Source organism: Dendropsophus ebraccatus, chromosome 8 (assembly GCF_027789765.1).
Source record: "Dendropsophus ebraccatus isolate aDenEbr1 chromosome 8, aDenEbr1.pat, whole genome shotgun sequence".
Classification (NCBI taxonomy): domain Eukaryota; kingdom Metazoa; phylum Chordata; class Amphibia; order Anura; family Hylidae; genus Dendropsophus; species Dendropsophus ebraccatus.
The window spans coordinates 80,465,963-80,538,051 of NC_091461.1; the positions used below are offsets into that span (position 1 = coordinate 80,465,963).

General features: G+C 46.4%; 2 protein-coding genes across 7 annotated transcripts in view; one reads left to right on the forward strand and one right to left on the reverse strand.

The window, feature by feature from the left end:
• Positions 1 to 1,070: 1,070 nt before the first annotated feature.
• LOC138799477 (zinc finger protein ZFP2-like) lies at positions 1,071 to 43,009 on the forward strand. Of its 5 annotated transcripts, none has more exons than XM_069980712.1 (8): positions 1,071 to 1,185; positions 6,396 to 6,515; positions 8,302 to 8,487; positions 11,407 to 11,473; positions 11,575 to 11,672; positions 14,337 to 14,445; positions 35,569 to 36,024; positions 40,127 to 43,009. In XM_069980712.1, the coding sequence occupies exons 2-8, from the start codon at positions 6,438 to 6,440 to the stop codon at positions 40,612 to 40,614; spliced, it is 1,482 nt and encodes a 493-aa protein (XP_069836813.1). In that variant the 5' UTR covers positions 1,071 to 1,185; positions 6,396 to 6,437; the 3' UTR covers positions 40,615 to 43,009. The 5 variants fall into 5 exon arrangements, with proteins under 5 accessions (XP_069836813.1, XP_069836814.1, XP_069836815.1 ...); XM_069980713.1 differs by having other exon boundaries at positions 1,071 to 1,181; XM_069980714.1 differs by lacking the exon at positions 35,569 to 36,024 and having other exon boundaries at positions 1,076 to 1,185.
• Positions 43,010 to 67,406: 24,397 nt separating this feature from the next.
• LOC138799487 (oocyte zinc finger protein XlCOF7.1-like) overlaps positions 67,407 to 72,089 on the reverse strand; it is a 7,604-nt gene continuing 2,921 nt past the window's right edge. For both annotated transcript variants that reach the window (XM_069980742.1, XM_069980744.1), the window contains exons 2-6: positions 71,841 to 71,940; positions 70,140 to 70,280; positions 69,935 to 70,055; positions 69,736 to 69,824; positions 67,407 to 68,490 (exon numbers count right to left, since the gene is read on the reverse strand). In XM_069980742.1, the coding sequence (XP_069836843.1) occupies positions 67,645 to 68,490; positions 69,736 to 69,824; positions 69,935 to 70,055; positions 70,140 to 70,280; positions 71,841 to 71,940 (1,297 nt within the window). In that variant the 3' untranslated portion in view covers positions 67,407 to 67,644. The remainder of the gene's footprint in view (positions 68,491 to 69,735; positions 69,825 to 69,934; positions 70,056 to 70,139; positions 70,281 to 71,840; positions 71,941 to 72,089) is intronic.

The window sequence follows — 72,089 nt, forward strand, 5'->3', positions numbered from 1 at the left end:
CTCTCCCCCTGTATACAGACCCCGCACACACCAGTCCTCTCCCCCTGTATACAGACCCCGCACACACCAGTCCTCTCCCCCTGTATACAGACCCCGCACACACCAGTCCTCTCCCCCTGTATACAGACCCCGCACACACCAGTCCTCTCCCCCTGTATACAGACCCCGCACACACCAGTCCTCTCCCCCTGTATACAGACCCCGCACACACCAGTCCTCTCCCCCTGTATACAGACCCCGCACACACCAGTCCTCTCCCCCTGTATACAGACCCCGCACACACCAGTCCTCTCCCCCTGTATACAGACCCCGCACACACCAGTCCTCTCCCCCTGTATACAGACCCCGCACACACCAGTCCTCTCCCCCTGTATACAGACCCCGCACACACCAGTCCTCTCCCCCTGTATACAGACCCCGCACACACCAGTCCTCTCCCCCTGTATACAGACCCCGCACACACCAGTCCTCTCCCCCTGTATACAGACCCCGCACACACCAGTCCTCTCCCCCTGTATACAGACCCCGCACACACCAGTCCTCTCCCCCTGTATACAGACCCCGCACACACCAGTCCTCTCCCCCTGTATACAGACCCCGCACACACCAGTCCTCTCCCCCTGTATACAGACCCCACACACCAGTCCTCTCCCCCTGTATACAGACCCCCCACACACCAGTCCTCTCCCCCTGTATACAGACCCCCCACACACCAGGCCTCTCCCCCTGTATACAGACCCCCCACACACCAGTCCTCCCCCTGTATACAGACCACACACACCAGTCCTCTCCCCTGTATACAGACCCCCCACACACCAGTCCTCCCCCTGTATACAGACCCCCCACACTGAATACAGACCCCACACACCACTCCTCTCCCCGTATCCCCCCCATGTTACTGTGGATATTGCAGCTTGCCTCCCTCTATTATTGCACAGTGAATAGTGCAGCAGAACCTCAGCTTGTTCCCACTCTGCACAGCTTGCATATTCACTGTGAGTCCCCGCCCCTTCCTCCAAGAGGCACCACCCCCACTGTGACATCATACCTCACAGGAGCAACTCCATTCTAGACACAACCCATCTACCAGGGACTACTGACTACAGCTCCCAGAATGCTTAGCTGCAGCCCGTCTGCTTCCTGTTCTATGGCAGATAATGCGAACTGAGTGACTGACCTGTGTGGGTGAGATAACGCTGCTGCTGATTTATTATTATTATTATTATTATTATTATTATTATTATTACCACTACTACTAAGGGATAGGCAGTGTGTGCTTCATGTATTACAGGCATATCATCATATATTCTGCCTTATACAATCTAAGAGAATCAAACGGTGTAAAATATAAACTGGTGTAAACTGCCCACAGCAACCAATGACAGCTCAGCTTTTAGCTCTGGTAAAATGAAAGCTGAGATGTGATTGGTTGCTGTGGGCAGTTTACGCGGTGTATGTTTTACACCCTTTGATAAATCTGGGGCTGCGGGAGTCACATCAGGTTTGGTTACGTCCACCTACATGGCCAAGGAATTGTCACTATTTATCAGTGCGCTGTCAGTGACTTATACAAGCTGCAGTATGCCTGGATATCCTGAAGTCCTCAGCAAACTGGCACTGCCATCTACCTAGGAAAGGAAAAATAGTTTCCCATTGACTTAAATGATAAAGACAAATCCTTTTTTATTTTCTGGATACAAGTAATGTGGTTGACCAAGTACTTGTTTACAGCAAAAAAAAAGAAAAGAAATTACACGTAAACGGGATGTGCAGGCAGTAGAGATGAGCGAACCGGGTTCGAGTTCGAGTCCATCCGAACCTGAACGTTTGGCATTTGATTAGCGTTGGATGCTGAACTTGGATAAAGCCCTAAGGCTATGTGGAAAACATGGATATAGTCATTGGCTGTATCCATGTTTTCCAGACAACCTTAGAGCTTTATCCAAGTTCAGCAGCCACTGCTAATCAAATGCCGAACGATCGGGTTCGGACGGACTCGAACCCAAACCCGGTTCGCTTATCTCTAGCAGGCAGCCTAAGGCCCCCTTCACACGTCCGGAAAATCTGTCCGGATTTCCTATCAGGAAATCCGGACGGATTTCCGGACTCATAGGCTAACATTGGACACGGACACCCTTCCGGATTTTTCCGGAAGGGTGTCCGTTCCGGAAAATAGGACCGGATTTTTTAGATCCTGTCCTATTTTCGTCCGGAAATCCGGCACGGACGCCCCCATAGAAGTCTATGGGAGCGCCGGAATCACGGGCATTTTCCTGATGTATATCAGGAAAGTGCCCGTGATTCCGGAATGGTAGAGAGCCAGGACCTCACCACGGGGCCGACCGCCCGCCCGCTCTGCTCGCCCGCCCGCCCGCTCCACTCGCCCGCCCGCTCCGCTCCGCTCGCCCGCCCCGCTCCGCCCGCTCCACTCGCCCGCCCGCCCGCTCCGCTAGCCCGCCCGCTCCGCTCGCCCGCCCGCTCCGCTCCACCCCCCCCCCCTCCCGGAAACTCACCACCGGCCCGCCGCATGCTCTGGACCTCCGACCGCTGCCGCCGCCTGGATCTCTGCACTGCACTCTGCCCGGACCTCAACCTCGCTGCCCGGACAGAGCAGGATCCAGGACAGGTGAGATTACCCTTTTGAGAATTACTACTCCCACCATGCTTTGATGGAGTTGCCAGGCCATGATGGGAGTTGTAGTTCTGCAGCCTGTGGCCATCCAGGTTGCAGAAGTACAACTCCCATCATGGCTCTGCTGACAGGCCATGATGGGAGTTGTAGTTCTGCAGCCTGTGGCCATCCAGGTTGCAGAAGTACAACTCCCATCATGGCTCTGCTGACAGGCCATGATGGGAGTTGTAGTTCTGCAGACTGTGGCCATCCAGGTTGCAGAAGTACAACTCCCATCATGGCTCTGCTGGCAGGCCATGATGGGAGTTGTAGTTCTGCAGACTGTGGCCATCCAGGTTGCAGAAGTACAACTCCCATCATGGCTCTGCTGGCAGGCCATGATGGGAGTTGTAGTTCTGCAGCCTGTGGCCATCCAGGTTGCAGAAGTACAACTCCCATCATGGCTCTGCTGACAGGCCATGATGGGAGTTGTAGTTCTGCAGCCTGTGGCCATCCAGGTTGCAGAAGTACAACTCCCATCATGGCTCTGCTGGCAGGCCATGATGGGAGTTGTAGTTCTGCAGCCTGTGGCCATCCAGGTTGCAGAAGTACAACTCCCATCATGGCTCTGCTGGCAGGCCATGATGGGAGTTGTAGTTCTGCAGCCTGTGGCCATCCAGGTTGCAGAAGTACAACTCCCATCATGGCTCTGCTGGCAGGCCATGATTGGAGTTGTAGTTCTGCAGACTGTGGCCATCCAGGTTGCAGAAGTACAACTCCCATCATGGCTCTGCTGGCAGGCCATGATTGGAGTTGTAGTTCTGCAGACTGTGGCCATCCAGGTTGCAGAAGTACAACTCCCATCATGGCTCTGTTGGCAGGCCATGATGGGAGTTGTAGTTCTGCAGACTGTGGCCATCCAGGTACACTAGGGGCTGTGTGGGTACCTGTGATTTATGTTGGCATACTAGACCATCTCATCAGGAAATCCTGAAGGTTTTTCCTGATGGTTTCCTGATGGTAAAAACGGATTACTGTCAGGAAATCCTGATACTATCCTGATGACATTTGAGGTCTCCTGATCAGGATTTCCTGACAGTAAAAACTGACACGGACGTGTGAATGGGGCCTTAGGGGCCTATTCCACATGAGTGATTATCGGCTGAATCGGCCCGAGAGAACTTTCAGCCGATGATCGTGTCATCGGCTGATCGTTCATTTAGGTTCAGACCTAAAATCGTTGTTCGCCACCAGCGTATCACTACGGTTGAATAGCGGTGCGTGGCGGCGACCAACGACTTAAGCAGAACCATACATTACCTGTCCGGGCCGCAGGTCTTCTTCTCCCGTTACCGCGTGGCAGAATCTGCTTCGGAGCGGGGCTGTCTGAACTGACAGACCGCTAAGCCAATCACTGGCCGGGAACGCTGCGGCCAGTGATTGGCTAAGCGGTCTGTCAGTTCAGACAGCCCTGCTCCGAAGCTGCTGCGGCTCGCGGGATCGGGAGAAGAAGGCCTGCACCCGGACAGGTAATGTATGAAGCAAGGGCTGCAAGAACATCGGTAACAATGTCCCTGCAGCCCTTGTTTCACGATCATCGGGCCGTGGAATAGGCCCAGTAAAAGAGTGCCGATCTAGCAGATCGGCGCTCGTTTACGTCGTTGATCGGATCCTCCTCGTCTGGTGGAATAGGACCCTTATGTGTGTATGACTAATCCTAGGCTCAGTTCACACTGTATTTTTGCATCATGTGGATTGTTACTTGGATGCAGGAGGAGGCTTGTCATGTAGCCTTTCCTTGCTATTGAATATAAAGCAAGATTCAGCAGTCCTATACTTAAAGGGGTTATCCGGCATTAGAAAAACATGTTAACTTGTAGTAAAAGAAAAAAGAGCTGCGAGTCACGTGCCGTACCCAGGGGTCTAATCATAAAACAGAAGCCACGTACAGAGATCGCCGGGGGGTTGGGAGGCTAGACCCCCCGTGATCTCTTACTTGTCCCCTTTCCTGTGGATAGGGGACAAGTAAATTTTTCCTGGAATACCCCTTTAAGCGCTATTTACTACAATGGAATGGAGTTGAAAAACCCCACCCAAACTAGAGAGTGGGGCCATGTTTTTCTAATGCTAGATAACCCTTTTAGGGTCAGTTCAGATGTACAGACTCGCAGCGTAAATCTGGCTGCGAGTCTGTCAGGTCCTGGCAGTTCACTGTCACAACATACACGCGGCCGGAACGACTGCTAGTGTATGTAATTCTGCCGGTCCTTAACCCCTTCGGCTCCCGTTGCTGCCGCCGCCCGCTGTGTCTGTATATGTTACCTGTCCTCGCTGCATGGGGTCCCGGGGTACTGCTCTCTTGCCCGGCCAATCAGTGGCTGTGGCTGGGCAACACACTGATTGGCCAGGCGGGAGAGCAGTACGCCGGGACCCCGTGCAGCGAGGAGAGGTAATGTATACAGATACAGCGGGCGGTGGCAGCAGTGGGAGCCGAAGGGGTTAAGGGGCTGGCAGAATTACATACACGCAGCGGTCGTTCCAACTGCTGCGAGTATGTTGTGACAGTGAACTGCCAAGACCTGACAGACTCGCAGCCAGATTTACGCTGCGAGTCTGTACGTCTGATCTGACCCTTAGGCTATGTTCCCACACAGTATTGTGGCTCAGTATGTCTCAACCAAAACCAGGAGTGGATTAAAAACACAGGTTATGTTCACTTCACACACTGGCCGCCAACGGCAAATCATTTTAAAACAACGGCTGTTGTTTTTAAATAACAGCAGTTATTTGCTATTAAATGACGGCCATCCACTCAATTTTAACAGTGTGTGAACATAGCCTTTCTATGTTTTTAATCCACTCCTGGTTTTGGTTGAAAAATACTGACTAAAACAGTGCGCAAAAATACTGTGTGAGAACATAGCCCAAAATGGAATGTGCCAGCTGTAAATTATGTTTAAAACTACTGTTAGGGCAATGAGACACATGATACCTATCATATATACAGCTGTTCTTCTAGAACACGTCATATATATTACGGAAGCTACAGACGGGGAAGCCCTGTGAGGGTATGTGCACACTGAGTAAATAGGACGGAAAGTCCGTAGAATAATCCGACGCTCGCACCTGCTTGCGGACAGCGGTGGGCGCGTGCATCTCCGCCCGTGCCATAGACTCCATTCTATGCACGGGCGAATTCCTTCCTCCGCCCAAAGAATGATCGAGTTCATTCTTTGGGCGGAGAAACGAATCCACCCGTGCATAGAATGAAGTCTATGGCACGGACGGAGACGCTCGCGCCGCTGTCCGCAAGCAGGTGCGAGCATCGGATTACACGACGGACTTTGGGAATAAGCCCCACCGGCAGTAATGCCTCTTGGCTCCTTACATCCTTAAATCTGCTTGATTTATAGTTGGAAGTTAAAGTCTACCTGTTTTTATTTTAAAAAAAACTTTTGACATGTCATGGTACATTGGTACAGGTCTGAACATTCAGACCTGGACCGATAAAAACTTTTGGCATGTCTCTATGACATGTCAAAAGTTTTTTTATAACGACAGGTACACTTTAAGCGGGCTGAGGGTGGGGTCCAAGTTTTATAACGCTACAGGTATACTATAATGAAATCCGTAACCTATTGATATATAGGATGTAAACAAGAAAGCTTGTTATTTAGATACCCTGGGTGACTGTAGTCATGACCAAGATCTGTGTGTGATACAGTGGAAGTATAGAGGTTTGTTTATTAGACCCTATTAATGCACCCATTTTTTTATGCATCAGGGATCACATTATCCTTCTTATTGAGAACACACTATTGTCCCAATGGTTAAGACCAAGACACCTGCAACGGAGAGGATATTACACCTCACGTTGGAGATCATCTACCTGCTCACTGGAGAGGTAAGGGATACTTGAAATTATGTCCCATAATATCATTTATCATTAGTTAACTGGACATGACTGGAATTGTCAAGGATTCTAGGCATACGTTAATATGATATCAATTTTATTTAAATTATTAAAACATAGACGTGACTGGAGGGGGGTTGTATTAATGGGGAACTATCATCAGGTTAAAAGAATGTTACCTGCTGATATCTCCCTGGTGTCCTGTCTGTTACGCTGATCCTCTGTGCCATTGTGGTGTTGTTTATCCTGAGATACCACCTCCTGACCACTAATCCTCCATTGATGATCATCAGAAAGGGTGGGCTGGCCTGGATCCATAGTCCTGTCCCCCGCATGGTGGCCTAGCACAAGCGCCCCATGGAGGGCCAGATCCTAACGGTTTACCAGGCAGAGGATTTCAGAATAAACAGCACAACAACGGCGCAAAGGAAGAAGGTAACAGACATACCACTAGGAAGCTATCAGCAGGTTAGATTCCTCTAACGTGCTGATAGTTCCCCTTTAGGGTGCATTCACATGTACATAATCCGCAGTAGTTTTGATGGGGCAGATTTGATCCTGTGTTCAGATATTTAGTCACATTGATATCTGCACCATCAAATCTGCTGCGGCTCCTGTACGTGTGAACGCACCCTAAAGCTACATAATATCAGATTTATCTATATTAATAAAATATATACCACAGCAGAAAGGGATTTTGAAAAGGAACAGACAGACATGACTTGAGAGGTGAGGGATTCTGGGAAATAGGCAAGATGACATAAGATTTATCCCTGTAGATCAGGGGTCTCAAACTCGCGGCCCGCGGGCCAACTGCGGCCCGCGGGACACTAGTTTGTGGTCCCCACCTCAATGGTAACTTTACTGTAAGTGAGGCCCTGTGTCACTGACAGTGGCGGATTATAATGTGGGCGGTTTGGACGGCCGCCCGGAGCCCAAGGCTCCAGGGGGGCCCATGCCGCCGCCCACATTATTAGTTTGCAGCACACGGCAGCACATCCCTTTCGGGGCGCAGCGGGCCCCTAAGTGATGTGCTGCTGTGGTGTGCGCTGTCACTCTTGCGAGCCAGATGCGGCTCTTTTGAGGGGGGAGAAACAGGGGAGAGAAGCAGGGGGGAGAGAAACATGGGGATGGGGAGAAACGGGGGAGAGAAACATGGGGATGGGGGAGAGAAGCAGGGGGGAAAGAAACATGGGGATGGGGGAGAGAAGCAGGGGGGAGAGAAACATGGGGATGGGGTAGAGAAGCAGGTGGGAGAGAAACATGGGGATGGAGAGAAGCAGGGGGGAGAGAAACCTGGGGATGGGGGAGAGAAGCAGGGGGGAGAGAAACATGGGGATGGGGGAGAGAAGCAGGGGGGAGAGAAACCTGGGGATGGGGGATAAACAGGTGAAAGAAGCCGGGGGGAGAGAAACAAGGGGATGGGGAGAAACATGGGGATGGGGGAGAAAAGGGAGAGAAGCGGGGGTTGGGGGAGAAACATGGGGATGGTGGAGATAAACAGCGGAGAAAAGCAGGGGGGAGAGAAACCATTTGATGACATTGGAATGTTTTTGTAAGAGCTTTTCTTGTGGAAACCCTGATGCAGCCCAGCCTCACCCAGACTCTATCTCCAGCAGCCCCCGGGTAAATTGAGTTTGAGACCCCTGCTGTAGATAATGACAAGAGAGGTGCAATGTCTCTTTTACAGACATTCTTTGATATTTATTGCTTTTACTCTGTACAACCAAAACAATTAAATGTTGTCAGGGTTCTTAATTTTTCACTGGTCATACAGGAATACACCATAGTAAAGAAGACGTTAGATGAGTGTATGGCCTCCACTAGCCATTCCCATGTGTCAGGAGCATGGAGCAAGATTGAAAGCTCCATTACAGAGCCTCATTCATTGTCACATGAGAGAAACAATGAGCAAAAAATCCTACAACTCGCCAAAAAGATCATGGAGCTGCTGGCTGAAGAGGTAAGTGCTGCTAGGACATCATACAGAAATATCACAGCCACTAGACTGAGGACTTATTCCCACGTCCAGGGCCGTTTTAATACATTGGTGGGCCCAGTGCACAGCCCTCAAGAGTGGGCCCCCCCTTACCTTTCTGCACATTGTATAATGTACTGAATTTGCTCCCACACTGTATCAAGAGCCCCAATACATACAGTAGTTACCTTATAACACTATTTCCACCATTCAGTGATTACATAAAAACTGCACTAAACAAAACAGAAAGATATCACTAATGATACCTTTACATAATACCGCCACACCATGACCCCTATCAGTACAAGCCTATAACAGAGTGAAGTTACATCCAGAGTCTGTCACCTTTTCTTTTTCTCTCCATCGAGCCTGGGCCACCTTAAAGTCTTCTCCTGGCTGTGAATCTTCTCTCCAGAATCTGCCAGACAAATATTTTAGGCTCCAACACATACAGTAGTTAGGTCCCTTGTACCCCTATACAGTAGTTACACCCCTCTGTACTCCTACATAGTTACACCCCTCTGTGCCTCCATAGTTTTAAGGTGTCCCTGTAGTATATAAACCCTCATGTGCTCCTCCAGTTATATACAGCCCTCCTGTGCGCTCCCCCATTAGTATATAGCCCCCCTGTGCACTCTCCCCAGTAGTATATAGCCCCCCCTGTGCTCTCCCACAATAGTATATAGCCCCCCCTGTGCTCTCCCACAATAGTATATAGCCCCCCTGTGCTCTCCCACAATAGTATATAGCCCCCCTGTGCTCTCCCACAATAGTATATAGCCCCCCTGTGCTCTCCCACAATAGTATATAGCCCCCCTGTGCTCCCCCTCAATAGTATATAGCCCCCCTTTGCTCTCCCCAATAGTAAATAGCCCCCCTGTGCTCTCCATAATATATAGCCCCCTGTGCTCTCCCCCATAGTATATAGACCCCTGTGCTCCCCAATAGTATATAGCTCCCCTGTGCTCCCCAATAGTATATAGCTAACCTGTGCTCCCCAATAGTATATAACCCCCTGTGCTCCCCCATAGTATATAGCCCCCTGTGCTCCCCCATAGTATATAGCCCCCTGTGCTCCCCAGTAGTATATAGCCCCCTGTGCTCCCCATAGTATATAGCTCCCCTGTGCTCCCCCATAGTATATAGCCCCCTGTGCTCCCCCATAGTATATAGCTCCCCCATAGTATATAGCTCCCCTGTGCTCCCCCATTGTATATAGCCCCCGGTGCTCCCCCATAGTATATAGCTCCCCTGTGCTCCCCCATAGTATATAGCCCCCTGTGCTCCCCCATAGTATATAGCCCCCTGTGCTCCCCCATAGTATATAGCTCCCCTGTGCTCCCCCATAGTATATAGCCCCCTGTGCTCCCCCATACTATATAGCTCCCTGTGCTCCCCCATACTATATAGCCCCCTGTGCTCCCCAATAGTATATAGCTCCCCTGTGCTCCCCAATAGTATATAGCCCCCTGTGCTCCCCCATACTATATAGCTCCCTCATACTATATAGCCCCCTGTGCTCCCCAATAGTATATAGCTGCCATATAATATTGAAAAAAACAAACACTGTTACTCACCTGGGTCCACGCGTTCCTCTTCTCTTCCCTCTTGTGGCCGCACTTCCTGCGGTCACAAGAGGCTGCACTCCCCTTACCCTCGCGCCGACGCTCCAGTGACGTCGGGCGCTAGAGGGAGAGTGCGGCCTCTTGTGACCGCAGGAAGTGCGGCCACAAGAGTGACTGACAGGGAGGGAGCCAATGGCTCTCTCTCTGTCAGTGTCGCTGCTGTTGCAGCGCTGAAGCGCCGCAGCAGCAGCGGACGGGGGGGCCCTGCAGAGGGCGCCATGGAGGGGTAAGTAGATTACTCATCCATGGCGCTCCCCCCTGACAGGCTGGTGGCCGGAGCCCTGTGCGACCGCATTGGTCGCACATAGCAACGGCCTGCCTGCTCGGGGGGGCCCCTTTAACCAGTGGGCCCGGTGCACGTGCACCATGTCCCCTTTGGTTAAAGCGGCCCTGCCCACGTCCCATATATTACAGAGGCTACAGACGGGGAAGCCCTGTAATGTAGTGTTTCCCTACCTGGCATGATGCATCAATATCATAGAGCTGTACAACTGTAATGCCAGTCAGATAGCCATAGTATCCTTTATGGCATAATTTATTTTATTTTTACAGTGGTTTTATTTTTCTGGGCACTCGTAATGTCTAGGGCACAGTGGGTAGCTGTTAGTTTCCTTATATCCTCAATGTTGATATTTGGGAACTCTTGGCATGAAGCATAAGCAGGCAGACACCAGGGCATAAACTTTTGTCAATGCAGAAACTTTTTTTCCGCCTGGAAAGGCTATCTGCCTATCAGAGCGCTCAGCAGGTGTAATTGACAGGCAGAGAGACCCTGCACTGTGCACTGACCGTCAGAGAGCCGTGACTAGTTAAAGGCAGCTCCCTGCCCAGATTACTAGTCCCTCTCCTGACTTTCTGCAGGGAAATAAAACTTCTTTTTCACCTTTATAAAGCTACTGCTGCTGCCACAGTATGCTGCTATGCTCCGCAAGCTGCACAGTAGCTCTATACTGTGCTGCTAGGAACCATATCAGCACAATTGTGCTGATTAGTTCCCTTTACAGTCAATGGGAGATATGCAAAACAATTAAAACAGCCCCCTCGACTAGGTTTAGCTTTGTGATCACTTCTGGCCACTACAAGTAGGTAAGAGGGGGATAGACAGTCCTTTGACTTGAAAAAGATGTGGGTTCCATTAATTGGGCCTGCAATTATTTTACATTTATGGCATAACCATGTTAATATTCCATAAACATTGTGATAGGACTACCCCTCTGTAAGGGGTTTAAGTTTTAAAAATTTGCATGATAAATTGTGAGGTTTCTTTTCCATTGTTTAGAAATGGGATTATTTTAAGGAATGCAAAGGTGACATGGTGGAGAATCAGCAGGCCAACTTGTCAAAAGGTGAGACAAGACTGTCCTTCAGTCCAGTGTTGAAGGTCACCTAGATATAAACATCATCTGATCATTAACAAAAAGGTGTATAATGTATGTGTTTTCAACAGATGGATCCAATATTGGAGATATACCAAAGAATTGTTCCAGTCCTCTTTATTCACAGGATTGTCCAAAGGATAATAATAAAAACCCAAAGCATTACCAGGTAAATACAAGCCGTATTGCTCTTAATAAGAGAAAAAAATAGTAACCTTAAAGTTTTACCTTTTTATTGGCTGGCTATAACTTTGTTATATACTGGAAAAAAAAAGGGAAATACAGCGCACGGCGCACATAGTGTGATTCTGCAGGGTAGGCTGATGAATGACTTAGTGATAGGATGTTGCTCACCTTTGCGGGTCGTGCTGCGAGCCCGACACCGCCAGATGCTTAGAACGCCCGCTGCCCACCAGGGATCCGACAGAGTCGGTAGGAGGAATCGGTGTACGAGATCACTTATCCAGGCAGGATACGTGGTGTCCGGCGCTGAGCGGATCTTTCAGTAATTTCCAAAAGATGATTGGAGTCGTAGTACTAAAATCTTCAACTACTTTATTGCATGACGTAAAAACACTATAAATACGTTTCGAGGATCATGCCTCTTCATCGATGAAGAGGCATGATCCTCGAAACGTATTTATAGTGTTTTTACGTCATGCAATAAAGTAGTTGAAGATTTTAGTACTACGACTCCAATCATCTTTTGGAAATTACTGAAAGATCCGCTCAGCGCCGGACACCAGAGGACACCACGTATCCTGCCTGGATAAGTGATCTCGTACACCGATTTGTTATATACTGGGCTTTCTAGACTGCTTAGATCTTTTTAAGAGACGCAGTGTAACTAAATATTTGAAGACCAGAGAGATGGTCAAATAAACATGAATAGACATTTAAATAAAATAGAATGGGCTCGGCCTATAATAAGTCCACAAAGATATAGATAAAAAGCGAGAGTTCAGGGTCAAAATAGAAATGGGAAATCTAGTTCATTTAATCAGAAGATCAACTCATTTAGTTCATATAGTTGTTTATGTCTCCGGCTCCGGGACACTGATGAGAAGTCACTGGAACCAGATCTTCCCTATTACACTCAGAGCCTTCAATGTCCACTTGATAGCTGGGACAATGCCCTAGAAATTCCTGCCTATCATACACTGACCCTATTCTGTCCCTTTCCCAAGACACAAGGCCGTCAAAAAAGAGGTGCGAACCGTGGCGGTCACATAGGTATTAACACCGCAGTTCACACCATGCGTATTGCCTTTACGCGTTTCCCTCCTCAACAGATAGATTGCGGGGAGTTCATCAGGAGGCTTACAATCACCGTCCTGGGGGTTAAGATGATACCCGACCAGGACACTGGCGCCATAGATGGAGGACAGCACCAGACTAAGGCTGCTAGCAGGTATAAGTAGTGCATAGCTAAACAGACCACTCCCCCCAATCATCATCGCAGGCAAATCCATACACATAAGAAATAGTGCTTTACTTACATCAATCAGCTTCTGCCAAGACATAAATGTTCATGGTGCTGCACGCGTGCGCTCCCAGCTGGAACGCACGCCTGCTATCAGCTGTACCGCAAGCCCTGATATTTCCGGCACCTTTAATGGCACGCAGACGTCACTACCGCATATGTAAATGCAGATGAGAAGTCCGCCAACGCAGCGCAAAGGATCTGTTCACACAATGTTGAAATTGAGTGGATGGCGCCATATAACAGTAAAGAACTGCCATTATTTCAATATAACAGCCGTTGTTCTAAAATAACAGCAAATATTTGCCATTAAATGGCGGCCATCCACTCAATTTCAGCATTGTGTGAACAGAGCTTTTCTGTTTAATCCACTCCTGGTTTTGGTTGCAATACTGACTGAAATATACTGACTGAAATATACATATACTGACTGAAATATACGTAGTGTGAACGCAGCCTAAAACTGGCGGCCAGCTTCCGTGTTATACTGGCAGTCTATGGGAGGCTCGCGTGCCTCCTCTCCCTGCCATTATGACACGGAGGCTGGCGGGATTCTGCCAGTTTTACTCAGTGTGGACTGCCTCTTAAACATGTTATTGAACTAGACTCTCCTGATTGGTTCTCATGGATCATTATAGTTGGTAGCTCATTGTGAATTAGACTTCCCCTGATCCGTTCTCCTGGCTATGGCTCAGTTTTACTTCATGTGAACTTAGCCTAAGCCAGAGTTCAGCTGTGGTGGTTAGAGGTACTAACTATGGTGAATGAATGTTCTTTTTTTGGATTTGTGTCAAGTGACAAGGACAGACTCATAATTTGAGTCTATCGGGCCATCCAGGTCTCATAGACACAGATATGTTGAGGTGTCCAGGCATATTTTTTTTTGCTGACAGCTGTTTAACACAGCATAAGTTTTATTTGATTTAGTTCACAAACCTGCCACTAATATCTCTTTAAGTGTGTCGGACAGTTCCTTAAAAAGAGTGAGGCCATGCCAACACATTAGAGATTTTGTGCTTGAGTATGCTGACATTTTCTGGGGTATTTTAATCCCTATTTTGGTGCTCTGGAAAAACTCAACATGACACAATCAGATCTCTGTTATTGCCACACAGAAAGGCCATGGATTAGCTATAATAAATTACAATAGAGCTAATCTCCATATTGATCGGCTGGGTGTTCAATAGCAGAAACCAGGTTTTTAGCTTAGTCGGAAGCTTATAAATAGGTAAAGCCAGAATTTTCTGGTTTCTGCCATATACTGTTCATTATTTTGAGGTAAACTTCTTGTCTGGCGCAAAGTGAGCTTTAGAAAACCGTGTTTTTTTATATTGCCTGATGGTTATTTAGGTTGGGGACCTTATCAATATTAAAGTTGAGGTTATAGAGGGAGATGAAGAGACACTGGTGATGAACAACCAACAATATGGTGAAGATACTCATGCATATATCAGCCCAGGTGAGTAATACATATACTAAACACAATTTTTTTTCTTGTTCAGCAATGGTTAATGATTGAGTAGAAGCAGGGCTGTGGAGTCAGTAAGCCGCAGCTCCGATTCAAACTCTGACTCCTGAATTTTATCCGGACCGACTCTGACTCCAACTCCTGCTTCTTCATAAATAGCCAGTCATATACCAGGGGAGTTATATATCACACTGGCTCAGCAGCTTCTCCCTAATGTCCTACATGATCCTAGGGCGATTGCTGAGGGAATGAGGAAAGATATAAAGCAGATTTTCCTGTGTGTGCAGTGGATGCAGCTAGTCTTCAGCCTCCATGTCCTGAACTACTCACAACTAGACTAGATGGAGCAGGTGGTCTTTTTCTGCTGACAATCTTCTATGTTTCTAACTAAATATTCACCATACACACAGAAACACTGCTAACAGTGCCAGATACCTGTGATATAGGTGTCAGCCATAGTGATATAGAGGAGGTCACACATAGTGATATAGAGAAGTCACACATAGTGATATAGAGGGGTCACTGTGGCTGTGGGGGCACGCCATAGCGCACACACAGCCTGCTGCAGCCATAGCACACACACAGCCTGCGGCAGGCATAGCACATGCACACACAAACACAGCCTGCTGCAGCCATAGCGCGCACACACAGCTGCAGCCATAGAACACTAAAGAAAAACACCACACTGAGGACAGAGGTTACTGCTACACTACTTATGTCTTCTCCTCCTCCTCTATATTACACAGGATATCTTCATATTACACTGCTGCTCATATACAGTCATCCAGCATCCAGAAAGAGAACAGCACAGATCTCCCCCCACACAATGGACTCTTCCAGCTCAGAAACAAACTGCCAACTAGTGACTGACAACTTTTCCTTGACCCCCCCTTATCTAATAGGGCCAGTGTGCTATTAGAATGTTGCACATCTCTATATCATAAAAATGAAAATCTATCTGTCTGTCTGTCTGTCCGTCTGTCCCCTATAGACTTCCAAACGCCTGAACCGTTTGACCCCAAATTTGGCCCACAGATACATTGGGTGCCTGGGAAGGTTGGAGCGAAGGTCCCGTCCCCGCCAGATGTACAGGAGGGGAGGGGGAGGGGTAAGAGCGCCCCATAGAGATGAATGGGAAAATCTCCACACTGCACACACAGGTGATATAATTAGCGCTGCAGCTGCCCAGCTGAAACGGCAGTTGAAAGCCTTAGCAACCAATAGGATTACTACTTTCATTTTCAAAGGGAGCTGGAATCTGATTGGTTGCTAGGGCCAGCTGCCTCACAACATCTACAGAAATAAATACAGTAAGGGTGCCTGCACACCTACCGGATCCGCAGCGGATTTCACGCTGCAAATTCACAGCGAAATCCACTGCGGATCCAGTGTCATTCAACCCTATGACACTATATACTCGCAGGGGGACTGACATCCCGCTGCGAGTATGTAAAATAACCCCCTCGGTGGCCGGAGCGAAACTTACACTGACAGAGGCCCCCATCATCCCGCCCGCACAGACCGCTGTTAGATGTTGCAGGCTCCCCTCCAGTGTGTTCAGCGCTGTGCTGCTGCCGGGCACAGCTCTCTCCTCATGGCTCTGGAGGAGAGGAGAGAGCCGTGCCAAGCAGCAGCAGCAGCACAGCACTGAACACACTGGAGGGGAGCCTGCACAATCTAACAGCGGCCTGTGCCGACGGGATGATGGGGGCCTCTGTCAGTGTAATTTACCCTCCGGCTGCCGAGGGGGTTAATTTACATACTCGCAGCGGGATGTCAACCCCACTGCGAGTATGTAGTGTCATAGGGTTGAATGACACTGGATCCGCAATGGATTTCGCTACGAATTCGCAGCGTGAAATCCGCTGCGCATCTGGTAGGTGTGAAGGCACCCTAACAGTGTACAGTGTATACAGTAAGGGGCTTACCTGCTGGGTGGTGGTGTTGGGGAATGTATACAGTAAGGGGGTGTTAGGAAATGTATACAGCATGGGGGCTACCTGGGGGGGGGTATACAGCATGGGGGCTACTTGAAGGGGGGAGTGTATACAACATAGGGGGCTACCTGAAGGGGGGAGAGTATACAGCATGGTGGCTACCTGCAGGGGGAGTGTATACAGCATGGGGGCTACCTGCAGGGGGGAGTGTATACAGCATGGGGGCTACATGCAGAGGGGAGTTTGTACAGCATGGGGACTACCTGAACGACGAAGTGTATACAGTATGGATGCTATCTGCAAGGGGGGCAGTGTATACAGTATAGGGGCTATCTGCGGGGGTGGAGTGTATACAGTATAGGGGCTACCTGCAAGTGGGGGAATGTATAGAGTATGGGGGCCACTCACAGGGGTGGGTTTGTATACAGTATGGGGTAGGGCTGGGCGATAATGGCCTAAATCAATATCGCGGTTTATCGTACATGTAGCCGCGGTAACGATAAATTAAACGATAATTATGACATGCCCCTTTTAAAAGCCACACCCCTTTTGAAAACCCCATTTTCCAATGGTAAAACAAACGTGGATTTACTCCATATAACAATGTGCAGCAAACTTCACAAGTAATACACAATATTTTGGCACCTCCTACACCATTTTCAAGTGGCATTTGAAAATGGCATAGGAGATGCCAAAACGTTGTCTATTACTTGTGAAGTTTGCTGCACATTGTTATATGGAATAAATTCATGTTTTCACGTTTGTATTACCATCAGAGTATTTTTTACTAGCTGACTTGATCCAAGGTCTGGGATTCGTCTGCTGGCACCCACAGTTCGTTTATTGTGCTGCCTATATTTTTTTCTATATCTATCTATATACTGTGGGGGAGATTTATCAAACATGGTGTAAAGTGAAACTGGCTCAGTCGCCCCCCGGCAACCAATCAGATTCCACCTTACATTTTCCAAAGAGTCTGTGAGGAATGAAAAGTGAAATCTGAGCCAGTTTCACTTTACACCATGTCTGATAACTCTGTGTGTGTGTGTGTGTATGTATATATAGATTATACATACATACATGTACATAAATACATACATACATACATACATACATACATACTGGAGATGGATAGATAGATAGTGTGAGGATGATCAATATATATTCACGATCTTGAATAAAATATCCCTGATCACTCATATTTGGCAAAGCTCCTCACCCCCCCCCCCCCCACACCTTTTTTGTTTCTTTTTGAAGCTGGTGTCCTGTTTTCCTTTGGGCACTAGATGTCATGGCTAGATGGATTGGGCCATATAGTGAGAGTCCTGGATATTAACAGGTTCGTTTATCTCTTACCAGACTGGGGGCGCAATAAAACGTCCTCATGGCGTAATGGCTTTATGACAAGGGGTCTGGCTGCAATATGCATCCAGAGTTCACGCAGGAGACAATCAGAGGTCACTGTAGACGTCTATGGAGAAATTTGACCCCTTCAGAAAGATGACAAGCTGTCATATTCCAGAGGTGAGATTCGCTACAGGTCAGCAGGGTAGGGAGAGGGACCCACCATTGTAAAATCAAGAAAGTGGCTCTAGGGGAACCCAGGGAAACCTGTAACTCCTCTAATCAGGTGCACACCAGACCCATGGTTGGTATGCCCGTGACCGGCAGGTGATGCCCCGTAGTTTGATGCCCCTGGAATGCTGATCGGAAACGCGCCTGCCAAGTTATGAGGATTTGAAAATCTTCAGGCAAGCGTCTCCGGTCATAAAAGATGGACCATTAGCTCATTAGCATAGTCCCTGTCACCCCCCTGTGAGGTCAGAGGAGGGAGGGAGACAACTGCTCTCACCATGCTTGATAAGGCAGGGAGTATGATGGGAGAGTGTTCAACACTTGGGGAACTTGTTATGAGTGTGTTGGCCCGCCGTTCCTGCTAATCCCCATAGCGTTCCAGTTCCAAACAGCCCGATAGCAAAGTAGGTTCTGGTTTTCTCCTTTTTATTTTAAGAACTGTTTTTACTGTGTATGTATGTGTCTGTATATTTTGTACCATCTCTTTTTTTTATTGTGACCTGTACTGTATGCACTGTCCTTTTTTATTTGATATTAAATTTCACTTTAATAAGAGCTTTCCTGTGTTCTAAAAAGGCCCTATGTCTCTGAAGTAAAACGTTACCAGGGGTAAGTGATTACCATAAGATTGTGATAGATGTAATTTGTAGTTGCCTTCGGTGTGCATAAGGGTAAGGTGTCACGTCAGCCTTATTGTGACGTGTGGTGGCAGCAGAAAACGTGTAACTGGGTGTTAGGTTCTGGTTGGTAGCTGATCCAAGACGGTCCGAGGTGAGCCCGGTTGCCTACTAGCCAGAACCTAAGTCACGGGGATCGTGACAAATTGGTGGCAGCGGTGGGATATCTTAGAACATTAAGTCTGGGGAGTAATAAATTGCTCCGTACACTTAAGGGCTGAGTTATCTGTAGCAGACTTTCTCAGTCTACAGGAAGGCTCTCAGTGCATACACTTGGTTATAACAGACATATATATATATGTGAAACAGTTTTTCCCCTCCCCTGTTCTCTGTTCTTCTATCCTATCTTTTATTTGGCAAATCCCTGCTAAAATGGCGGAGGCATATCGAAATTACACGAGAGATGGGCTACGCAGCCTTTGTGAGCAAAGAGGTCTGGAAGGAGGGAATCGCAGTAAAGACCAGCTGATCCAAGCATTGATGGAAGATGATGCCCGGCCAGAGCAGCCTGTGGTCTCCACACCATCATCGGAGGCAGCAGAGGGTCCGGTTCTGGAATCAATGGGGCACCAACGTACTGGTAGCGCCAGTCCGCAGAATGGTACGGACTCTCCTTTACCTTTGATTCTCCAACAGATGGCCGACTGCGACCAAGCTGTGCGGTTGGAGCTTATACGGGAATTTGCAGCAGCAGCAGCACGCGAACGCCAAGCTGAACGAGAATTCACCGCACGACAGGCAGAGGCCGAGAGGCAGCATCAGCTGGAACTAGCACGTGCCCAGAGGTCCAGTAATTTCCCACCCAACCGTGAGTCCAGTGAGACGGGACACCTTAAACCCCGTTTAGATCACTTCCCGGTGATGGAGAAGGATGGGGACCTGGACACGTTTCTCAGAGGCTTTGAGAAAATTTGCAGACAGTACCAGTTGCCTTGTGAGCAGTGGGCGCGGTACTTGACCCCAGGACTGAGAGGCAAAGCCCTGGAGGTTTTTGTCTCCTTGCCCAGAGACAAGGACGGTGACTATGAGGCCATTAAGCAAGCCCTCATCCAGAAATACAATCTCTCGCCAGAGATGTATCGGAAACGATTCCGGGCTATGCAGCGTGGACCTCATGACAGTTACTCAGATGTCGTTGATGGATTGAACACCAACTTTCACCAGTGGATCGAAGGACTGTCTATCCACACCTTTGAGGATCTCAAAGACCTGATGGTCAAGGATCAGTTTTTGCACCTGTGTCCCGCAGAAGTTCGTCAGTTCATCTTGGACCGAGAACCCAGAGACGCAGCACAAGCAGCCAAGCTGGCCGACACCTACACTGCCAATCGGGCCCCGCACTATCAGAAGCCGGCAGTGACCAGCTGGAAAGGGGGTAAGCAGACTTCTACCAACTCTGTCCCTGCTACTCGACCCTCTGGGGGTTTGCTTTGCCCATGGCGAGGGTATTTCTTGACTGGGGGGCTGGGAGTGGAATAAGGGAGGTGGGAGTGACGGATCATATTCCCACGGATGTCTTATTAGCCACTGATCTTGGTTCCTTAGTCTCCCACTATGTACCTGCTGATGTCAGGGAGGATTCACAGGTTCCTGGCATTTCGTGTGAATCCCCCTCATTGGTTGGTGCTAGTGCGGAGGTCTATAAAGATGACCTCACTGTTTGTACTAACCCTTTAAATGTGATAAACATGAGTACTAATCCTGATGACAATTACATAGGTAATGAATCTGATGTATATAACCAGGACTGTACCAGGCTTCCATCTGTCCCCCTCACCCCTGATCCTCAGCAGGTGGGCGGAACAGATTGTAAGTACATAGCTGTGGTGACGCGTAGTGGGCGGGGCCACTCTGACACAGTGAGTGGAAGCTCCTCTGCGGTGTGTATACCAGCAGCTGGAGGGTCAGCTGACAGCTCACAGTTGACTCAAGGCATTAGAGCAGACGAGGTGATGTCTGGCAACTCTCAAAGTGACTGGGCCCAATTTCAGGCAGCTTTGCTGACTGATGGGACGTTACAGAAACTGAGAGAGCTGGCTGATAGCACCCCGGCTGAATCGGATACCGAGCGGATAACCTGGGATCAAGGCCGTCTCTATAGGCAGATGATTCCCACTGAGGATCAACCGGAATGGGTGCAGAGTAGGCAGCTGGTAGTGCCTCGTCCATTCCGGGAGCGACTACTGCAAGTGGCCCATGAGATACCCCTCGCAGGCCACTTGGGTATCCGCAAGACCCAGGACCGGTTGAAACAGCGTTTCTATTGGCCGGGTATGGGAAAAGAAGTGGCTAACTTCTGCCGGTCATGTCTGGTCTGTCAAAGGATGGGAAAGCCTGGGCATGTTCCCAAGGCTCCCCTCATCCCTTTACCGATCATAGATGAGCCGTTCCAGCGGGTGGCCGTAGATATTGTAGGACCGTTAGCAGTACCCAGTAGTTCTGGCAAAAGCTACATTCTGACCGTGGTAGATTATGCTACTAGGTACCCAGAAGCAGTTGCCCTATCCTCCATCAGGGCCGATAAAGTTGCGGATGCACTTCTCACCATCTTTTCCCGAGTAGGATTTCCTAAGGAGATGCTGACGGATCAGGGAACACAGTTTATGTCTAACTTGATGGAGTGCCTCTGCAAGAAAATACAGGTGCAGCATCTGGTCGCCAGTGCCTATCACCCACAGACTAATGGTCTGTGTGAGCGGTTCAATGGCGTCCTCAAGCAGATGCTCAAGATGCTTGTGGAGTCCCACGGACGGGACTGGGAGCGGTACCTCCCGCACCTGCTATTTGCTTACAGAGAAGTACCTCAGGCATCCACTGGGTTCTCTCCGTTTGAGCTCCTCTATGGAAGACGAGTACGGGGTCCCCTAGATCTCATCAAGGAATCCTGGGAGGGAGAAGTGGGTCACCCTGACGTCTCGGTCGTAGACTATGTACTAAGATTCAGGGAGAGGATGGAAACCCTGACCGGCCTGGTTCAGGAGAACATGGCCCAGGCGCAGGATAGTCAGAAAAGGTGGTACGACCGAAATGCCCGAGAGCGCATTTATGCCGTCGGACAAAAGGTGTGGGTACTAGTACCCATGCCTCAAAACAAGCTGCAGGCCGCATGGGAAGGTCCTTACACCATTCACCAGCGGGTGAATGATGTGAACTATGTCATCACTATTGATCATATTCGCAAGAAGCACAAAGTGTTTCATGTTAACATGATCAAGGCCCATGTGGAGCGTGACACGTGCGTCATGCCAGTGTGCAGTCTGCCAGAGGAAGGGGAGAGTGACAGTCTAGTTGACGTCGTAGCTGATGCAAAGACCGAGGGGACCCTAGCCGAGGTCCAGCTGAACCCACAGCTAACAGAGACCCAGAAGTCCCAGCTGTGGGCGGTGCTGAACCCTTTCCTGTCCACGTTCACGGGGAAACCAGGGAGGACTAGCCTTGCGGTGCACCATGTAGACACGGGTGCGCACCTCCCTATCCGACAGTCAGCCTACCGGGTCTCCTTAGAGGTGCGGGCGGACATGAAGAGGGAGATAGAGGAAATGTTGGGCATGGGCGTGATCCAGAGATCCCATAGCTCATGGGCCTCACCGGTTGTTCTTATCCCTAAGAAAGACCGGACAACTCGTTTTTGTGGGGACTATCGGAAACTGAATGCCATCACGGTGTTCGATGCGTATCCGATGCCCCGCATTGAAGAGTTACTGGATCAGCTCGCCGGTGCCCAATACATCACGATTATGGACTTAAGTAGGGGATACTGGCAGATTCCCATGTCCAAAGAAGCCCAGGAGAGGTCAGCCTTCATCACGCCATTTGGGCTGTACGAGTATGTCGTCATGCCCTTTGGCATGAAGAATGCCCCTGCCACATTTCAGCGCTTGGTTAACCAGCTGCTCGAGGAGTTTGAAGGGTTTGCAGTAGCTTACCTGGATGACATCGCTGTGTTTAGTCAGACCTGGGAGGATCACCTGTCCCACCTGTCACAGGTGCTACAGCGGATCCAAACAGCCGGGCTGACAATCAAGCCTGGAAAGTGTCAGATGGCCATGACAGAGGTCCAGTACCTTGGACACAGAGTAGGGGGAGGGACCTTGAGACCTGAACAAGGTAAGGTGGAGGCTGTTGTAGCCTGGCCCACCCCCAAGACCAAAAAGCAGGTGATGTCCTTTCTAGGGACTGCAGGGTACTATAGGAAGTTCATTCCCAACTATAGCACTCTTGCAAAACCCTTAACGGACCTCACAAAAAAGAGATTGCCACAAGTGATTAGTTGGACCCCAGATTGTGAGCAAGCTCTAACGGCGCTAAAGCAGGCCCTGGCAAGCGCACCAGTCTTGCAAAGCCCCGACTTTAACCGCCAATTCATCGTCCAGACTGACGCCAGCGCATATGGCCTAGGCGCTGTGCTCAGTCAGGTCAATGCAGCAGAGGAAGAGCATCCCATACTTTACCTGAGTAGGAAACTGCTATCTAGGGAAGTAGCATACGCCACGGTGGAGAAAGAGTGCTTAGCCATCGTGTGGGCCCTGCAGAAGTTGCAGTCGTACCTGTATGGGCGCCGATTTACGGTCATTACTGATCACAACCCTCTGAGTTGGTTACACCGGGTAGCTGGTGACAACGGGAAGATGCTGAGGTGGAGTTTGGCGCTGCAGCAGTATGAGTTCACCATCCAACACGAGAAGGGAAGTAATCATGGTAATGCTGACGGATTGTCCCGGCAGGGCGAAGTGGTCGAGGATGGCGTGGGATATTGATGGATGGATCAATAGTCCCGTGCCATATCTCAAAGGGGGAGGTGTGAGGATGATCAATATATATTCACGATCTTGAATAAAATATCCCTGATCACTCATATTTGGCAAAGCTCCTCCCCCCCCCCCCCCCACACCTTTTTTGTTTCTTTTTGAAGCTGGTGTCCTGTTTTCCTTTGGGCACTAGATGTCATGGCTAGATGGATTGGGCCATATAGTGAGAGTCCTGGATATTAACAGGTTCGCTTATCTCTTACCAGACTGGGGGCGCAATAAAACGTCCTCATGGCGTAATGGCTTTATGACAAGGGGTCTGGCTGCAATATGCATCCAGAGTTCACGCAGGAGACAATCAGAGGTCACTGTAGACGTCTATGGAGAAATTTGACCCCTTCAGAAAGATGACAAGCTGTCATATTCCAGAGGTGAGATTCGCTACAGGTCAGCAGGGTAGGGAGAGGGACCCACCATTGTAAAATCAAGAAAGTGGCTCTAGGGGAACCCAGGGAAACCTGTAACTCCTCTAATCAGGTGCACACCAGACCCATGGTTGGTATGCCCGTGACCGGCAGGTGATGCCCCGTAGTTTGATGCCCCTGGAATGCTGATCGGAAACGCGCCTGCCAAGTTATGAGGATTTGAAAATCTTCAGGCAAGCGTCTCCGGTCATAAAAGATGGACCATTAGCTCATTAGCATAGTCCCTGTCACCCCCCTGTGAGGTCAGAGGAGGGAGGGAGACAACTGCTCTCACCATGCTTGATAAGGCAGGGAGTATGATGGGAGAGTGTTCAACACTTGGGGAACTTGTTATGAGTGTGTTGGCCCGCCGTTCCTGCTAATCCCCATAGCGTTCCAGTTCCAAACAGCCCGATAGCAAAGTAGGTTCTGGTTTTCTCCTTTTTATTTTAAGAACTGTTTTTACTGTGTATGTATGTGTCTGTATATTTTGTACCATCTCTTTTTTTTATTGTGACCTGTACTGTATGCACTGTCCTTTTTTATTTGATATTAAATTTCACTTTATGGTTCAAAATATTTTTATTTTCATGAATTTTCATACAAGAAACATACAGTCATATTGGCAATGAACAAGGTATGAAGCCAAACAGCGATGCGTGCACACCAACAAATGCAAGAAGAACGCGATCCATAGTATTAACAGTGTTAACAATGGAAACACGATGAGAACGGAACGCAGCACACTCTAGTGCATGCCATACCCAATGCATTCCCCCAACTTAAGGAGTTCACTATGTGTGAAGAGTAGAGCTGAAAAGGAGGGATTAAAAGAAGAAAGAACAGAAAACGGGAGGCCATGCTTACATTCTGCAACGCATCGTTATACCTAAATGTTATGAATACCGTTCCTTTACCCTAACCTAAGGGCAAGAGAAATGGAAAGAAAAAACCAAGAACTCCATCAACAACAAAAAAAAAGGGGGCATGGGGGGGGGAACCCCCCATCCACCACGGATAACAAGACAAACATATATACGAAAGGGAAGGGGGGGAAAAGAAGACACACAGGGGACAAACAGGGGGGGAAGGAAAGGAGGGGTAAGGGAAAGAATCCACCGCGCCAAATCCATCAGGTCTCCGATATCCTTAAGAAGTCACAGCCTACCCCCTTAAAGCGTAGGCCCCGCCAACCATGTGGCCAGCTCCGGAGACTCTTTAAAGAGAATCCATGATCTCCATCTCCGATTAAATTTGGACCCTATATTATGTTCCTCAGACCTCAACTCCTCCATACGCATGATTAGGTTAAAGGCCTCTACCCAGTTGCTTCGGGAGGGGGGAGCCTGTGACTTCCACAATCTCGGTATAATCTGCCGGGTTGCCACCAGGAAATACCCCAGGAGATCCTTCTTGATTTTGGAAAGAGGGCCAGGCAACACAGAGAGAAGAGCCATTTCTGGAGTAAAGGTTATGGATGACCCTGTAACCTTGTTGTATAGGTCCTGAACCCCTCTCCACAACAAGGCCACCGGTGCGCAGGACCACCATATATGCGTCATGGAACCCACCGCCGAGGAACATCTCCAACATTGGTTGGACACTGAGGGATACATTTTATGTAACTTTTCTGGTGTCCTATACCATTGGGTTAGAATTTTGTAGTTGAGTTCCTGAAGTCTACTGGACACTGATAATTTATGTGTCAGAATAAAAGACTTAGACCACTCTTCATCAGTAAGCTCTCTACCCAGTTCTCCGTGCCAGGCGGCCTGGAACCCCAAGGGCAGGTCCCCTGTCCCTTCAGAAATAAGAATGCCATATATCAGTGAGATGGTGTGTGTGGGGGCCTCAGTGGCCACACAGAGGTGTTCAAATGATGTCAAGGAGGCTGTCAACACCGCCAAGGGAGCCAAGGACCTAATTTTCCCTTTCAATTGCAAATAATGAAGCCACACGCCCCCCCGCATGGGTCCCTCGCCCCTGATGTCATTCAGGGATCGGACCCCTGTCGGGCATAACACATCTCGCACCCTCGGCGTGATAGAGTCCCCTCCAGGAAATAGAGGAGAGCCATGTAAAAACTGAGGGAAGTGCGGGTTCCCTAACAGTGGGGTGAGTGGGCCAGGGATAGTGGCAAAGCCATTTTTAACTGCGAAGCGTTTCCAGGCCCTGAAAAGGGTGGACAGCATAGGCGATAGCCCCAGATCCCCCACCGCCACTGCACCAGGAATCCAAAAGACTCCCCTAGCCTTATGCGCATTAATCGAGTGTTCAATCTCCACCCATAGTTTAGAACGACCATGATGGTGGAGATCCAACACACAGGTGGCTATAGCCGCTCTATGATAGAGAGTGAAATCCGGTATGGCAGCTCCACCCCTATGTTTTGCCCTGACCAGTAAGGCATGTCCAAGTCTAGCCCTGGAGTTCCCCCATATAAATTTAGAAGCGAGTCGTCGGAGCTTCCTCAGGAAAGAGCCTGGAACACTCAGAGGAACCGTCTGAAAGACATATAAAAACTTGGGTAGGGAGTCCATTTTCAGTGCGCTCATTTTACCAAACCACGATAATGGTAGGGAGCTCCAGTGTTGAAGATCCTTCTCCATTTGGGCCAATATAGGTTTGTAATTTAGCTCAAAGAGAAGGGTTGGATCGGCCGGTATCGTCACCCCCAAGTATTTAATGTGATCAGACCTCCACCTGAATGGGAAGCTATCCCGCAGAGCCTCCACCTCCCCGGCTGGAACTGTGATGTTCAGGATATCTGACTTTTGAAGATTCACTCTAAAATTACTTAGCACCCCGAAGGTCTCAAACTCTTTTAATACACTAGGGAGACTGAGTCGCGGAGAGGACAGGTAGAGTAGTAAGTCATCAGCGAACAGGGAGAGCTTATGTTCTCGCTGTCCCACCTGCACCCCACGCACCGAGCCATTCCCCCTAAGAGCATTGGCCAATGATTCCATTACCAGTATGTACAGGGAGGGGGATAAAGGACATCCCTGTCTGGTGCCATTCGAAACCCCAAATGGACCAGACAGGGAGCCGTTAACTCTGACCTGAGCAGAGGGCCCCTTGTATAAGGCCATGATACGATCTATAAATTTAGGGCCCAACCCAATAGCTCGCAGCGTCGCCTCCAGGAAGCCCCAATGGACTCTGTCAAATGCCTTCTCGGCGTCAATGGATAAGAGGCACAGGGGGCTTCCCGAGAGGCGGGCTCTGGAGATCAGGGAGATTGTTTTGATAGTATTATCTCGTGCCTCCCGGCACGGAACAAATCCCACTTGTTCCAAATGAATCATACCTGGTATATGTGGTTGTAAGCGTAGAGCCAGCATTTTAGAATAAATCTTCAAATCAATATTGATCAAGGATATGGGCCGGAAGTTCCCGCATAGCGTGAGATCTTTGCCAGATTTTGGCAACACCGTTATGTGCGCCCTAAGGGCCTGCGTAGGGAAGGGACAGTCCCCCGAAATAGCGTTGAAGGCAGACAACATTAAAGGAGCCAAGGACTCCCCCAGAACTTTATAAAATCTAGGAGTAAGCCCGTCAGGGCCCGGGCTTTTGCCTGCCTTCAACGCCTTCAAAACAACTGCCATCTCCTCCGACGTGAAGTCCCCCTCCATGACAGCGGCCTCAGGTGCGGCAATCTGTGCCGGCGCATGTTCCGCCAAGTAAGCTTCTCTGTCCGCTATCATATCTGGAGACTCGCCACTCCCCGTCTGCAGGTTATATAGGGAAGAATAGTACCTCCGGAATTCCTCCAGGATCTCAGAGGTGGAGTGCACTACACCCTTAGAGGGGGAGTGAATAGAGAACAGGTATGACTGGGATGCTCTAGGATGTAATGTTCTTGCTAAAAGCCTGCCACTCTTATCCCCATATTCGAAATAATTGCATCTCATTTTATCACGAAAGCACAGGGATCTTTTATCTAAAATGGATAAGATGGCTTGTCTAAGAGAAAGGATCTCGGCAGTTAGGGCAGATGTAGGTGTGGACTTGTTTGACGTCTCTCTGTGGTCAAGATCCGCCAGCAGCTTCTTTAGCCTGGCGGCATTCTCCCTCTTGAGACGTGCGCCATGGGAGATAAATATGCCCCGGAGGACACATTTAAGTGCTTCCCATTTGATGGGCGGACTAGTAGGATCCTCTGCATGAACTCTCTCAAATTCGGCTATGGCCTTTTTGATGTCAGAGAGGCAAGGAATGTCATTTAGGAGATTATCATTCAGGCGCCAATTATAACCTCCCGAGCGGGGGAACGCCTGTCCAAAAGATCCCAAAACTGGGGCATGATCAGACCACAGAAAGACGTCAATGGAGGCTCTAGGACCACAGTCCAGAAGGGCATGGGAGATAAAAAGGTGATCTAGCCTACAGTAGCTGTTATGGGCCTGGGAGTGATGACTATAATCCTTGACTCCCGGGTGCAACAGCCTCCAAAGGTCGACCAGGTGCAGTTGGGACAGCTCCTTTTTAAGTCTACGGATGGCATTCTTAGGGACAGAGGACCTACCTGTCGAGGAATCCAGGACTGGGTCGAAACATAGGTTGAAGTCCCCACCCAAGGCAATATTGGAACCATCTGCAAAGTTCGCTAGCTACTGCAGCACTTTGAGGCCAAAGGCCACTTGTCCCTGGTTTGGGAAGTAAACATTGGCAAGCGTTAACACGGTAGAAGATAACTTAATTTTTACAAATAAAAATCTGCCCTCAGTATCCCGTTTCGTATCTATGATCTCGTGCTGTAGCGCCTTATGCAATGCGATAGAGACACCACAAACCTTCCTATCGGGGTGAGTCCCATGAAGCCAAGTGGTGTAGTATTTGGAGGAGCATTTCGGAGTATTTTGGGCTGCAAAATGCGTCTCCTGAAACATGGCCACCATTACTCTTTTCTTGTGCATGCGGTACAAGATTTGTCCCCGTTTTGAGGGATTATTGAGGCCCCTGACATTATATGTACAGATTGTTACACTAGCCATAAGGATGGACTAAGGAGCGGCATAGCATAAGACCTCTTTTCTGGCCGGCAATAGGGGAGAAGGAAAAAATGAAGTAAAAGGAATGGAGGGAAAAAGAGGGGGGGGAGGAAAGGGAGAGGGGGGGGGAGGAAAGGGAAGGGGGGGGGGGGGGGGGGAGAAGACGAACCAGACACGGACAGACCAACACAAGACAGGCATAACAAACACAGAAACATCACAATACGCCTAATACGAAGGAACTAACAAACAAAATTGAGACAGAGACGTCTCTAAGGCACCCTAATAGACTAATGTCTCTGACAGCCTTTGCTGTCTACCCTATGTGGGGAAGAGGAAGGTCAGGCGGGAAGCAACGTATCCCCCTCCACCACAATAAAATAACCTTATATAAACCATAAATTCAGCAACAAACTATGTACTCAAAGCTTATTCAGCAACACCCTGCAACACATGAAAAGAAATGCAAACAAATATGCAGCAGAAAGTGTTCATGGTGTCTTCTCCCTTTGACGGCGCGCCTTCCGCTGGGATCTAGGTTCCACCCGCTGCCAACTCTCTCCTGGTGGTGGAATGGGCAAACTGCAGACCGATGGCCAATCAGGGAGTGACAGCATAGGGATTTCAAACGTTCCTAGAAATTGAGGAAGGTCCCCCAAGGACCGAAACACAGCCGATTTCCCATCCTTCCTGGCATGCAATTGGAATGGGTAACCCCATCTATAGGAGATATCTTTCTCGCGGAGGGCTGTCAGGATGGGACGCACCGCCTTGCGCAATAGCAAAGTACGTCTCGCCAGGTCCGGTAGCAGAATCACCGAGCAACCCTTAAAAGTCAGTTCCTTGATCTCTCGCGCCCTGTGAAGGATAGCTTCCTTTTCTTTATAGAAATGGATCCTGCAGATTATGTCACGTGGGCGCTGTGGATCTGTGGGTTTAGGGCCCAGGGTGCGATGTATGCGATCAATCTCTATCTTGTGTTCTGGGGGACACTGCAGCAGATCAGAAAAGAACTCCATAGCCCATTCCTCTAGTAGCGCTGGGCCTATCTCCTCAGTCAGGCCTCTTATACGCAAATTGTTGCGACGGTGGCGATTCTCCAAATCGTCAAGATGGAGCTGCATCTCCGCAATCTGAGTGGCATTATGGAGAATCGCTTGCCTGTGCTGATCAAGAACAGTATATGTCCGTTCCTGGGCCTCTTCGGCCTCCACAAGCCTGTGGCCCAGTGAATGTAAATCTTTATGAATGGCGGCCAAGTCCTGTTTATGGGACGCTTCCAAATTGGCAAAAAGAGAGTTCATCTCAGATCTGGTGGGCATAGCCTTAAGATGTGCCTTCCAGTCCCAAGCATCGTCCTCTGTATCTCCCCTCTGCCTCCCCGGACTGACCTGTGCTGGTATAGTCTCCTGTGAGGCCGCAACATGTGCCCAAGATGGCGCCCGTGGCGCAGCTGAATATGACGGGCCGCGTGGCGAGACGACCGTGCCTGAGGGTCCAGCCGCTGGAGGGGAGCGGGTCCTCTCTGCTCTCCCGGGATAATCATCTGCCAGGCTGGATGCGTCTGTCCCCGCCGGGGACGATGCCGAGCAGGAAGGAGAAGATGGCGCCCTCCCGGCCTGCGAGCCCGCCATCTCGTCCGGCTCAGGGTTCGTGCGGGTGCTGCGGAGATAACGCTCCATAGAGCCCAAGCTGTCAGCTGGATTGGGGCCGCGGGTGTTCCTACGTCTCCTCCGATGCATTCGGGTGTTGCTGTGGGAGATAAGTATTGCTGAGAGCAGATGTTTTAGTGGAGAGGGACCGGAGCTCAAGCTCTGTGCTGCTCACTCCGCCATGTCCAGGCCACGCCCCCTTCTAAATTTCACTTTAATAAGAGCTTTCCTGTGTTCTAAAAAGGCCCTATGTCTCTGAAGTAAAACGTTACCAGGGGTAAGTGATTACCATAAGATTGTGATAGATGTAATTTGTAGTTGCCTTCGGTGTGCATAAGGGTAAGGTGTCACGTCAGCCTTATTGTGACGTGTGGTGGCAGCAGAAAACGTGTAACTGGGTGTTAGGTTCTGGTTGGTAGCTGATCCAAGACGGTCCGAGGTGAGCCCGGTTGCCTACTAGCCAGAACCTAAGTCACGGGGATCGTGACAGATAGATAGACAGATAGATAGATAGGATATAGATAGACAGATAGATAGATAGATAGGAGATAGATAGATAGATAGATAGATAGGCAGACAGTAGATAGGAGATAGATAGGCAGACAGTAGATAGGAGATAGATAGATAGATGTAATGATATTCCAAAGGATCGCCCACAGCACTCCAGTTCGTGTATCAGAACACGTATTCTGATACATGAACTGGAGTGCTTTGGGCGATCCTTTGAAATATTGTGGAAGTCCTGGTCAAGACTACCTGCGGGCACCCTGTATCTTCACTATCAGAAGTAGTGCTGCTCAGAGATTCAAAATACTTAGATGTAATGATAGATAGATAGATAGATGAGATAGATATAGATAGATAGATGAGATAGATATAGATAGATAGATGAGATAGATAGATATAGAAAGATAGATAGATATAGAAAGATAGATAGATAGATAGATACAAAAAAAGAGAAAAATCAGCACTATGTTTTTTTTAAATAAATCTACGTTTTGCACCGTTAACCCCTTTGAGTGCCGTGGGCTATCTTCTTACTAGATAGAGAGATAGATAGGAAATCCTCTCCCCTCCCGCACATACAGTTGGGGTCAGGTATAGGTCAGCACCTCCATGCTCCCCCGGCCTCTCTCTCCTGCACAGGAATCCTCTGCCCCGTCACTCAGTGCTGTAGCACATATATCTGCCGGCAGCGTCCCGGGCAGATCGTCACACACGGCTGCTTCACCACTGCAAAAAGATAACGAGGTGCCGAGGATTCCTGTGCGGGAGAGAGTGCGGTGCCTGGTGGGGGGGAAGATGTGCCGACATATACCTGACCCCTGCAGCCACTTTATGTACGGGAGAGGGGAGGCAGGGTACACCGTGCAGCTTCCAGAGCCGTCTGGAAGCAGCAGCAGCGCTGAGCACACAGCACGAGTGTGCGCAGCCTGTCACATCTCCAGTCTTCCTCCTCAGGAAGATTAGCGGAGGGGAGCAGAGCATGCGGCCGCAGGGTGAGGAGGAGGAGGAGGGAGGGGGGAAATACCGCAGATACCGTCCTGGCAAAGTTGAGGTCGGTTAACCGACGCCAGAGACGGTATCGGTATTTTGACGGTATACCGCCCAGCCCTAGTATGGGGGCTACTTTCGGGGGGAGTGTATACAACATGGGGGCTACCTACAGGGAGGTAGTGTATACAGTATAGGAGTACTTGCAAGAGGGGAAGTGTATACAGTACTGGGGCTACCTGCAGGGGGGGGGAGTGTATACAGTATTAGAAACTTTGAAACCTCTTCTGTGTTGTCCTCCCAAGGATGAAAGGTAGTGCCGAAGAGGGCCAGATTATGATGATGCAGGGTTGTGTATGCACTTATTATATACACACCTTACTTATGGTCTGCAGTCGTGGGGGGGGGGGGCCCTAAACTACACACTACAGGTATGCAGGACCTCCACCAACTATACACTACAGATATACAGGACCTCCACCAACTATATACTACAGGTATACAGGACCTCTACTAACACTGTCAATTTTTTTGTATAACCAGGCTCAGCATAACACTACCAATGTTGTATATAACACTGCTGATGTTGTATATAACCAGGCTGTATATAACACTGCCAATGTTGTATATAACCAGGCTGTATATAACACTGCCAATGTTGCATATAACCAGGCTGTATATAACACTGCCAATGTTGCATATAACCAGGCTGTATATAACACTGCCAATGTTGCATATAACCAGGCTGTATATAACACTGCCAATGTTCTATACTAGGCTGTATACTGTATAACACTGCCAATGTTGCATATAACCAGGCTGTCTATTACATGGACAATGTTGCATATAACCAGGCTGTATATAACACTGACAATGTTGTATATAACCAGGCTCTGTATATAAAACTGACAATGTTGTATATAACCAGGCTCTGTATACAGTCTGATCACATGATGACCTCTCAGTTTGGCTATTAGGTATTTAGGATGTTTAAAGTTTTTAGTTTATTTCTAACCTACAATTTACATAAACAGTGCAGAACTGTCGGGGTATATAGTGTTTGTAGGGGTATATAGGGCTCCTGGCGATTTCCCCTTAAACAAAAAAACACAAGGTCATAGATTTGCCTCCTGGGCGACCTTGGAACAAATCTAATTAACACACTGACACTTAATACCCGGGCAACGCCGGGTACATTTTCTAGTATATCATAAAAATTAAAGTCTGTCTGTCTGTCCCATATAGACTTACAAACGCCTGAACAGTTTGACCCCAAATTTGGCCCACAGATACATTGGGTGCCCGGAAAGGTTAGAGCGAAGGTCCCGTCCTTGCCGCCCATCACTTCATGTAATAGGAGCGGCAGCAAATGACCACCGCTTTCTTCAATGGGTCACCCGAATGATATAAAGATCATCTGGGCAGTCCCCCCCCCCCACTCCTCCCTGTGAGTATAATAGCACAGACAGCATGATCAGACGTACTTATGGAGTCCGACTGATCACGTGACAGAGTCGGGAGAGGACCACGCTTTGTGACGGGATTAATTTATATAAATATATAAATGTCCCCTATAAGAAATATTGGGAAAAAATCTTTCAGTAATAACCCCCTCAAAAGTCAAGGGAGTTCTGCCTCCGCCTGGAGGAAAAAAATTTCAATCTCCGGTGGTGACAAGCCTTCTTTACCATGAGAACAGTAAATCTGTGGAACAGTCAACCCCAGTATCTGGTAACAGCAAAAATGGTGGAGGGCTTCGAAACAGGCTAGACAAGTTCTTAGAACAAAATAACATTAAAACATATGTATAGAACCTACCCATTATCCCTGCCTATTCCCTCCATTCCCTCTTTGGTTGAACTTAAAGCGGCACTATCAGCAGGTTCTGCGCAGAGAACCTGCTAATATTCGCTGTTACTTATAGTCTTCTTCCCCCCTACATTCTTTATTAATTCCCTAATTGCTCTTATGCATATCTGCTGCCTAAAAGCATTTGGGTCGTCTCCTTCTGGCCCTGAGCACCACCGCGTCTCGTCCCGCCCACTATGCATATTCATATATGCATAGTGGGCTCTATGTACCGCGCCGGCGCATTGAAGATGTCCCGTCGGGGAGAGGCAGCTTCACGTGCATGCGTGATTCATTCGGGCCACCGCCAATCCTCCCGGAGGTCACTCAAGATGTAAATATAAGTCTGTTTGTCAGTGAATGTGCCTGAATTGAAGTGATTTGTGTTTTTTTTTTGAAAAATGTATGAATGAGAATGAGTTGTAGTGTGTGCCGGTTTAGAGAGTGTGGATGATGACTCACTCTCATTCATACATTTTGCAAAAAAAAAAAAAAATCACTTCAATTCAGACACATTCACTGACAAACATAGACTTATACAGTGGTATCTTGGATTACGAACAATGGTTCTGGCACCATTGCTTGTAATAAAAATCCACTCTTAAAGCAAAGCAAATTTTCCCATAAGAAATCATTGAAATGTAGACAATTGGTTCCACACCCCAAAAATCATGTTTTATTTTTAACAACATGTAAAAATAATGAATTAAACATAGTATAGCAGTCAGCATGTAGAGTATACTGTACAGTAATTGCATAAACCCGAAAAAAAACAGCAGCAGTTTACAGAGACAGAATGGAACTGCAGATCCCCATAATGCAGTAGTGTAGTACCACAGGCTAGAATAGAGAAGCAGGGCTGCTGTCAGAGGCCTGTGTGGTCGCATAACAGCAATGGGGAAGGGGCGTGTGTTCAGCATGGACCAATCAGGAAGTAAGAATCACAGAGCTGTGCAGGAGGACAGTGATAGAAACTTTTCTTTACAGCAGTGGACCTTCCTGCTCTTCTTGCAAAACGCTCTCAATCTGAGTTACTCTTAAATCAAGATATCACTGTACCTACACCTTGAGTGACCTCCAGGAGGGTTGGCGGCGGCCCGGATGAATCGGGCATGCGCAGGAAGCAGCCTGTCTCCGACGGCACATCTTCCCTGCGCCAGCGTGGTACATAGAGCCCACTATGTATATATGAATATGCATAGTGGGCGGGACGCCGTGGTGTTCGGGGCTGGAGGGTGACACCCCAAATGCTCTTAGGGAGCAGATTTGCATAAGGCTACATTCACATGTAGCAAAAGTGGCAGAATTCCGCCACGTAATGCCGCCAGCCTCCCTGTCATAATGACAGTCTATGGGAGAATCGCACGACTCCTCTCTCCACGCTGAATAATGAACATGTTCATTCTTCAGTGCCAAGAGAGTTGATGCACGAGCCTCCCATAGACGGTCATTATGACAGGGAGGCTGGCGGCATTCTGCCACTTTTGCCAAGTGTGGATGTAGCCTAAGGGCAATTAAGGAGTTAATAAAGAATTTGGGGGAGGGGGGGGGGGGTTGGGGCAGACTATTAGTAACAGCAATCTACTCATAAGGTATTTGGCTTCTGCGGCATATCAGCAGGTTCTCTGAGCAGTGCCGCTTTAAGGGACATGTGTCTTTTTTAAATGTCTTACCTAACTATGCACCAGACAAAACAATTGCAAACGTGTCTCTCATTTTCTCCAGGATGTAAAGAAGAGAACACCAGTGCTACATATGATCCTGAAGAGAAAACTACAGTATCTAGATGTGATCTACCTAATCATACTGAATGGTTTTCAAAAAGGTTTCATGTACCTCTTATAAATGAAAAAATCTTCCCTTGTTCTATATGCGGTAAATATTTTACGCACATCTCAAATCGCATAAGACATCAGAAAATTCACTTGGGTCAAAAGCCATATGCCTGTTCTGAATGTGGCAAATCCTTTACACGGAAGTCACATCTCACTGAACATCACAGGATCCACACAGGAGAAAAGCCATTTACGTGCTCAGAGTGTGGAAAGTGTTTCACACATAAATCACATCTTGTTATACATCAACGAACCCATACAGGAGTGAAGCCATTTGATTGTTCTGTTTGTGGGAAATTTTTTACACAAAAGACCAATCTTCTGTATCATCAAAGAATACATTCAGGTGCGAATACATCTTTAAGTCTTGTACAAGTTCAAATGTAATATATATATTTACTCCTTCATGTCAAAGGTCATTGGTGCACGGATGGCCAGGTCACATTGAAGTAATGTTCCTCCCCGCCTTCTAAGAGCCATTATATTTTTCCACCTACAGGGCTGGTTGGGGTGTCATTTTTTTGTACCATGATCTCTAGTTTTTTTTGTTTTATATTGGTGTAAAAGAATCATTTTGATCCCTTTTTTTTTTTTTATTATTATTATTTTTTTTCTTTATGCTGTTCATCATGCAGGAACAATATTGTATTTTAATAGATTGAACATTTAAAAATGTTTAAAACTTTTTTTTTTTTTACACATTTTAAATTGCATATATAAGTCCCTCTAAGGGGACTTATATATGCAGTGCTCAAATTACATATATTGATGAATGCTATGCCTTAGCATTGATCAGTACTGTCGACGATCTGTGCATAGAGTCTGCCTGAGAGCACAGATCACTGATCCGATGGGACAGAGGTAAATGTTTTGCCATTGCTTGTCATTGTAGGTGATTGGGACCCCGCAGCCATGCTTATCCTGTCACTGACTTCCTTAAACTCTGTGATCGCTATGCATCGGGGCGTTTAAGGGATTAATGACACACAGCTGCCTGTCATTGACTCCGGTGACACTGATGTGTGCTCACAATGAAGCTGCCCCACACACATTGAAAGCCCCTTCACTACAGGAACGTATATATACATTCCTACTGCACGGAGCATGTGCAATAGGAATATGTATATACCTATTGTGGACGTGAAGGGGTTAAAGTGTAACTGTCATTTAGAAACAACTTTTCAGAAATCAATAACACAAACAATTGTACTATTGCAGAGGAGCAGGCTTGCAGTGTCCATTATGGTCTATGGGGGTGTGAGTGAGCAGGGAGAGGAGAGAAACAGCCCGTGTATAGGAGCCAGAACAGCACAACATCCTGCAGTCTCACCAAGTTCCTAGAGCAGTACTGAGCAGTCTGACCTGTATATCCACTGTTTTATGTACCCAGACAGTCTCCAAAGTGCACAGGCTGTTTCTCCTCTTCCTGCTCACTCATGCCCCCCCCCTCTATTGGTTCATAATGTATACAGCAAACCTGTCTTCCCTTTGGTCCTCTGTAGGGGTGGGTTTGCACTACGGAATCAGCACAAAGAAGTTACGGCGGATTCTGTCGCTTGTACCCGCTCACAGCTGCGCACGTCTCGGCCCGTGCCATAGATACCATTCTATGGCCGGACGGATTCTACCTTCTACCAAAAGAACTGACTTGTCAATTCCTTTGGCGGATGGCGGAATTCGTCCATGCATAGAATGAAGTCTATGGCACAGGCGGAGATGCTTGCCGTAGTGAGCAAGTACGAGCGAATTAATCCGTCAGAACTTATCCATGCAGATTCCGTAGTGTAAACCCACCCTAATGAACAGAAGTGTGTGGGGGGGGGGGGGCTGCAAAAGTACAGAAAGAAACTCTTTTGCCTAATAAACCCTATTACAAAGTTTCTTAAAATCACTTGTATTATTGATTTCTGCAAGGATGTTTTAGATGGCAGATACACTTTATCCCCTTAAGAACTGGGTAAATTTTTGTTTTTGCACTCCTTTTTTAAAAGACCATACTGCTTACATTTTTTCATCTACAGACCCATATAAGATTTTTTTTTTGCAACGCAACACCAATTCAACTTTGTAATGAGTCACTTAATTTTTCATTAAATGTGCTGCAAAGCAAAAAAAAAAAAAATTTGCAGTGAAATTGAAAAACAAGAAAAGCTAATTTTTTCTTTTACATGGGGGGGGAGTGGTTGTCTCTACATTGTTTGCTGTGTGGTGAAACTGACATGTTTATGTTGCTAATGGTGGTTTTACACGGAATTATTTATCGTTTGAATTTGCATGATAACGATCGAATTCGAACAATAATCGTACCTGCAAACGAAGCGAACGATCAAGCGACGAGCGAGAAATTGTTCATTTTGATCTTTCAACATGTTCTCAAATCGTCATTGATCGTTCGCAAAAAATTCGCAGATCGTTCCGTGTAAATATTCTTTCAAAGATTTCAACTATGTGTGAGATAGGCTTAAAGGGGTTGTCCGGCGATAAAAAATTATTCACAGAATAACACACATTACAAAGTTATACAACTTTGTAATGTATGTTATGTCTGTGAATGGCCTTCCCCGTGTCCCACCACCCCCACCCGTGTACCCGGAAGTGTGGTGCGCTATACATTACCTGTCACGTGCCGACCACGGTCTCCGATCCTCAGCAGTGACGTCTTCTTCGGGAGGCAGGCGGATCTTCCCGAGTGCCGGCCGCCCTCTGCAGCGTCATCCGAAGCTCAGCCGCGATTGGCTGAGCATAACTGTGCTCAGCCAATCGCGGCTGAGCGGCTGATGACGCGGCCACGTCATCAGCTGCTCAGCCGCGATTGGCTGAGCACAGTTATGCTCAGCCAATCGCGGCTGAGCTTCGGATGACGCTGCAGAGGGCGGCCGGCACTCGGGAAGATCCGCCGGCCTCCTGAAGAAGACGTCACTGCTGAGGATCGGAGACCGTGGACGACACGAGATGCGGTGAGTATAATGCACCACACTTCCGGGTCTAGCGTGGGTGGGGGGAAACACGGGGAAGGGGGCCATTCACAGACATAACATACATTACAAAGTTGTATAACTTTGTAATGTGTGTTATTCTGTGAATAATTTTTTATCGCCGGACAACCCCTTTAAGCGATCGCAAAACGATTTTTCTGTACGATGTATCGTTCCGTCTAAAAGCTGATCGTTATAAAAAAAAAAACATCGTTCATTCAAAATCGTTAATCGTGCGATCGGGCGAATTATCGCTCCATGTAAAACCACCATAAGTTAGTACAATTACAACAATAAGCAATTATTTTTTTTTATTTTGCTACATAATGTATAATATGTGTTTTTAAAATTTCTCACCTGCATATATGCGATTTTTTGATCCCTTTTTTTTTTATTTTATTTTTTCTGGATGTAATGTGAACAAAAATTTGAAATTTCACACTTTGACAGGTTTGTGCGCTTACGTCAGTTAAAGTATATATTTTTTAATAAATTTAACTGGGCTATTCTGCATGCACTCATACTAAATATGTTTATTTCTGGTATATATTTTTTTTTAATCAAAGGAGAAGTGCGGTGGGGAAAAAAAAAATCAGTTTAGTCAGCAGGTGGGAGGGGGGACTTAGTAAAGAATGTATATTTACCATTCCCCGTGGTGTCCACGCAGCGCAACAGTCCTTCCAGGACCTCCTCCAGCATTCTGATGACTGGGAAGGGACACCTCAACAGACACTGATTGGCTATATCCCACATGACAGACGCTTTGACTATAAAGCAGAAGTCCGGGCATTTTGAAAATTGGGCAGTGTGGAATTTGATGAGAAGTAGGAACTTACCTCTACCCATGCACATGTTGAGCGACTGGGCCGGGATCTCTGAGGTGTACACATCACAACCCGGCTGATTGGCTTGCCACTCAGCCAGTCACTTATTGGCTGAGTAGCCAGTCCATCAACTAAGACAGGCATTTTCCCCCGAGTCATGATGTCATCACAACTTGGGGGAAAATGACTTCAAGCGGGGGTCCCGAGGCCAGTCCTGCCACTCACCACTTTTCAAAATGCCCGTACTTCTCTTTTAACGGGGTCTGTCAGGTTCTCCGTCCATGTCCGGTACTATAACATAAGTCTAACAAAACAAAAATGAAATCAGCATGCAGTGTTTTTTCTTTCTTTTTTTGTCGAGTAATTTTAAACAGACTTTGCAACTGAGGCACCAAATGTTTACATTTTTGTGCTATGGTACTGATGCAGCATGTTAGTACAGTAGCATGAATATTGAAACAGTTTCAGGGCTGCTGGGAGCTCTGAGGTCCTGTCTGCACTATACTGTGTGTGCACAGACCATATATTTCAGACAGGGGTAATTTTTTCCCCACACATTTCCCAATACATTCTATGTAGTAGATACAGTAATTTATAATGGAATGTTTATAATGAAAACTCATAGATAACTTTTGTGTTGTTCCAACAGAAAAGAAATACCGTAGTGAAATATCAGGGGGACAGCATCTTTTATCTCCTGATTTTGGAGTGGAAGATACGGACATCCCAGGACATTCTCTAGAAGAAAATCCCATTATCCTAAATATACTTCCACTGCTTCACATTTCGAATCCGTCACCTGAACCTGCTAAAGAATATAGCCCTGATTATAAAACAGATGTCCTAAAACACCAAATAGTTAACAAAAGTGAAAAACCATATCCATGTTCCATATGTGGAAAACGTTTTACAGACATTTCAAATCGTAGCAGACATCAGAAAATTCACTCAGGCAAAAAGCCGTTTTCATGTTCTGAGTGTGCAAAATGTTTTTCACGCAAGTCACATCTTATTGAACACCATAGAATCCACACCGGAGAGAAACCATATTCGTGTTCTCAATGTGGAAAATGTTTTATACATAGGTCACAACTTGTGATCCATCAGCGAGCTCACTCTGGAGGAAAGCCGTTCTGATTGCGGAAAAGTTTTTACTCCGAAATCAAAGCTTCTTTGCCATCAAAGATATCATTAAGGCAAGAAGTGTGGAAAGTGTTTTAAACACAAATCACCTCTGTTAATACACCAACTAACACAGAAGAGAAGCCATGCCGTTGTTCTAATCTAATGTGCCTTCTGAAAATTTACACAAGCTAGGATTTGACCCAAGTATTACCCTGCATTATGACTTCCCATATACAGTAATAGAAACGTTAAAGGGGTTGTTTGGGGGGCAGGAAGGAGATTATCTATCCTTGCTCCCTAGTGCTGCCCCTTTGCCTCCCTGTCATTTCAGAAGGTACACTTCTGAGAGAGGGCTAGGTACTGTATAGCAATGGCTACATGCAGATGAAACCATGCCCTCATTCTGTGTCCAATGGCTGCACAATATTGCCACAACATGGTTGGTTTCACCTGCATGCAGTGTTCTCAGTATAGTACCCCTAGTATTCCCAGACTAGCACTGGGAAGCGAGGATTAAGTCATTTGATTTAAAAGCAGTTAACTAAATTTTTATGTCTTTTAAATGCATTAGATTGAAACACAGCCAACAAATTGCGGACTGCTTTCTTGTTTCTTTGTGTTTTCTTTTTAACTTTTTTTTTTACTATTCAGCAATACAAACCTTTTATTGGACTGTAACTTGACCCAAGTTAGTTTATTATGAAATACTGGAAAATTCTTAGTATCCCTTTTGCTTTGTGAGTTTTTGTTTCACATTATACTTATTTATTTATAGGCAATAGGAATGACTGCATTATCCAAATGTCTTGCTAATGTTATACTTAAAATAAGAATTGTTAACATTCTGGGATCTGTGTTATTTCTTAAATATTACAATGTTGTCTATCAATTTCAATAGTCATGTTGTACATTAACCCTTTCAGGAACAGGCTAATTTTGACCTTAAATGAGAACTTCAGGCACTGAGTTTTTTTTTTTTCAAAACTGCTGGGGAGGAGGTGGGTGAATAAAACAACATGCACTTACCTCCCGGGCTCCAGCGCTGGTGTCTGCTGTCCTCCTGTCCCCAACTGCTTCCTGATCTAGAGAGGGAATTTGGGATGTGAAGTTCCAGGCCCGCTTAGCCAGTCACAGCTGAAGCAGTGTCTCACTGGCTGAGGGGGCCTGACACGTCATGTCCCAGGTCAAACCTAGAAGTGGTCGGGGGCTGGGGAGGTAAGTGCACGTTGTTTTGTTCACTTACCTTCTCCCCGCCAGTTTTGAAAAAAACATCAGTGCTCGGACTTCTCCTTTAAGGGCCAATTGTGGTGATATCTGATAAAAAAAATGTTGGCTTACAGCTCAATGGCAATCAGTGTAATTGAATAAATAGAAATCTAAGTTACATTAAATTACTTAAGTTCATAAATAACATAAAGTTCATGTGAATGGGCAAATGGTTGGTGGGACTCCTGTCCCGACGCTGCACAACTGCACTGGCCCTCTGCAGTGGTTGAGAGAATAGCGCGGGCGGAGGCCATGCTATCCACTTAGCCTCTGGTCTGAGGACGGCTGGTGCCACAAAACCTGCTTTGTTCCTTTAAATGCTGAACCTGCGGAACTCTGACTGACAGATCCAGGGATCCAGCCTTTGGGAGCCGCTCTCTCTCCCGGCTCCCCAGCACACAAGTGATGTCACTCAAGCACACTTACACTTACTTAGCTTTGCTAACTGCTGGGGGAAAAGGTTCCACTATTTTAAGTAGCCCACCCAATAATGGTCCTACAATGAGTTTGCAGAGGAAATATACCATTGCATTCATTGTTGTGAATGTAATGTTATATACTGGGTCCCCTTTAAGGATTAATTTGATTTCTTAACAGACACTAATGCAATTTTAGTTTCATTTTAGTATCATTTCGGTTGACTCATTGAGGCCATTGGGTTGCAATGTATTTAAACTACATATCCAATATATCTCTTTTCTTACTAAATTGCTATATCTTGTTGGCGGTTTCTGGCACATGATCAATGGAATAAATTGTTAAAGGGGGAACTATCAGCAGGTTAGACGAATCTGGGGAGACTGAAGGTATAGATGGGTTTGCTGAGTCCATTATAAACCTATGGAGGGGGGAGGAGTTGAGGGGGATGAGTGAGTAGGGAGAGCAGACAAGCAGCTATACAGTTTGGAGACTGGGCACATAAAACACTGGATTCACAGGTCAGAAAGGTCAGTGTTTATCTGGGAGATTGGTGATATAAGATTGCAGTGATTTGCAGTGCTGCCTTTTTTCCTCTCCATTCCCCCGCGACTCCTCCTCTCTCCATAGAGATTAATGGACATAGAAATCCTGCTTCTTCTGTAGTGAGGGGGAAGGTAGGAAAACAGCTTTTTCAGTACAGAAGGAAACGCTTTTGCCTAATAAAACCTATTACACAGTTTCTTAAAATTGCTTGTACTTTTGATATTTATTGATTTTCCTTTTTTTTTTTAAAAAAAATGACATTTAAATGACAGTTACACTTTAACTCAGTTCTGGTGAGGGCAGTGGTGAGGCGGGTGTGTTTGTCCGTTGGGGGGATGATGGGGGAGAAGACTCACAAGTGATGTCTTCTTTGATCTTAGATGTCATTTTCCCTTTTCCTCTCCTTCCGGCCCAAGCCTGCATGATTTCTTCCAGCTACAATTCATCTCTTCAGAACATGCCAGACATCTCAGGCTCGGGTCTATAAAATACCTGGTTCCCCATTGGCTAAAACATAACTTTTATTAGATCAATTAAAATGCTTGCTTTACACCCAATGAAATAGTGTAAATTAAAATACTTGTGATATATGAGTAGTACCCTTGTTCACAGTTGCAAAGGTCCTGCATTACTTCATGCACGGACTCGGCTGTGGTAGTGGCGTTTGACACTCGGTAGGTTTACAAGGCTTGTTCCCACCAGTGCTTATGAGTGTTCAGAATAAAGCTTTTGCCACTGTCAAGGTGTACTCATAAGCTCTGTTGGCCCCAACTTGTCTTGGTCCGAGCTTACAGTACAGAGGGTGGTGGCTCAGTCCCGAGGACCATCAGCTAGGTATCGCTGACCCGTATGGGTCGTGGTGCGGCTGATGCGTAGGTCCCTTGGTGCTGGCAGTGACCTAGTGTGGGTAGCAGAATATGGACTGGCTATGCTAAATCCATTTGTCCAACTCTACAGAAAGCTCCCAGAGGTCCCTACAATAGATCACAGGTAAATTAAAATTTCCATGCCTTCCCTGACATGTTTCGCCGGCGTGATGTGTCGGGGTTTCCCAACGAAGCGGATAGGACAACTACATCTACCAGCCCACGGGTAGATGACACATAACCTTGTGTATACATCCTCCCTCCACACCTATCACTTTGAAAAAGTCTGTGTCATGCTGAAGAAACAGGTAAGGGAGGCATTGAAATTTTAATTTACCTGTGATCTATTGTAGAGTTTGGGACCTCTGGGAGCTTTCTATAGAGTGTACATACAAATCGCCCTTGGACAAACGGCTTTAGCATAGCCAGTCCATATTCTGCTACCCACACTAGGTCACTGCAAGCACCAAGGGACCTACGCATCAGCCTTACCACAACCCATACGGGTCAGCGCTACTTAGCTGATGGTCCTCAGGACTGAGCCACCACCCTCTGTACTGTAAGCTCGAGCCAAGACAAGTTGGGGCCAACAGAGCTTCCAAGTACACCTTGACAGTGGCAATAGCTTTATTCTGAACACTCATAAGCACTGGTGGGAACAAGCCTTGCAAACCTACCGAGTGTCAAACCACAGCCGAGTCCGTGCATGAAGTAATGCAGGACCTTTGCAACTGTGAACAAGGGTACTACTCATATATCACAAGTATTTTAATTTGCACTATTTCACTGGGTGTAAAACGAGCATTTTAAATTATCTAATAAAAGTTGCGTTTTAGCCACTGGGGAACCAGGTATTTACTAAACCTCTAGCAAGTTATCTCAACCGATCAATACCTCCCAGAAAGGCATAGGGTCATTGTAGTAAACATCTCAGCCTCCGCACATTTCCTTCAACTTTTTTCCATTTTTCCTACCTCAACTGACCCATACAGTAGTAATTCCACTATTTGGTTTCATGTGCAGTAAAGTGAGTAGGTATGTGGGTTACTCCCATACGTAGGATTCTTATAGTAATAACATCCCCTTCTATGACTCCCCCGTATAGTAATTGTGCCCTCATATATTAATAATGTGCTCTTCTGTACAGTGTCCATATTAGGACATAGTCAAAAGTAATGGTGCGTTTACACAGGCAGATTTATCTGACAGATTTTGGAAGCCAAAACCAGGAATGGATTTGAAAAGAGGAGAAATCTCAATCTTTCCTTTATGACCCATTCCCTGTTTATGGTCTGTTCCTGGCTTTGGCTTCAAAAATCAGTCAGATAAATCTGCCTGTGTAAAGGCACCATAAGAGTCAAGAATAATTTTTACACAAGTCTGACACCTGACCTTTGATTAGGACATAGTCAGAAGTCAAATTCAAAAATCATTTTTACACAAGGGTAACAACTAAGTTCTGATACCTGACTTCTGACTATTCATACCTGACTTCTGATAAAATGATGTGTGAAATCCGATCTCTGAAATGTCAGTAGTTAAAGGACAACTCCGGCGGGACCTGAAAAAAACAAAAAACAGAGACACACACACACCCCATCCCTCCAGTGACGATCGCCACTTAAATAGCCCGCCGTCCTGCCATCTCCCTCACTTCTGGGTCCATGAGAGAAAAAAGGCTTCCGGTGCGCTCGCGCACCGACAGAATTTTCATTACCTGGAGCACATCACATGGCTTCCAGCAAGCTCGGCCAATCAGGGCTGAGCAAGCTGGAAGCCATGTGATGCGCTCCAGCCAATGAAAAGGCTGCTGGTGCCAGCAGCTTTTTCCTCTCCCATTCACTTCAGCGAAGGACGCAGAGGAGGAAGAAGACCTGGCCCGCCCCCCCGACGCTGACGACATTGTCACAATATGGCGCCCGGGAGAAGAGGACGGGGGTCGACAGTAATTGGTAATGTATACTTTATTTAACTTCCGGGGGGGGGGGGGTTTGGAAAGTGGGGGAAAGGGGACAGACCGCTTCATTACACACATTACAAAGTTATATAACTTTGTAATGTGTGTTAAATAAGCTAAAAAAAAAAAATCATGGGAGTTGTCCTTTAGGTATTACAAGTCCCTTTTCAGTTTGAGTTTCACTTTCACTTCAATTGCTAGGCAGACCCTAACTTGCATTATTCAGGTATCAAAATGAAGTGATATATGATCTCTGACTTTTCAGAAGTGGGAATTCCTGTCTCACTTGTTCATTGCATACAGAGCTCAGTTTTGAAACATTGTATTTGTTTCAGTTTTGCAAATAGCTGACCTGGAGCAGAAGCACTAAAGTTGCTCAGAGTCAGATAGTGAGGGATGCCAGGGCCGTCTTAACAGCATTATGGGCCCCTGGGTAGAGGTGCGAATTGGGCCCCACCCAATCTTTGCAACCCCTCCCCTAGCCAGTACAATTACGTACAATAAAAAATACAAATTATTGTTAACATAAACTTTAATTCACAACACAGTCTTTCAGCAGCACAAAAACAAAAAAATAACCGTGCGTGCATGCCTCACCAAACCAGACCAGGTTGGCTTCAAAGTATCCAAAAAACGCAATGGAGACAGCACTTCCAACAGCAATCTGCAGGGTTTATTGTCACACCAGTGCAACATGTCTCATATATATACAGAGGGGCAACAACATGACTATTATATATGAAAACCATGTTGTCTGCCTGTATGTATACTGTATAATACAATATACAGGGAAACAACATGGCTTATATATAGAGAAGGGCAAAACAACATGTCTCATATATACAGAGGGGCAACAACATGACTATTATATATGAGAACCATGTTGTTTCCCTGTATGTATACTGTATAATACAATATACAGGGAAACAACATGGCTTATATATAGAGAAGGGCAAAACAACATGTCTTATATATACAGAGGGGCAACAACATGACTATTATATTATACTAGAAAATGTACCCGGCGCTGCCCGGGTATAAAGTGTCAGTGTCCTGTATACCTGCAGGGTCGTATTTACCATTAGGCACCCATGGTCTGGTGTGTAGGGTAGCACCTTGCAGAGGGGCAGTACCCTCCTGTTCAGACTTGCCAGAAAATCTGGTGTCTTTTCGAGGGGGGTATGGCGGTATTGGTCTGGTATAGCGGTGTTTTCCAGTCACAGTATGGCGCTATTGGTCAGGTCTGGTATGGCAGTGTTATTCAGTCACAGTGTGTCGGTATTGGTCATGACTGGTATGGCGGTGTTATCCAGTCACAGTATGGCGGTATTGGTCCGGTCTGGTGTGGCTGTGTTATCCAGTCACAGTATGGCGGTATTGGTCAGGTCTGGTATGGCAGTGTTATCCAGTCACAGTATGGCGGTATTGGTCAGGTGTGGTATGACAGTGTTATCCAGTGACAGTATGGCGGTATTGGTCAGGTCTGGTATGGCAGTGTTATTCAGTCACAGTGTGTCGGTATTGGTCATGACTGGTATAGCAATGTTATCCAGTCACAGTATGGCGGTATTGGTCAGGTCTGGTGTGGCTGTGTTATCCAGTCACAGTATGGCGGTATTGGTCAGGTCTGGTATGGCAGTGTTATTCAGTAAAGTGTGTCGGTATTGGTCATGTCTGGTATGGCGGTGTTATCCAGTCACAGTACGGCGGTATTGGTCAGGTCTGGTGTGGTGGTGTTCTCCAGTCACAGTATGGCGGTATTGGTCAGGTCTGGTATAGTGGTGTTATCCAGTCACAGTATGGCGGTATTGGTCAGGTGTGGTATGGCAGTGTTATCCAGTCACAGTTTGGCGGTATTGGTCAGGTGTGGCATGACAGTGTTATCCAGTGACAGTATGGCGGTATTGGTCAGGTCTGGTGTGGCAGTGTTACCCAGTCACAGTATGGCGGTATTGGTCAGGTCTGGTATGACAGTGTTATCCAGCACAGTATGGCGGTATTGGTCAGGTCTGGTATGGCAGTGTTATCCAGTCACAGTATGGTTGTATTGGTCAGGTCTGGTATGGCAGTGTTATCCAGTCACAGTGTGGCGGTATTGGTCAGGTCTGGTATGGCAGTGTTATCCAGTCACAGTGTGGCGGTATTGGTCAGGTCTGGTATGGAGGTGTTACCCAGTCACAGTGTGGCGGTATTGGTCAGGTCTGGTATGGCAGTGTTATCCAGTCACAGTATGGCGGTATTGGTCAGGTCTGGTGTGGCGGTGTTACCCAGTCACAGTTTGGTATACCTGTCCTGTAGTGCCCTGTATATACATGTACTGTATAGATGGCGTAGGGGGTCCTGTATACATGTACAGTATAGATGGAGTAGGGGGTTCTGTATATATATGTACTGTATAGATGGAGTAGGGGTTTCTGTATATACATGTACTGTATACATGGAGTAGGGGGTCCTGTATATATATGTACTGTGTAGATGGAGTAGGGGGCCCTGTATATACATGTACTGTATAGATGGAGTAGGGGGCCCTGTATATACATGTACTGTATAGTTGGCGTAGGGGGTCCTGTATATACATGTACTGTATAGATGGAGTAGGGGGTCCTGTATATACTTGTACTGTATAGATGGAGTAGGGGGTCCTGTATATACATGTACTGTATAGATGGAGTAGGGGGTCCTGTATATACATGTACTGTATGGATGGAGTAGGGGGTCCTGTATATACATGTACTGTATGGATGGAGTAGGGGCCCTGTATATACATGTACTGTATGGATGGAGTAGGGGGTCCTGTATATACATGTACTGTATAGATGGAGTAGGGGGTCCTGTATATACATGTACTGTATGGATGGAGTAGGGGGTCCTGTATATACATGTACTGTATAGATGGAGTAGGGGGTCCTGTATATACATGTACTGTATAGATGGAGTAGGGGGTCCTGTATATACATGTACTGTATGGATGGAGTAGGGGCCCTGTATATACATGCAGGGCCGCCATCAGGAATTCCGGGGCCCCATACAACCAAAGTGTCTGGGCCCCCCACATTAATAAAAAAAAAAAAAATTGTGTGTTCGACCCACGCCTTGCTGGGAGGTATAATTTGGTTCAGATCAATTCTAGAGAACTGGCTCATATACCCCATTTTCCCCAGTGGCTTAAAATGTAACCTCTGTTATACAGTTATAAAATTGTAGAAACTAAATGTGAACAAGGTGCAATTCAAATAGACACTTACTTGTATAGCTGCCTCTTGTGCTCTGTATGCAGTGCATTATATTCACCCTTGCAACGTACAATTTATAGCGTGTCTACAAGCCCAGCGGGGCTCATTATGATGGAGACTAAAACTTATACAAGAGTGGGGTAGGGGTTCCCCTGTATTCAGAATGCTGTTGAGTACTAGGCAATGCCCCGTCTGGGATTATTGAATTTCGAGGGTCTGGGGGGCTGTTTGATTTGTATATGTTCACCAATATCCCCCCCCCCCCCCCGGTATGCTCACTAACATAGAATATGTTGATAAGGCTAATATAATGAGGCTGTTCCATGTTAGTGAGCATATACAAATCACCCCCCCCCCCCCGCCCCCCAGGCAGACTAGTTTAGCTCACCCAAGCCAGTGATAGCGAATACATGGCGGTGAGAACGCTTTCTAGGAGATCCTGTTTGTGCAGCAGAGGTGTCTTTATCCTGCTCTGCATAGACCCTCGTAATTCAATAATCCCAGACGGGGCATTGCCTAGTACTCAACAGCATTCTGAATACAGGGGAACCCCTACCCCACTCTTGTATAAGTTTTAGTCTCCATCATAATGAGCCCCGCTGGGCTTGTAGACACGCTATAAATTGTACGTTGCAAGGGTGAATATAATGCACTGCATACAGAGCACAAGAGGCAGCTATACAAGTAAGTGTCTCTTTGAATTGCACCTTGTTCACCTTTAGGTTCTACAATTTTATAACTGTATAACAGAGGTTACATTTTAAGCCACTGGGGAAAATGGGGTATATGAGCCAGTTCTCTAGAATTGATCTCACACACAGACACCAGCACACATGTATACAGACACCAGCACACATGTATACAGACATACAGACACCAGCACACATGTATACAGACACCAGCACACATGTATACAGACATACAGACACCAGCACACCAGGGCACGATGAAGTTTGAACTTCTGCAACCTGGAGAAATCACCTGATATCACCTGCAGTCCTATGTAACACCACATAACACAGTGGTATCTCTGAGTACAGATAATGTAGTAGATTTCACCTGCAGTCCTATGTAACAGCACAGATAACACAGTGATATCTCAGAGTATAGATCATGTAGTAGATGTCACCTGCAGTCCTATGTAACAGCACAGATAACACAGTGATATCCCTCTGAGTACAGATAATGTAGATGTCACCTGCAGTCCTATGTAACACCACAGATAACACAGTGATATCTCTGAGTACAGATAATGTAGTAGCTGTCACCTGCAGTCCTATGTAACACCACAGATAACACAGCGATATCTCTGAGTACAGATAATGTAGTAGTCACCTGCAGTTCTATGTAACACAACAGATAACACAGTGATATCTCTGAGTACAGATAATGTAGTAGCTGTCACCTCGGGGCGCCCCTACTAAATGATGTTCTACAAAATAAGAAAAGTGTCATACAGTGACTCACAGGTGACGTCTTCTTTGATCTGAGGCGTCACTTTCCCTTTTCCTCTCCATCCGGCCCAGACCTCCATGATGATTCCTTCCAGATACGTTTCATCCCCTTAGAACCTGCGAGACAAACAATTTAGGCTCCGCACATTTCTAGCAACTTCCTTTCCTTTCTCCCCCCTGTAGGCTCCCATAGTAACTGCGCTGTGTGGGATGCCCCCTGTATGTAGGATTCCCTGCTGTGCCCCCATGAGCTAATAATGCCCCTAGAGGTACCCCCATGAGCTAATAATGCCCCCAGAGGTGCCCCCATGAGCTAATAATGCCCCTAGAGGTGCCCCCATGAGCTAATAATGCCCCCAGAGGTGCCCCCATGAGCTAATAATGCCCCTAGAGGTGGCCCCCATGAACTAATAATGCCCCCAGAGGTACCCCCATGCACTAATAATGCCCCCAGAGATGTCCCCATGAACTAATAATGCCCCCAGAGGTGCCCCCATATACTAATAATGCCCCCAGAGGTGCCCCCATATACTAATAATGCCCCCAGAGGTGCCCCCATATACTAATAATGCCCCCAGAGGTGCCCCCATATACTAATAATGCCCCCAGAGGTGCCCCCATATACTAATAATGCCCCCAGAGGTTCCCCCCATGAGCTAATAATGCCCCCAGAGGTGCCCCCATACACTACTAATGCCCCCAGAGGTGCCCCCATACACTACCAATGCCCCCATACACTAATAATGCCCCCAGAGGTGCCCCCCATACACTAATAATGCCCCCAGAGGTGCCCCCATATACTAATACTGCCCCCAGAGGTGCCCCCATATACTAATACTGCCCCCAGAGGTGCCCCCATATACTAATACTGCCCCCAGAGGTGCCCCCATACACTAATAATGCCCCCCGAGGTGCCCCCATACACTAATACTGCCCCCAGAGGTGCCCCCCATACACTAATAATGCCCCCAGAGGAGCCCCTAAAAAAACAAACATCCTACTCACCTAATCCGCGCTGTGGCTGCAGGCAGCAGCTCTCCTCCTCCTCTTCTGGCTCCATCTTGCGAGCCGCAGGGACGGGACTTCCGGCAGGCGTGATGACGTCACATGATCACGCCTGCCGGAGAGGTCACGTCCCGGCCTCCCATAGGCTGCTGGTATGAAGTGCCGGCAGCCTATGGGAGAGAATACAGGAGGAGGACGCTGACAGGTCCTTCTCCTGTATTCTGATCGCTTCAATGTTCCGCCCGCTCAATGTGCGGGCGGAACATCAAAGCGATCAATGCATCCGGAGAAGCTGCGCGGCCGCAGCTTCTCAGGATGCTCAGAAACAGGTGGCAAGGGGGGCCGTGCGGGCCCCCCTAGCGTAGCGGTGGGGGGCGGCGGCCGGCGGGCACGCCGGGCCCCCCCCCCCGTGTCTCTTAGGGTCCGGGCCCCATACGGCAGTACCACTTGTACTGCCCTATCGGCGGCCCTGTATACATGTACTGTATGGATGGAGTAGGGGGTCCTGTATATACATGTACTGTATAGATGGAGTAGGGGGTCCTGTATATACATGTACTGTATGGATGTAGTAGGGGGTCCTGTATATACATGTACTGTATAGATGGAGTAGGGGCCCTGTATATACATGTACTGTATGGATGGAGTAGGGGGTCCTGTATATACATGTACTGTATAGATGGAGTAGGGGCCCTGTGTATACATGTACTGTATAGATGGAGTAGGGGGCCCTGTATATACATGTACTGTATAGATTGAGGAGGGGGCCCTGTATATACATGTACTGTATAGATTGAGTAGGGGGTCTACCAGTTATTACTGTGGATGTTGTGAGGCAGCTTCCCTAGCAACCATTGCTCCCTGTGAAAATGAAAGCAGTAATCCTATTGGTTGCTAAGGCTCCAACTGCCGTGTCTGCTGCAGCTAATTATATCACCTGTGTTTGCAGTGAGGAGATTTTCCCATTCATCTCTATGGGGCGCCTCTCTTTCCCCTCCCCCTCCCCTCCTGTACATCTGGCGGGGACGGGACCTTCGCAATAACCTTCCCGGGCACCCAATGTATCTGTGTGCCAAATTTGGGGTCAAACGGTTCAGGCGTTTGGAAGTCTATAGAGGACAGACAGACAGACAGACAAACAGAAGGACAGAAGGACAGACAGACAGACAGACAGACAGAAGGACAGAAGGACAGACAGACAGACAGACAGACAGACAGACTTTGATTTTTATGATATAGATATGAACCATGTTGTTTCCCTGTATACAGAATACAGGGAAACAACATGGTTCATATCAGGGGCGTTGCTAGGGTCCTAAAACATCCGGGGCCCGGGCCCACTGAGTGTCGTCATAAATGGTTAGCGAAGGAGCCCAGTGCAGAAGTTAGTAACCTCAATGACCGCTCTATTAGCCCTGCTCTATTGCTGCCACTCATAACAACTGTGGCTAAGCAGAAAGAGGCAGCCACCTGGCCTGGGCTCCTGTCAGGGTCACTGTCACCAGTAGCAGTACACCCCAGTGGTGAAAAATTGCCAAGTAAAAGCATTTCTAAGAAGTATGTCCCCTGCTTTTTCCCCTATATAGTAATAATGCATCTGCTGTATCCACCATAGTAATACATTTCCCCCTCTCTGCCTGCAGTAAACCCCCCCCCCACACACACACTACTCCCACCTGACCCATACACACACACTACTCCCACCTGACCCATACACACACACTACCCCACCTGACCCATACACACACACTACCCCACCTGACCCATACACACACACTACCCCACCTGACCCATACACACACACACTACCCCACCTGACCCATACACACACACACTACCTCATCTGGCAGCCATCCTCCACACATACACATTACCTCACCTAGCGGCCACCCCCGCCCCCCATCAAAACCACCCCCTTACTGCTCATATATCGTATACTGTACATGCATACACTTACTGCTCATATATCGTATACTGTACATGCATACACTTACTGCTCATATATCGTATACTGTACATGCATACACTTACTGCTCATATATCATATACTGTACATGCATACACTTACTGCTCATATATCATAAACTGTACATGCATACACTTACTGCTCATATATCGTATACTGTACATGCATACACTTACTGCTCATATATCGTATACTGTACATGCATACACTTACTGCTCATATATCGTATACTGTACATGCATACACTTACTGCTCATATATCGTATACTGTACATGCATACACTTACTGCTCATATATCATATACTGTACATGCATACACTTACTGCTCATATATCATATACTGTACATGCATACACTTACTGCTCATATATCATATACTGTACATGCATACACTTACTGCTCATATATCATATACTGTACATGCATACACTTACTGCTCATATATCGTATACTGTACATGCATACACTTACTGCTCATATATCATATACTGTACATGCATACACTTACTGCTCATATATCATATACTGTACATGCATACACTTACTGCTCATATATCGTATACTGTACATGCATACACTTACTGCTCATATATCGTATACTGTACATGCATACACTTACTGCTCATATATCGTATACTGTACATGCATACACTTACTGCTCATATATCATATACTGTACATGCATACACTTACTGCTCATATATCATATACTGTACATGCATACACTTACTGCTCATATATCATATACTGTACATGCATACACTTACTGCTCATATATCATATACTGTACATGCATACACTTACTGCTCATATATCATATACTGTACATGCATACACTTACTGCTCATATATCATATACTGTACATGCATACACTTACCGTTACTGCTCATATATCATATACTGTACATGCATACACTTACTGCTCATATATCATATACTGTACATGCATACACTTACTGCTCATATATCATATACTGTACATGCATACACTTACTGCTCATATATCATATACTGTACATGCATACACTTACTGCTCATATATCATATACTGTACATGCATACACTTACTGTTACTGCTCATATATCATATACTGTACATGCATACACTTACTGCTCATATATCATATACTGTACATGCATACACTTACTGCTCATATATCATATACTGTACATGCATACACTTACTGCTCATATATCGTATACTGTACATGCATACACTTACTGCTCATATATCGTATACTGTACATGCATACACTTACTGCTCATATATCGTATACTGTACATGCATACACTTACTGCTCATATATCGTATACTGTACATGCATACACTTACTGCTCATATATCGTATACTGTACATGCATACACTTACTGCTCATATATCATATACTGTACATGCATACACTTACTGCTCATATATCATATACTGTACATGCATACACTTACTGCTCATATATCATATACTGTACATGCATACACTTACTGCTCATATATCATATACTGTACATGCATACACTTACTGCTCATATATCGTATACTGTACATGCATACACTTACTGCTCATATATCATATACTGTACATGCATACACTTACTGCTCATATATCGTATACTGTACATGCATACACTTACTGCTTATATATCGTATACTGTACATGCATACACTTACTGCTCATATATCATATACTGTACATGCATACACTTACTGCTCATATATCATATACTGTACATGCATACACTTACTGCTCATATATCATATACTGTACATGCATACACTACTTACTGCTCATATATCATATACTGTACATGCATACACTTACTGCTCATATATCATATACTGTACATGCATACACTTACTGCTCATATATCGTATACTGTACATGCATACACTTACTGCTCATATATAATATACTGTACATGCATACACTTACTGCTCATATATCATATACTGTACATGCATACACTTACTGCTCATATATCATATACTGTACATGCATACACTTACTGCTCATATATCGTATACTGTACATGCATACACTTACTGCTCATATATCGTATACTGTACATGCATTCATACATCCTTTACACGTTTACTACACACACTGTGCACCTTACATACATAAGCACACTTTACACACATACACTTGCACACTGCATAGAGACATCCACAGTTCTCATACACGGACAGGCAGGCAGGCAGGCACACTCACATACACACTTACTTTTTATCAGGTTGTCATCAGCTCCTGTCCAGCCACCCTCTTCCTCACGGCCCCGGCTCTCCTGTGTCCTCCCGCCCCTCCCCCTCCTCCCGATAGCAGAGGACAGCAGGAAACATATTATGTGGAGGGAGCAGGACCCCAGACTACAGCATGAGGCAGCCTACTGGGCCTCTCCAGGAGCAGGGGCCCCGCACTGGCTGTCATCTGACTGGGTAAGGTAAGAGCCCCATCAGATGACAGCTTGCACTCACTGACTGCTGCACATCCTGCTGCGGGGCCAGGACAGTCACATTCAGTGTGCAGTGTGCCCGCACTGTCTGTCATCTGACTGGGTAAGTGTCTGAACCAGGGCCCAGTCAGATAACAGCTTGCACCGGCACACACTGACTCTGACTGCACGGGACAGTCAGAGTCAGTGTGAGTGCACTCACTCACTGACAGTCTATAGGAGATGCAGGGGAAGAAAACATTCGGGGCAGCAGGCATTTTATCCGGGGCAGGAGCCCCGGATAAAACTGCCTAGCGACGCCGCTGGTTCATATATAATATAATAGTCATGTTGTTGCTCCTCTGTCTATATGAGACATGTTGTTTTGCCCTTCTCTATATATATGCCAGATAACAAGCAACAAATATTACCACCGCATACTGACTAACACCACCGCTGCTACTGACTAATCCACTGTACACAGATCACTATCACCTCATCCAGTCATATAGAGGTACCCAGCTCTACACAGGTTCTGTACACCATATACATTACATTGCAGATACATCAAGTGACTCACATGGGACGTCTTCTCTGATCGGAGTTCTTCCCTTTTCATCTTCTTTTCCATTTGCCTTGTGCCGTTATGAGAACTTCTCCGAGCCACGAATCCACAGAATCTGCCAGACAGACATATTAGGCTCCACACTCTGTCACTATCCTCATCTCTCTACACACTGCACATCTATATTGGCCCCTTATAGATAGCTCCCCCTGTATTACCCCCTTATAGATGGCTCCCCCCCGTATTACCCCCTTATAGATGGCTCCCCCCTGTATCCCCCCGTATAGATGGCTCCCCCTGTATTACCCCCTTATAGATGGCTCCCCCTGTATTACCCCCTTATACATGGCTCCCCCCTGAATTACCCCCTTATAGATGGCTCCCCCTGTATTACCCCCTTATAGATGGCTCCCCCCTGTATTACCCCCTTATAGATGGCTCCCCCCTGTATCCCCCCCCTGTATAGATGGCTCCCCCCTGTATCCCCCCCGTATAGATGGCTCCCCCGCATTCCCCCCTTATAGATGGCTCCCCCCTGTATCCCCCCCTATAGATGGCTCCCCCATATTCCCCCTTATAGATGGCTCCCCCCTGTATCCCCCTCCCTCGTATAGATGGCTCCCCCCTGTATCCCCCCTATATATGGCTCCCCCCTGTATCCCCCCTATAGATGGCTCCCCCTGTATCCCCCCTATAGATGGCTCCCCCCTGTATCCCCCCCTATAGATGGCTCCCCCTTGTATCCCCCCCTATAGATGGCTCCCCCTGTATCCCCCTATAGATGGCTCCCCCCTGTATCCCCCCCTATAGATGGCTCCCCCCTGTATCCCCCCTTATAGATGGCTCCCCCGTATTCCCCCCTTATAGATGGCTCCCCCTGTATCCCACCTTTAGATGGCTCCCCCTGTATCCCCCCTATAGATGCCCCCCCCTTTATCCCCCCCTATAGATGGCTCCCCCCCTGTATCCCCCCCTTATAGATGTATCCCCCCCTTATAGATGGCTCCCCCCTGTATCCCCCCCCTCTCGTATAGATGGCTCCCCCCTGTACAGTATCCCCCCTTATAGATGGCTCACCTCCCCTGTATTCCCCCCTTATAGTTTGCCCCGTGCACAGCAGATAAAAAAAACAAACACCCAACTCACCTACCAGCGCTCCCCCGTCGCTGCTTCCTCTCCTCTTCTGCCCCCGGCTGATGCGTCACTCCCTGGGGGATTCTCCGGGAGCGCACACATCCGGAAGCTCAGTGTGCGCCCAGACGGGACTTCCGGTACAGGAAACCCCAGCGACGCGCACTGAGGTTCCTGATGCGTGCGCTCCCGGAGAATCTCCCGGGGAGCGACGCATCAGCCGGGGCCGGATTTCCTCTTGCGACCGCAAGCAAGAAAGTGCTTGCGGTCGCAAGAGAAGGGGAAGGGGGGGCGCGCAGGGCCGTCTTACCCATTGGGCATGGGAGGCGGCTGCCCGGGGACCCTTGCGCAGGGCAGGGGCCCCCTAGGACGCAAGGGCCCCCGGGCAGCCGCCTACCATGCCCAATGGGTAAGACGGCCCTGAGGGATGCTAGATTTTTAAGCATGTAATTTTCATGTGGAGGATACTGGTTGGAGGGTTGATTTTATCATGGTCTCCTTCCTTGTAGTTAGGTTTTATCGCTGTATACGGGTGCTAGCACACACGACCGATGCACAGCAGATCTGCAGCAGAAAATTCACTGTGATACGGTATGTGTGCAGCTACCCTACAGCCTTTCTTGTTTTTTTGTGTGTTTTTAATAAAATAAAATTAATATTTTTGTACAATTATTGGATGTGCTGCATACCTCCCAACTTTTGCGCAGAGGAAAGAGGGACAGTCACGGCAATGTGCCACGCCCCCCATAGCCACGCCCCTCATAACCGCAACACCTATTACCATTACATAAGAAACAAATAATATCACCAGATCTTCACCACATAGTGACTTATACCCCCCTTATATCATTACTACATAACATCCACTATACACAGAGCAGTACTCTCCCTCAGCAGTGACCATATAGCGGTAGATGAGGCTGTACACCTGCAGACCTAATTGGTTGATTGTATTGCAGGTATTCGGTGACTCACAGTATGTCCCTTAGTATGCCCCTATGTTGTATGCGTCTTAGTATCCTCTTAGTACCCCCTCAGTATGCCCTTTAGTACCCCCCTTTTTACCTTCTTAGTACCCCCTCAGTATGCCCTTTAGTACCCTCTTAGTACCTTCTTATTGCCCCCTTAGTATGCCCCTTAGTACCTTCTTATTGCCCCCTTAGTACTTTCTTATTGCCCTCTTAGTATGCCCCTTAGCTCCTTAGTACCCCCTTAGTATGCCCCTTAGTATATCCCTTAGTACCTTTTTAGTACCCCCTTAGTATGCCCTTTAGTACCCCCTTATTATGCCTCTCTCAATCTCGTGGAGCTTCTGGTGCAGGCTTGCATAGTTGCCAACAGTATGACCCGGTAAGCCCCGCCCCTGTTGTGGTAAGCCCCGGCACCAGGACACCACTGAGGCTGGCAGGATGAGTAACGTCACCCATTATAATCCTTGATAAATAAAAGAAATCTTTTGATATATTACAGGCAGGGCTGTGGAGTCAGTAAGCCGCAACTCCGACTCCGACTGCTGAATTTTATCAGGGCCGACTCCAACTCCGACTCCGACTCCTGAATTTTATCAGGACCGACTCCGACTCCTGCTCCTTCATAAATGGCCAGTCATATACCAGGGGAGTTATTTATCACACTGGCTCAGCAGCTTCTCCCTAATGTCCTACATGATCCTGGGGCAACTTCTGAAACATACAAAGGAAGCTTCTCCTGTGTGTGCAGTGGATGCAGCCAGTCTCCAGCCTCCATGTCCTGAACAACTCAGAACTAGACTAGATGGAGCTGGTGGTCTTTTCCTGCTGACAGTCTTCTATGTTTCTAACTAAATATTTACCATACTTAAAGAAACACTGCTAACAATGCCAGATCCCTGTGAAATAGAGGTCAGCCATAGTGATATACAGGGGGTCACACATAGTGATATAGAAGGTCACTGTGGGGGCATGCAATAGCACGCACACACACACACACACAGCCTGCTGCAGCCATAGCATACACACACACCCACACAGCCATAGCACACACACACACACACACACACACACACACAGCCTGCTGCAGCCATAGCACACATACACACAGCCTGCTGCAGCCATAGTGCACACACACACACACGGCTTGCTGCAGCCATAGCACACACACATAGCTTGCTGTAGTCATAGCACATATACACACAGCCTACTGCAGCCATAGCACACACACAGCCTGCTGCAGCCATAGCATGCGCACACACACACACACACACACACACACACACACAGCTGCAGCCATAGAACACTGAAGAAAAACACACACTCTTCTCCCAGAGAGAAAACACCACACTGAGGACAGAGGTTACACCTGCACTACTTATGTCTTCTCCTCCTCCTCCTCCTCTATATTACACAGGATATCTTCATATTACACTGCTGCTCATATACAGTCATCCAGCATCCAGAAAAAGAACAGCACAGATCTCCCCCCACACAATGGACTCTTCCAGCTCAGAAACAAACTGCCAAATAGTGACCGACAACTTTTCCATGACCACTCTTATGTAATAGGGCCAGTGTCCTATTAGAATGTTGCTCATAATATATATTCATGAGCAAAACTTGTAAAATTCATATCAAAATTCAATTTGACATTTTTTAAAGAATTTTTTAAAGCTGGAGTCAGTACATTTTTTTCTCGACTCCAACTCCGACTCCAGCCAAAACTAGCTCCAACTCCGACTCCACAACTCCGACTCCACAGCCCTGGTTACAGGAACATGAAGAAAAAGAGAATGGTGTTCACATCTAATACAACTATTTTCACTACGCTGGTGCTCGCTGCCATGGCTGAAATACAAAACACCATAAGTACACTGCAAATGCAAAGATATATGCATAATATAGATATTGTAAATTGCAATATGGCTATAGAAAAAAATGTGATTCTTAGCATACCAATTGATCAAATAGTGTATCATCCCACTATGATAGGGTGACCTCAGAAAGGGACTGACTCTACACTACAGCTATGCCTCATCTGGGGTAATAGTAAAGGCCCTATTCCACGGAACGATTATTGTCCATATTCGGCCCACCATCGCTCCGTGGAATTGGAGTGGTGGCAGCAGACTGCCACTATCTTCTATGGGTTGCCCGGACCATCTAGTGATCACCCGGGCAGCCCCCCCGCAGCTCCCTGCGACACCTCCCCCCGGACTCACCCGCTCACTGACGACGCGTTAACAGCAGTGGCAGTGAGCGGGGAACAAGGAGCAAATGCTCTTTTTGCCTTCTGACTTCTCTACACAGGTGTAAAAGGTAAATTTAGCAGTTTTCATACATTATTTTATATCATACGTCATGCTGCGTGTTCAATTAAAAAGTGAACTTTTATCAACTGCCCCCTCCGCGAGGTCATAGGCACATAGGCCCCGCCCCTCTCCAACCATTGGAACAGGCTGGCCTAAAGGTCTAGGCCCCACCCCCTCTAAGTCGGGGTCTATGTGCCCATGACGTCACGGAGAGGGCGGGGTTAACGGTGGCAATGTGGACGGGTCTAAGTGGCGATATTGCCATTAAGCCCCACCCACTTAGCACAATCTGCAGTTGATAAAAGATCACTTTTTAATTAAACATGCACCGTGACGTATGATATAAAATAAGTTATGAAAACTGCTAAAGTCAGAATGCAAAAAGGGGGTGACAGTGTCACTTTAAGCATACACATTCTGGGCATGTAGATTAAATCAGTCATAGGGGATGGGTGGAGTGCATGATCCAAGATGAAGGCAGCAACTCTGCCCACATATAATGTGTAGGCTTACTATCAGTCCAGATGAGGCATAGTGTAGAGTAGTGATGTCATGATAGCAGAATTTTGAGTTCGATACCAATACCAATTTTTTTTTTCAATGCTTAATACCAATTCGATACTAAATAAATTATATATATCCCCACAAGAATAGAAATGCACCACCCAACCCCACCCCGACTGTCAGGTCAGTATGGACCAATCTATGTTCCTTTCATTTTATTACTTTAAAAATAAAGTTTACAATATTTAAAATAAGTGTGCTTTAAAAAATTGCCCTATTCTCTATGCCCTATATCTCTCAGCCTACATAGAAGATAGAAACATAGAAGATTGTTGGCAGAAAAAGACCACTGGGTCCATCTAGTCTGCCCTTTTAGTATTTTCTTTCTTATTATCTTAGGATAGATATATGTCTATCCCATGCGTGTTTAAATTCTGTTATTGTAGATTTACCAACCACCTCTGCTGGAAGTTTGTTCCAGGTATCTACTACTCTTTCAGTAAAATAATATTTTCTCACATTGCTTCTGATCTTTCCCCCAACTAACCTCTCACTGTGTCCTCCTGTTCTTGAGTTTTTTACTAAAAACACTTCCCTCCTGAACCTTATTTAGTCCTTTAACATACTTAAAGGTTTCAATCATGGCCCCCCTTTCCCTTCTTTCATTCAGGCTATACAGATTCAAATCTTTAAGTCTTTCCTGATATGGTTTATGCCTTACACCCTCCACCATTTTTGTAGCCCATCTTTGGACCCGTTCAATTTTATCAATGTCCTTTTTTAGATGAGGTCTCCAGAACTGGGCACAGTATTCCAGATGTGGCCTCACCAGAGCGGGATCACAATCTCTCTCTTCCTACTGGTTATACCTCTAGCTATACACCCCAGCATACGATTTGCTTTCCCCACCGCCTGGTTGCACTGGTGACTCATTTTAAGGCTGTTTGATATCACTACCCCTAAATCCTTCTCTTCTGAAGTCTTTTCCAACACAGTACTGCCAATGTGATACTCGGATAGAGGATTCCTCCTCCCCAAGTGCATTATTTTACATTTGGAAACGTTGAACTTCAATTTCCACTGTTTGGACCACTTATCTAGCAAAGCTTAATTGTTTTCCATATTACTGACACCTCCAGGAATATCAACCCTATTGCACATTTTTGTGTCGTCAGCAGACAAACTTTACCTACCAACCCTTCTCCTATGTCACTTACAAACACATTAAAAAGAATAGGACCCAGAACAGACCCTTGTGGCACACCACTTGTAACCAGTCTCTGCTCGGAATATACACCATTAACAACAACCCTCTGATATCTATCCTTCAGCCAACCACAAATCCACTGAACTATCCAGGGATTAAGTCAAATTTTCTCCAACTTCTCTCTCAGCTCTTTATGGGGAACTGTATCAAAAGCTTTGCTGAAGTCCAGATAGGCGATATCCACAGCACCACCTTCATCCAGTACTTTTGTGGCATAATCAAAGAAATCAATGAGATTAGTCTGACATAATTGGCCCTCAGTAAAGCCATGCTGGTTTGGATCCATCAAATTGTTGATTCTTAGGTGATCCATTATCTTCTTTTTTAGAAGAGTTTCCATCATTTTCACTACTACAGATGTCAGGCTCACTGGCCTGTAGTTACTGGGCTCTTCTCTATTCCCCTTCTTGTGGATTGGTATAACATTGGCTGTTCTCCAATCATCGGGGACATCTCCTGTTAGCAGGGATTGGTTACACAGATCTGTTTGCCTGTGGGTGATGTGGCATTTTTTGCGCCGTGATCTGTAGTTTTATTTAGTACAATGTTTTTATGTGGTACTGAATTTGGTGGTTTCTGTGCTTCCACTGTTTACCGTGCATGATCAGGAAGGTGATCATTTTATAGTATGGACAATAACACTTCACTGTCAGGGACAATGGGGGTTGTAGGCATGCAACACACACCAGCTATCAGGAGGACGATGGGGGTTGTAGTCATGTAACACTTCAGCTATCAAGGGGTGATGGGGGTTGTAGTCATGTAACACACCAGCTATCAAGGTATGATGGGATTGTAGTCATGTAACACACACTTCATCTTTTGAGGGATGATGGGGGTTGTAGTCACGTAACACCTCAGCTATCATGGGGGTGATGGGGGTTGTAGTCATGTAACACTTCAGCTATCAGGGGGTGATGGGGTTTTTAGTCATTTTACACACCAGCTATCAGGGTATGATGGGATTGTAGTCATGTTAAACACACTTGAGCTATTAGGGGGATGATGGGGGTTGTAGTCATATAACATGCCAGTTATCAGGGGATGATGGGGGTTGTAGTCATGTAACACTTCAGCTATCAGGGGGTGATGGGGGTTGTAGTTATGTAACACACCAGCTATCAGGGTATGATGGGATTGCAATCATGTAACACACACTTCAGCTATCGGGGGAAGATGGGGTTGTAGTCATGTAACACACCAGCTATCAGGGGATGATGGGGATTATAGTCATGTAACACTCTAGCTATCAGGGGGTTATGGGGGTTGTAGTCATGTAACACGTCAGCTATCATTGGGATGATGGGAGTTGTAGTCATGTAACACACACCAGCTATCAAGGTATGATGCGATTGTAGTCATGTAACACACACTTCTGCTATCAGGGGGATGATGGGGGTTGTAGTCTAGAAACACTTCAGCTATCATTGGGATGATAATAGTTGTAGTCATGTAACACACACCAGCTCAGCTATCAGGAGGATGATGGGGGTTGTAGTCATGTAACACTTCAGCAATCAGGATGATGGGGTTTGTAGTCATGTAACACAGCAGCTATCAGGGGGATGATGGGGATTGTAGTCATGTAACACCAGCTATCAGGGGCATGAGGGGGGGTTGTAGTCATGTAACACACACCAGCTATCGGGGATGATGGGGGTTGTAGTCATGTAACACACCAGATATCAGGGGAATTGGGGTTGTAGTTTCAGTATTCTATTCTGACAGCTGACCCAGCAGGGTGACCTGGATTTGGGCGGCAGAGTAATCTGCAGGCCACAACCCCCCCCTTTGCAGTCAGAGCTGACCCCTGTTCACCCCCACATTGCTGTGTCCTGACAGCTCCGGCCTGCTGACCCCACCTCACAGTCCTTCTGCCGCCCTCACCTCACCTCACAGTGCAGCCAGATGTAGTGGCCGCATCTCCTCCTAGCCTCCTCCGACCTCCAGCCCTCTCCTCCATTCTCCTCTGCCAGACCGCGGCGCCGCTGTCCCTCTGCAGCCGCCGACCCTGCTTTTCCCTTTTCAAGTCCCTTCTGCTGTGTACTCTATGATAGGCCGTGCGGCTGCACGGCTTATCATAAAGTATCGAATACCAGGGAATTCTGGTATTAAACCGAAAATATGCCCCAAAAATTTATAGTAGAATCGATTTTTCGGTACATCATGCATCCCTAATGTAAAGTCCATCCCTTTCTAAGGGTTACCTTATTGTGGTGGGATGATACACACTACTGGATTACATGATATGCTAAGAACCTAATTTTTTTCTAAAGCAGTATTGCAATGTAAACTATCTATATTTTGCATATATCTCAGAATTCTCAGTATGCTGTTGTACATATTTGTGTTTAAGCCACAGGGACATGGTAATGGTTTCAATTAGTGAGGGTCTCAGAGCTGGGGACCCTATCGATCCTACTCTTCTGAGCCCTGCTATGTAGTTCATATCCACATGTGGGATATTTTTGTGCTTGAGAGAAATTGCATAACAAGTGGTGAGATGCTTTTTCCCCCTTAACCCTATGTGAAAATGAAAAATAGGGGCTAAAGAAAAAAATTATAGGAGAAAACATCATTTTTAATTTTCATGAACCAATTTTATGAAACACCTTTACGGTCAAAATGCTCACTATACGTCTTGATAAATTCCTTGATGGTGTTGTTTCCACAATGGGCTAACTTGTTGGAGTTTTCCACTATCCAGGTACTGCAGGGGTTCTGCATAACTGACATGGTGTCCAAACATCATCGATAATATAATGGCGGCACCAAAAGGAGTTAGGCACTGCTTTCTTTCTGAGGACTGTGTTTGAGTCACGTAGTCCACTAGAGCCACATTTGGAAAACTTCTACAAACTGCAAAACCAGGGTTACAGATATTTACTTTTGTTTCTGCAAAACCTGTTGTGTTACTGAAAAAAAGGGATCTTCATGGAAAGTTTTCCAAAAAAATAAGATTTTTTATCTTCAGTTTACATTAATTCCTGTAAAACACCTAACAAAGCTTGCATGTGCCATTGAGTGGTACAATTATTTCTGTCATTTATGGAAAGGTTTCTATTAAATAGACCCCTTGAAATCCCTTCAGAACTCAACTGGTCCCTAAAAAAACCTGAATTTTGAAATTTTAGGAAAAATTTGCTAATCTGTGACTAAAATTATAAGCCTTTTAAAAAAATAAAAGGATGCTAAAAATGCTACCAACATTGCGTAGACATATAGTAAATGTTAAATAGTACCCTAGGTGACATGCCTATCTGTCCTACAGCAGAAAAATCTAAATGTTTAACACATTTTGCATTTTTTAAATAAATGAACACATAGCAAAATATTCAAATCCTACAACCAGCATGAATGTACAATGTTTCATGGAAAGAAAATATCACCTGGATAGGTAAAAAGTCACCTGGATAGGTAACTGCGTTATAAAGTTATTTTCACATAAAGAGACTCGTCAAATTAGAAAAAAATAATACTGAGTCTTAAGTACCTGTCAGTAAAAAAAAAACAAAAAAACTTTTGACATCTGATGTCAGATGAACAAACGGAGAACTATAAAGTACCACAGAAGAAGCCAATATGGAGCTCAGAAGCTCCGAGTGGCTCCATGGCAGTTCCTAATAGACAGTAAGAACTAGATTGACCCTCCCTTCTTGGCAGGCAATGGAATCCAAAGCTCAAGTACTCTCCTTTGCCACCAGGGAAAGGAACTAGTAAGTAGGAGCTGCATCATTCCATCTTAGGATTGGGTGGTAGAATAAAAGAGAAATTGCTCTTAGGTATGGATGCAAGTGCTCTTGTGCACGTTTTTATTAGGCAACTAGTGAAATCACAGACAAAAGTTCCGACGTTTCGGTGGTGACACCTTTATCTAGGAGTCTATGAATATGAGAAAAATCTCGAGGGGCAGCCTGGCGGAACGGGAGTACGTGTACCATAGTACGCATGCGCCAGTGTGTCTCAGCTCTCACACAGCACCCGCGCCCCGCCCACCCTGCTGTTCCCGAGCGCACACCTACATTCACAGTGCACATGCGCGGACCCTATTTAGACGCCGGCACGCTCCTCCATATGCTTCATCATTGTGCGACCTAGCCTTGCTGGATTCCATGTGCCGCACGCTCCTGCCCTGGGTAAATATCTGCTCTTCCTCCCCTTACACCCTTACTGATCTAGATGCTCACCGCTTCTCTCTCCATTGTAACTGACCTGCCTGGAGCTTTGATTCCTCCGATCCACTGCGGGTTTCCTGCCCCATCCGGACCTCCACCAGCATCAGGGTAATTACATCACACCGCTTACTCTCCTACACTTATACCTCCCCACATGCCATCCCATCTGACCTCTGCTCCCCCTTCATTTACAGCAGATCTAGACTGCCCGGCTGCTCTATTTTTGCTGCATCCATCTACACAGGTATTATACCAGCCCTGCTCTTCCCCCTATACTCTATTTCATTATCTTGCTTTGCCCTTTCCTATACCCTCTAGCACTTATGCTGCATGCATCTCATTTTAACCTTGCCCTACTACTGTATGTTATCATTGTACAATGTATATCTAGGTATATATGTGCGTTATACTAACTTGTACTAACACTTGTGTGCTTTTCCATTTCTTAGCCATGAAATGTCCTCCATCTTCTCGTCAGCATTTTTCATCGGTCCCAACCCAGCAACTGTTGTTTTCACACATATACCTGTTACCTGTTTATTACTTTACGATGTATTTATGCATGATATACTCCTTGAGATATGTTCTCATCTCCCCCCCCTCCCCGTAACCCACCCGTGCTCATTGAGTAGTTCCCATGTATATAAACCATATCTCAATATGATTTTTCTCATATTCATAGACTCCTAGATAAAGGTGTCACCACCGAAACGTCGGAACTTTTGTCTGTGATTTCACTTGTTGCCTAATAAAAATGAGCACAAGAGCACTTGCATCCATACCTAAGAGCAATTTCTCTTTGATTACTGACTGACTATAGTGTTACTCCTTACGCCAACACTAGTGGCAGAATAAAGTCATCATTTACCATTTAGAGTTTTCAAAATGCAAATATAAAAGAGAAAGAGAGAGGAAACAACTAGTTTTATACTGCAGTGATGAAATACCCTAACTATGACCACCTTAACAAACTCATCGTTATTGCTTCTCTAGGTGAACTTTTTGATGCATGGCAAGATTTGCCCTTTGTGTAAAATTTTCCCCACATTCTGAACAGGAAAATCTCTTCTCTCCAGTATGGACTCTTCTATGTCTATTAAGATCTGATTTGTGAGTGAAGCACTTTCTGCACTCAATACAACGATGAGGCTTTTCTCCTGCATGGATTCGTTGGTGGTCAACAAGATAGGACTTATAAGCAAAACATTTACCACACACGGTGCATGAATATGGCTTCTCCCCTGTGTGAACCCTACGGTGATTGATAAGAATAGATTTATGCGCAAAGCACTTGCCACAGTCAAAACAGAGAAAAGGTCTCTCGCCTGTGTGGATTCTCTTGTGATAAACAAGAGCAGATTTCTGGGTAAAACATTTCCCACACTCAGCACATAGAAATGGCCTTTCACCTGTGTGAACTCTGGAGTGCCTGATAAGATCAGCATTCTGGGTGAAGGTTTTGCAGCATACAGAACACTCAAAGGTTTTAGAATTTCTTCTACCTGCACTGGGTTTAAGAACATTTTTCATATTTTTCGAACATTTCATATAATTAGAGGATTTAGCTGTCAGATCCGTACAGTGATGGACTTGGTGCATAACTGGAGAGATGGGGTGTTGAAGGGAATCTGTTACAATATTGTCTTCTATTTTACAGCTTTGAGGTAAATAAAGACTTGTGTCCCATGCATCTGTGCTGCTGTAGTGTCCATCCTTATTGATATAAATAGGAGTCTCTTCCTCCTTACATAAGTGATCATTGTTCATATACATCTCCTCTTCTTGTCTTCTCACCTCAACTGTAATATTAGCCATACCTTCATCCTGTGAAATCAACAGTACAAATAAAAAAAGTATTTTTTTACAAATGAAACACTAACAGTATAAGGCTGGGTTCACACTACGTATATTTCAGTCAGTATTGTGGTCCTCATATTGCAACCAAAACCAGGAGTGGATTAAAAACACAGAAAGGCTCTGTCCACACAATGTTGAAATTGAGTGGATGGCCGCCATATAACAGTAAATAACGGCCATTATTTCAATATAACAGCCGTTGTTATAAAATAACAGCAAATATTTGCCATTAAATGGCGGCCATCCACTCAATTTCAACATTGTGTGAACAGATCCTTTCTGTGTTTTTAATCCACTTCTGGTTTTGGTTGCAATATGAGGACCACAATACTGACTGAAATATACGTAGTGCTGTGTTCACACTATGTATATTTCAGTCAGTATATGTATATTTCAGTCAGTATATTTCAGTCAGTATTGCAACCAAAACCAGGAGTGGATTAAAAACACAGAAAGGCTCTGTTCACACAATGTTGAAATTGAGAGGATGGCCGCCATTTAATGGCAAATATTTGCTGTTATTTTAGAACAACGGCTGTTATATTGAAATAATGGCAGTTATTTACTGTTATATGGCGGCCATCCACTCAATTTCAATATTGTGTGAACAGATCCTTTCTGTGTTTTTAATCCACTCCTGGTTTTGGTTGCAATACTGACTAAAATATACGTAGTGTGAACGCAGCCTAAAGGCTGGGTTCACACTACGTATATTTCAGTCAGTATATGTATATTTCAGTCAGTATTGCAATCAAAACAAGGAGTGGATTAAAAACACAGAAAGGATCTGTTCACACAATGTTGAAATTGAGTGGATGGCCGCCATTTAATGGCAAATATTTGCTATTATTTTAGAACAACGACTGTTATATTGAAATAATGGCCGTTATTTACTGTTATATGGCGGCCATCCACTCAATTTCAACATTGTGTGGACAGAGCCATTTTGTGTTTTTAATCCACTCCTGGTTTTGGTTGCAATACTGACTGAAATATACGTAGTGTGAACATGTGCGTTTACACAGACAGATTTATCTGACAGATTTTGGAAGCCAAAGCCAGGAATGGATTTGTCTAGAGGAGAAATCTCAGTCTTTCCTTTATGACCCCTTCTCTGTTTATAGTCTGTTCCTGGTTTTGGCTTCAAAAATCTGTCAGATAAATCTCTCTGTGTAAATGCACCATTACACTTTATATAGAATACATGAATACCTCCATTCCTTTCCTTATATCCTCTGAACAATCCTGGGAATTTAGAGGGCTGAGCCATTCGTGTGCTGGAGATTTTTCATTGGATCCATCTGAAATATACACACAGTGATTGAATACATTGTTTTACTGTAATTATGGGGTGAAATGATGGGTGTCTCTATGTGACCCAAAAACACAAATAATGAAAATTTTCCTCTACCTAATGGGTCTGGCTCTTCACTGTCCATCATGATGTCCTGGTACAGATCCTTATGTGCTTCTATATACTCCCACTCCTCCATGGAGAAATACACAGTGACATCCTGACACCTTACAGGAACCTGACAAACATGTTATAGTCAGTCATTATCAAGATACAGTACCTCCTTTGTGTTCCTGTAGAATGCCTTCCCTGCAGCGCTCACCTCACCAGTCAGCAGCTCAATGATCTTGTTGGTGAGTTCTAGGACCTTCTGCTCATTGTCTATGATGGGGCTCTGAGTCCCGCTGCATCTTTTCAAGGAACTGTTTTGTTCACTGGATGTCTTCTTCACTGTTGTGTGATCCTAGGTATTAAAGAAGAAGTCCCATGAAATGAAAAAAATAAATAAATAAATAAAAAATCAGAAAGGCAGGGGGTTGTGGGAACATAATAAACTAGGCTTACCTGTCCCTGTGCCGCTGCTCCGGGATCCCATTGACAGCCGATGGACTTCTGCAGCTCTTCCAGCAGCAACATCATGTACCCAGGTGATCGACTGCCCGCCTAGCCAATAAGTGACTGGGGCGGGACAGCACTGTCTGGCTGGTCGGGTAATCACCGAGCAGGGCCGTGATGTTGCAGGTGGAGGAGCCGGGTATATGACGTACCCGGATTTCAGCTGAGAATGACAGCTGGTGGCCATCAGTAAGATCCAGGAGCGGCGTAACTGTGGCCCGGGGACTGGTCCATATACATTTTTCATTTCCCACACCCCCCTGCCTACCTGGGACTGCTCTTTTAGAACAGAATTATATTTAACAAAAAAGGCAGTCATCATAAAATTCTAAAATTTAACTCATCTGTTCTTAAAGGGACACTACCATCAAATATTTTTTATATTTTCAGCATACTGTATGTGACAATATTTATTTTTTCATAAATTATTTTGGCAATTAGTTTTTTATAATAACATTTTAAAGTTCCTACATGAAGACCCCTTCGTGCTCTGTGTTCCTCACTTCCTCTTTGTGAGCTGTGTTCAGCGCAGCAGAGATATCTGCTTAACAGCCTCAGTGTCAGACCATAGAGAGGAGGGGGAGGTGAAGGCTCTGATATGGCACCACTCCCCACTATTAACATTCACAGATCCCCCACCTACCAGACAGTATAATAGCCAGGAGAAGGAAGCAGGAATGATCACTGAGGTTAGGCTGCTGTACCTAGTGCTACCCCATAACTTCTCACAATTATTGTCATTATTATTATACCTTGCAGATAACATCCTCCCTTTACAACAGCAGTAAAGTAACAATAGTTTCCCCTGCTATTGTGTTTAATTTTTAATTGCACAAAATTGTTGAAATAAAAATAAAAAGTACTGCCAAAAATTCTAAAACAATATAGAGTTTTCCATAAATGGAGTAAAAAAAAAAAAAAATACCCTTGATGGAAGTGTCCCTCCAAAGTGACTGTACCACCAGGCCCAGGCAGAAGCACTGGAGGCGGGCCGACCCACCCTTAGTGGGAGGAAACTCCAGCCCCTCTATGACGTGACTCCATTAGAATCAATGGAGGCCTATCATAGAGGGGCGGGGGTTTCCTCCCACTAAGGGTGTGTCAGCCCGCCACAAGGGCTTCTGCCTGGGCCTGGTGGTACAGTCACTTTAAGCTTATTATTAAAGGGGTTATCCAGTGCTACAAAAGCTTGGCCACTTTCTTCCAGAGACAGTCCCACTCTTGTCTCCAGCTTGGGCGGGGTTTTGCTGCTCAGTTCCATTGAAGTGAATGGAGCTTAATTGCAAACGGCACCTGAACTGGAGACAACAGCGGTGCTGTCTCTGAAAGAAAGTGGCCATGTTTTTGTAGCACTGGATAACCCCTTTAAGAAAGATGATCATCCTGTTAAATTTCTATAATCCCTCACCTCTCCAGTCAGTAAGCAGATGATATCTAGCGCGATGTTTAATATTTTCTGTGTCACGTTCCATCCATCATTCTCCATCATGACTAACCGGGTCTGACCTCTGCAAACCACAATATACACCATATAAGCACAATTAAGGGAGTATGCCAGCCCTTATGTAAAAAAATGTCTGCTGCCAGGATGGGGGAAATAGAAAAAACACATTTTACTCAGTTGTACCTCTGTTCTTACAATCTGTTCTGGAAGGCT

What these genes read in the sequence shown, in the direction of transcription:
- LOC138799477 (XM_069980710.1), top strand. Translation starts at nt 19,016, where the DNA reads ATGGCGGAGGCATATCGAAATTACACGAGAGATGGGCTACGCAGCCTT. An exon ending in AGTGACCAGCTGGAAAGGGG is followed by an intron (nt 20,019 to 35,568) that starts GTAAGCAGACTT and finishes CATTTTCTCCAG; the next exon opens with GATGTAAAGAAGAGAACACC. An exon ending in TCATCAAAGAATACATTCAG is followed by an intron (nt 36,025 to 40,126) that starts GTGCGAATACAT and finishes TTGTTCCAACAG; the next exon opens with AAAAGAAATACCGTAGTGAA.